Genomic DNA, 72,089 nt, shown 5'->3' with positions numbered 1-72,089 from the left:
ATCTAGTGATTAGTTATCAGATTCAACAAGATTCCAATCGAAGGACACGAAGGATAGGGTTGTATCCAGAAGAGGATAATGGTTTGACAATGAAGCCAAATGCTCAAGGCAAACTAAAAGTCGACCGATAATAGTGATTAAAGCTTATCGAGGCAAGTACTCCCGAACTTTCTTTTAAATACTGCAAGTATTCCTGAACTTTCTTTTAAAATACTGCAATTATTTCTTTAATCTTATTCTAAGCTCAGAATAGTTAAATGTTTTACATTTCGCTGCAGTTACTCATATTATGCATGTTCTTTTTATTCTTGTTCCTATAATTCAATTGCTCTCTTGAGCAAATACCCATTCTTTCGGGTTATTTGTGAACCCTGAATTGGGATGTTTTGAGTTCAAAATAATTTGACATCAAAATACTCCACAGGCTGGATAGTGATATTTTGGGGATTGAGTTTTACATAATCCAAAGGGTCGGGACATGACCGGTGCCTTGAGATGGGCCGTAGTGCCTGGGGACCCGACTAGATCTATTCAGGCAGGTATAGATCTGTACTGTATCCTGACTTATCAGCAGGATATAAGTGTGAACTAATGTCCAGTCTAATTTATTGTTGATCGACATTAACGACATTCTGTCTCTCAAAAGTTTTATGATTCCAAAAACCGGACAAAACCCTGATTCAGGAGATGAATATGGGAATCACTTGTCATTTTTGGATTTATAACTAAAGGCTGGTAACATCCAACATTTATTCGCTCAACTCATTCAATTAAATAGAATTGTTTAAAATTGTTTTGAGATTTTGTCCGGGAACTTTCCTTTGTTATTGATATTTGTAACTCAAATTATATACTTACTGGGCATTTTTGGCTCACTCTTTCTTTATAAATTCTTATTTCTACCAGAAACAGATAAGGATAAAAATGAATAGCTTTGATAGATAGCAGAAGTTAGAGAAATCTCTGTTGCGAGAGGTTGAAGAACATTAGTACAAAGATAATTACACTTGTATTCTAGTTATCGTGGGTTGTAGAAGATTAGATTCTTGTTTCATACCATAACATGTAAACGATCCGGATTCAAGGGGTTATTTGTCCATTATTTTATTTTATGTAAAGATTGTTTAGTGACACCAAATCTTGACCCCAAAACTTATGCACCATATCTAATCTGATTATAATAATAATTGTTTACTCATGCATTTATCATCCAATTAAATTATGATAATATTTTCTACTTATACCATTATTACGTAATCTAATTATGTCTTGTATCATCAAGCAGACCAATGGCATTATGTTAAAATCCAGCAAGAAGAAAATGCATGATGGAAATGAGTTAAATCTTAGACTTGCGCTTTATAATTTTTTAAAAATTTTCCTTTTTCTTTTTCGATCATTTCATCTACAGCTGCAAGGTCTCATGACTCATGAGTCAGGAATCATATATGTATGAACTCTATTGTAACAAGAGCAATTGTGCAATTACTTTGTGTTTAAGCTGTGAAATGAAAATTTGTGTAGTCGTTTCTTGCATAATAGTAATATTCTAAGTCAGGTTAAAAGTGTATATATATCATTGGTCTTTTCTTTTCCTTCAATGTTTCTCTTTATGCATGCAAGGAACTTTATTCTAGTGCTACAGAATTCTAGATCACAGACATATGTAGCTACATATGTGTATATGACAAAAATATTAATGGACTATGGGTCTGTTTGAAATTTCTTAAAAAATATAACTTATAACTTAAAGTTATAAAGTGTGATATAAGTGATATGAATATATCGTAAATTATATTTTATTTAGGTGTTTGCATAATTTTATGTATTTTTAACTTATAAGTTGATGTGTATAACTTATATGTTATAATTTATTAAAAAACAAAAAAGGTGTAAATTACAAATTACATGAATTAATAATTTTAATACATGAATATAAAATAGAAATGAAAAAAAATTAACAACAAATATAATGATCTCAGAATAAAACTATAAAATATACACCATTTATCTCGACGAAGATAAAATTATATTATTGATACAGGATAAAAAACAAAACTAAATAAAATGAGATTGATTTAATTTGGTTGATATAATGCCCTCGGATTAAAATAAAATTATACAATTAAAATGAACTAAAATAAATATTTTTTTCTAATAAATAAATTATAAGTTATTTAGGTGTTTGAATATTTTTACGTATAAGTTACTTATAAGTTGATAATATGTTTGGTAAATCAGAACTTGTAAGTTATGATTTTTTTGGAAAGAAAATAAAATATAAATTACAAATTACATAAATTAATAATTTTCATACATGAATATGAAAATAAAAAAATATTAAAATTATACAATATAATACTATACTATACAATATACAATATTCATCATGACGAAAATAAGATTATACTATTGATCCGGGTAAAAAAGATAAAACTAAATCTAATTAATTCTGTGTAGCTTAGTTAGCATAATATCGGTGTCAGATTAAAATAAAATAATATATACTGTAACACTAGAGTTCTACGTCGATAAGATTTAGGAATTATGTTCACTTTACAAGGTAAAATACTATTACTATATACACAAACAAATCATGATCGTTTGCGTGATTATGGTGGATTTTTTTTTTTACCCAAATTGGCTGCATTTGAGTTTGTAGGTTTCGGCTTATTTTGTAATCGAAATTTTACCCAATTTTCGTAAAATAGTAGGGATTTGACACGAACTGTCATTTTAATATTCACCCGAGCTAAACAAGTTATAAGATTGAAACGAGCTGAAATAAAATTAAAATCATAAAATAACTATTCATCATTTAAAAAATGTAAATGAGAAAATTTCGTATTTTAAAATTTTAATTAAATTAATTTAGAAAAATTATATAATATATAAATATTTCGTATATCGGGTGGGTTTAAGATTATACAAATTAAAAAATTGGAAATATATAACGAAAATAAATGAATTGTCATCAAGAATGAAGGATGAAAACTTGAAAGTCACAATTTAAAACTTTTAATTTATGACTCAAAAATGACCCTATATCACTCATTTCTTAAATTGCCAAAATTGGGTGAATAGATGAACGGGCTTAAGGCCCAAATGAGCCTTCAAAGTTGTTGCCTAAACATATAGACTATCTCTGCCTTACGAGTGAACTAAAGTGATATTATTCGAGATATTATTACCACTATCGTGGTTAATTTAGATATTTAACTTTGTTATAAGTGCGCAGGTAATGTCTATACACTTTTGTAGAATTAAGCTAACCAATTTGCTGTCTGTAGATCTACATATAACAACTGATTAGCATGTATTAGATTTTTCTGTATGCATTTGTCTTGACATCGGAGAATTCGAAAAACTGAAACTTGGCTCATCTTGCCTAGAATAGGTATCACTTGCACTGCAGAGTATGTATGCTACAGGAGATCCAAATACTAAACATGCCAATAGTGAAAATTATGCAATGACTTATCTTTGAGGTAAAGATTGCATTGATTTTCCTCTTAACATTTTAATTTGAGTAAATTGCAGAAAGTTTGGGGTTGGTGTACTTTATATAACTAAAGTTTAGTACCAAGAAAAATGCATGTTGGAGTTTACAAAACCGTGCAGAATGCATATTACCATTAAATTTCACTAAAACTGTAACGGTATTTATGTAAATTTGATCATGAGGGGCTATATACATGTAATTAACGGGCATAGATCATGTACATATTAGTATACACATGGACAAGAATCCCGACAAGTGATATTTTGGGCACAGATCATGTACATATTAGTTATTCAGGGCATTTTCTCTTGAATATATATAGTGTATTGAATCAAATTAATTTTTTTACAGAAATAATTATTTTGTATTATTATTTATTTTGTATACTTAATTATATTTTTAATAACGTGTAACAATACTTAATTATAATTTAAATAATGAAAATATATGAATGCCCGTTAATTACATGTATACAGCCGCTCATAGTCAGATTTACATAAATTGCTTTACAGTGTTAGTGTTAGCGGAATTTAATGGTATTATGCATTATGCACAATTTTGCAAACTACGGCTTGCATTTTGCTTAATACTAAACTTCGGTTACATAAAGTGCACCAACCCCAAACTTTCTTCAATTTACTCAAATTAAAATGTTAAGAGGAAAAATCAATGTAATCTTTACCTCAAAAGATAAGACATTGCATAATTTAACCATTTTGGAAAGTTTCTAAGTTTTGGTAACCTTGACGGGTAATCTCATGGCATCCAAGGTTGCCATGCTACATCATATTTGACAATTCCTTGACAACCTCTATTGGAGATATTCTTATTATGTAATTATTATGCAAATAGAGCTTGTATGGTGTTAGTCTAAAGTTTGAAATTGGGGCTTTAAAAACATTAATTAGTTTGGGATTTTGGGATTCTTATTCTTATTGTTAAATAAAAGGATAGATTGTGGATGTACGGTGATGTTGGTGATGTTGGTCGTATGAGTATGCATTGGTATTAGAAATGAGTGTATATTGGGGGTGGCTCATGTGCAGGTATGAATATGAGGGTTTATTCAAGTGTGCATTATTCATACGCGACACGCATCCGGGCAATGTGTAAAGTGCAAACCGACATTCTGGCTATCCATAAGTTTAAGATGAAGTGAACCTTCCTATCTTGCACATGCGTATTTTGGGTATGTTTATTAATCCCATCCGTCATGTTCGAGTTCGCCCGGTTATTTTAGAAAACTTGAATGTCCTTGGTTATTATGGACAATATGTTCTAAAAATCAATTATATTGGTGTTATAACCTCTTTTCTGCCGACCTGGTCTTCGTTTTAGATGGGTAGACTTCGTTCTGTAAAGAAAAGAATGTGAGGGATGGTCCCCCCGATTCACCTCCGGTGTGAGAATAAGTTAATTGGTTTTTTGGTACGGGTAATTCGGAATACAAGATAGTAATGTGATCTGAGTGTGTGTTTATGAGTTATCCTTATCATGTATATAACCTGGATGTTAACATTATGCTCCGAAGTTATCGATCGGTTCCACCGAAGGAGGAACGTAAACATTGTGGCTGACAGACCATGTCTTCTCTGTGATTGGACAGAGATATCTTTGCTATAATCCGGACAAGCCCACTTTGGCCCATAAATAATTCTAGTCTTCATCAGCCCAAACTGACTGGGCCTAAAGAGATGGGCTTCCAACATGTCCTTGGGCTTCGGTAAGGGGATGCCTGGGAAAAGCTCAACCTTTTCCGCCCAACGACCATTTACCAAATGAACCCTAGTCTTCGGGATTCCCAAGGATCTTTGGACAGTGGAGTCGCTTGGGGAGTCGCGACCGCCTTAATGATGATAATTGTCCCAGCTCGAGATCATAACCACCGATAGATTTTAAAAATGAAACACCACTGCGTGTGGCTTTTTTGTTACTGGAATTGGTGAAACACCAGTCCCCTCAGCCAGCTCTTCGGCCGATAGTGTAGGATCCCGGACTTTTCCCGTTCCTCCAGAAATCGTAATGGAACCAGAACAACCGGGTTGAAGGTTTAATCTTCGCCTCCAAGCATCGACATTGGAAGCTATTGATGTGAATGAATCTATTTGGATTCATATGAGAAATGAGATTTTCATCTGCCTGAACAGATACGTCAGCAGCTTTATGAGAGGGACACGGAAGCCGTATTTAAAGGCAGTTTCATAAATTCCGACTGCGTAATCCCTACTGCTCGAAGGGACTGGTGTATTGAAGATCCGGTATGAAGCCTTGGGTTCTAAGGATGGTAAGGCTCCTCAGAATTTGGTAGTTTTCATAGAATGTTTCAATGTCCGAAGTCCTCAGTTGAGTGAGGTTGTTAGCAGCTGGAAAAGCAGCTATATCGCTAAAATAGGTCGGACCACTTGATACCAAAGGACCTCCTTCATGGAGCCGATACATAATCATGCATCCGAAAATAAGAAAAGGTTAGCCGTGTACGTGGATTGCATAACTAAAGGAAAAAGACTACAAAAGGGAGACCGAGTACAGGTGGCCAGGATCGGTCCGATGAAGGGACGAAGTCTTGTGGACTTGGGGGATCAGCTCCCGAAGTGTGTTCTAAGGCTTGGATATTCCGAAGAACATTCAAGGCTTATAACACACCTGCATGCCATCTTTAAATCCTGACAAGTCTCTACACAACAAAAGAAAAAGAAAAAATAATAAGAAAGGGTGTCTGTGGGACGGTTCCCGAAGATTGTTCCAATACTTGATCACGTCGAAGCCTTTTAAAGCCCATAAATAGTTTCGCTTACCCTCTTTAAACCCCTCTAGACTAAAAATGAAAATCGAACCGACTCGGTTGAAGATGCTCACCCTTAAGTGGAGGGAGGCTATTGATTACGGGAAGTTGGTGTCTTTGGACATTCTCAAGGTGTCATTGACGTCGGGACAGATATTGGTTGTTCTCCCTATGGGGTACTGGTAACACTTTTCTGTCCTCTTCTCATGCTTTAGTTATATTTTTCCTCTACTTTGTACTTGTATAAATCCACTATTTCTCCTGACTTCAGCATGAGACATTTTCCTTATTTGTTTTGTCTTTTTTTTGCAGTGGTTTCCCGTCAAGCTGTGGTGGAAAGGGAGCGGCGTAAGGCCGAAGAAAAGTTTGCCTTGGAGAGGGCTGTTGTAGGAAGTTCTCATCCTGAGATCGCCGATTTACGGGCACCCATCCCTTCTCATGCTCACTCACATACTCCTTTCTTGGAGCTTACTGGTGAAAACAGGTCTGAACCGTTGGATATGGAGGCCGAACACCGGAAGAGGCTCCGGGCACCGGATGGTGATTTTATCGAGATGTATGCTCTGAAATGGGGTGTATTGTTGTCGGAATCTATAGTCTCCCAGGCCCCAGCAGCCGTAAGGAAGGTCGGTCCGAACCTTTGCAGGGGATTGATGCTTCCTAAGGACCGAGTAGTTTATGCTACCGTCGACCCTTTGGATGCCTACACCGAGCTTGTGGCTCACCTTTCTGAGTTATAGTTTGCCTTAGTTTTTATCTCAATTTCTTTCTTCCCTTCGTATTCTCCTTGCCGTAATTTTTTTTTTTCATTTTTTTCTCAAGTTGTCCCTTGGGAGGATGTTGTGGCTGATAAGGTCCAGGATATGCAAGCTCGAATGAAAGTGGTGGTTCAGGTGAAGGTCAGGACGACCCGGGTTGAAGAGGCACTAGGGCGTGTGCAGAAGGCCCTATAGATGTCGGAGGGGCAGGCTTCAGCTTTTTCGACTGATAAAAAGAACTTAGAGGAGGATCTCTCTAGGTTAAAAGTAGAAGGTTGCTCGTAGGGAAACCCAGCTGAAAGCCTCAAGGAAATTGCTTCATAAAGAGAAGAAGAAGCTAGAGGTTACCGTGGAGCGGTTCTTCCAAATAGGCTTTGACGAGGCGGCGATTCGGGCTCACGACAGGGGTTGGGATCACAAGCTCCTACTTGACCCAGGCATGGACCAACCTGTCGATAAAACTGTCGATGATGAGCCTCTCATCATCTCCTCCAACCCCAAAGAAGATCTCTCCGACTAGTTTTACTTATTGAATTTGTAAACTTTCTGCCTTCGGGCTTTCACTGATGTGCCTTCGGGCCTAACTTCATATTTCCTTCAGGCTTTTATTATTTTAATTTTCATCTCTTTTCGTGCATCTTTGGGTTTTATTTTCCTTAGCATAACATTGTATTTTCAGTCTTTAAATTTACTGAAAACGTTTACATCTAGTTTATATCTGTATGTGTGCCTAGAACAGTCTGTTATACGTGGAGGAAATATGTTATATATCTGAAGTAATGTTTTGGTAGTTTTAGTAACACCATTTTCTTGAGAAGGATATATATAACTAGCTCTACAAATAGTTTATTGTATAAATATCCCTCTATATAGTAGTAACATTTATATGTAGCATAGTACATATATACTTCAAAATTTATACTCATAACAGAAAAAAGATTAGCAAAACAAGATAGGGTGTAACTTCCAACTTGAGTTATAATGAACCCCATATTAATTCATTTTTTTAACTTAAGACAGTCAATAATAATAATATAAGACTAACTAGAATGAAAATAAATGTTACTCCCTCCCCAGTTTCAAATTAATGATCTATTTGTGGTTGATCTAACTTTGATAGTAAATTAAAAATTATTATAACTTTATTACCTATTAAAAGTATATTACATGTATTTTCTAATATTATAACTTTTATGATTATTTTTCAATTCTATAACTATATTTGGTCAATTTTAATGTACAACAAGACAAATAAATAGAAATGGATGGTTCTAAATAGAATACAGAATCATCAGACATGTATATTATGCTAATGGGTAGTAGCTACTAACACTACAAAAAAAACGGGTAAATACAACCGGCAAAAAATCGGTTGTATTTAGTTAAATTCGACCGTTTCCGGTTGTATTTAGCTAAATACAACCGGTTTCTCGACCGGTCGAAAATGCTCGAGTAATATTTAGCAGACCGGTTGTATTTACACTAAATACGACCATCTAAATACGACCGGATAAATACGACCGGCTAAATACAACCGCTTAAATACAACCGCATTCAGTAAAATTTGAATTTTCACTTGAAATTTAAAAATTCCGCCCAAAATTTTGAATTTTTTAAAAATTTTAAAGTGCCCGCCAAAAACTTAAATTCAACCATATATAGTCAAAGATAAGATTCTAAAATCAACCGCATTCGGTTGAATTAACTAACATAAATTTAAAAAAAAAATCTAAATATAGATTTTTAAAGTAAAAAATAAATTAAAACTTATTTTCCTTCATCTGCCTTTCCGGCCAACGCCCGGAATTTCTCCCGGCCACCCCTCCATTCGGCCCCCACCCCTCTCTCTCTCTCTCCCTCTTCTCCTTTATCTCATCCCTCCACAGCCTTCCACTAAATGTCTCCATTTCCCTCACAAATTGTACGGGGAGTTTGAGTTTTTAAATGATGCCTTTAAGCTATTTGATGAAATACCTGAACCAACTAACCTGTTTTTAAACTAAGCTGTTGTTTCTTGAATTTTTTTGATTTCTCATTAAACAGAGCAAATCCCATTTAAAGAGAAATAAGAGCAAAATCCATGGAGAACTAGGCGGGTACACACAATCATTTACGGCCTCACCACCGGTACAACCTTGCCTGGGTACAACCGCAACAATTGCAGAATCCCCCATAGTATAAAAACATCCCTGGTTTGAAATGATCTATGATTTGTTTCTACATTAGCTCTCCCATTTAGTATTACCAGACGAAAATTTGTTGTCCTTCTGGCTCGCTCCACCATCTCCTCTGTAATACCGGTCTTCCTCCAGGGGCTTAGATCTTCATTTATCCAACGAAAGTACTCAGGACACTCAGCTAGCGAAGTCACTCATGAATTTTCGCTGGAAAAAAAAAACTGAGGAACAGAGAGGGTGTGCGGTGAGAGAGGGTGAAAGGGGGAGGGGGTTGTGCGTGCCCAACAGGGAGGGAGGTGGGGGTTTAGGTTAAAAACTATTTCTTTTATAATTTTTTTGTTTTGATTTATAATAATGTTTTATAACATATAAAATCCACCGTTGGATCATTGTTTAGGAGGTTGAATTTGGAACGTTAGATCTAAATCACGCGGATCGCTGACGTGGCACTAAATTTAACTGTCATCGGTTGTATTTAGAAGTGTCAATTTAATTAATTTACAGATGGGGGGATTTATGGTTAAAAATATTGATGATTCGATATTTTTAAAAATATTAATGAATGATACAACCGTACGAATGTCAAAATCAGTATATTTTAGTGATATGACAAAAATTTTAGAAAAAAATAAATATATTTGATTTGTTTTTTTAATAGTCAACTAGTAATTTGACTAGTACTTCTAACTAGTGTTTAATCCCATATTGATGTTTCGATATTTTTAAAAATATTAATGAATGATCCAACCGTACGGATGTCAAAATCAGTATATTTTAGTGATATGACAAAAATTTTAGAAAAAAATAAATATATTTGGTTTGCTTTTTTAACAGTCAACTAGTAATTTGACTAGTACTTCTAATTAGTATTTAATCCCATATTGATGATTCGATATTTTTAAAAATATTAATGAATGATCCAACCCTACGGATGTCAATATCTGTATATTTTAGTGATATGACAAAAATTTTAGAAAAAAATAAATATATTTGGTTTGCCTTTTTAAGAGTCAGAGAGAAGTTTGACCAGTACTTATAACTAGTGTTTAATCCCATATTGATGTTTTGATATTTTTAAAATATTAATGAATGATCCAACTGTACGGATGTCAAGATCAATATATTTTAGTGAAATGACAAAAATTTTAGAAAAAAATAAATATATTTGGTTTGTCTTTTTAATAGTCAAAGAGTAGTTTGACCAGTACTTCTAACTAGTGCTTAATCCCATATTGATGTTTCGATATTTTTAAAAATATTAATGAAGGATCCAACCGTACGGATGTCGAGATCAATATATTTTAGAGATATGACAAAAATTTTAGAAAAAAATAAATATATTCGGTTTGCTTTTTTAACAGTCAACTAGTAATTTGACCAGTACTTCTAACTAGTGTTTAATCCCATATTGATGATTCGATATTTTTAAAAATATTAATGAATGATCCAACCGTACGGATGTCAATATCTGTATATTTTAGTGATATGACAAAATTTTTAGAAAAAAATAAATATATTTGGTTTGCCTTTTTAAGAGTCAGAGAGTAGTTTGACCAGTACTTATAACTAGTGTTTAATCCCATATTGATGTTTTGATATTTTTAAAATATTAATGAATGATCCAACTGTACGGATATCAAGATCAATATATTTTAGTGAAATGACAAAAATTTTAGAAAAAAATAAATATATTTGGTTTGTCTTTTTAATAGTCAAAGAGTAGTTTGACCAGTACTTCTAACTAGTGCTTAATCCCATATTGATGTTTCGATATTTTTAAAAATATTAATGAAGGATCCAACCGTACGGATGTCAAGATCAATATATTTTAGAGATATGACAAAAATTTTAGAAAAAAATAAATATATTCGGTTTGCTTTTTTAACAGTCAACTAGTAATTTGACCAGTACTTCTAACTAGTGTTTAATCCCATATTGATGATTCGATATTTTTAAAAATATTAATGAATGATCCAACCGTACAGATGTCAATATTTGTATATATAGTGATATGACAAAATTTTTAGAAAAAAATAAATATATTTGGTTTGCCTTTTTAAGAGTCAGAGAGTAGTTTGACCAGTACTTCTAACTAGTGTTTAATCCCATATTGATGTTTCGATATTTTTAAAATATTAATGAATGATCCAACCGTACGGATGTCAAGATCAATATATTTTAGTGATATGACAAAAATTTTAGAAAAAAATAAATATATTTGGTTTGCCTTTTTAACAGTCGAAGAGTAGTTTGACCAGTACTTCCAACTAGTGTTTAATCCCATATTGATGTTTCGATATTTTTAAAAATATTAATGAATGATCCAACCGTACGGATGTCAATATCTGTATATTTTAGTTATATGACAAAAATTTTAGAAAAAAATAAATATATTTGGTTTGCCTTTTTAAGAGTCAGAGAGTAGTTTGACCAGTACTTCTAACTAGTTTTTAATCCCATATTGATGTTTCGATATTTTAAAAATATTAATGAATGATCAAACCGTACGGATGTCAAAATAGTTAAAATTTAAATATTAAAATTACTTACATTTTTCCGTAAACTTTTTTTTTGACAATTTTCATATCCGTATGGTTGGATTATAATTTAAAATAAATACAAAATAAATTGAAACTCAAACTATAATTATTAATTGAACGATAAATATCTAACTACCATAATAATTTTTTTTGCAAGAACTAAAATATAAATTTCGTGTAATTTTATTATATATTTTTTCCCAGAAATTTTCCGCCATTTTTAAAAATAATTTGACTGAATCGGTTGAATTTAGTACAAAATTCGTTGGCGGGAAAATTTCCTCCATTTTTTGGCAAGGCTAAATTCGACCGAATACGGTTGAATTTAGGAGCACGCCTAAACTCAACCGTATACGGTTGTATATAAATACGGTTGTATTTATTCGGTTGTAATTAGTAAGGCTAAATTCGACTGAATGCGGTTGAATTTAGGAGCACGCCTAAACTCAACCGTATACGGTTGTATATATATACGGTTGTATTTATTCGGTTGTAATTAGTACTAAATTCGACCGCGTAAATACGACCGCATGCGGTTGTATTTAGCCGCGCCCTTAATTTCAACCGAAAATGGTTGAATTTGATGTCGGTTGTATTTGTGCGGTTGTATTTAGCCTTGTTTTCTTGTAGTGTAAAAAATATCATTAATTTTAATAATTTTTTTCTAAAAATGAAGTTGCTTTTTTTTGGCTTCTAGAAGTTGAAGTTGCATCATATTTGATACTGGAAAAGTTTACAAACTCTTGATCTCAAGATCACATTTTGACTTACATTTTCTTGAATTATAATATATGTTCCCCATCAATTTTGACATATTAATTATATTATTTGCTCATGATCCGGTTGAAAAATAATTTAACAAGGTGTAAGGAAACACCTGGGGGAACTAAAAATATTAGATATGTTGTGAACTCTCAGTAAAACAATAAATCAATGGCATGAAAGGTATAGAGATAAAAACAACTCTATCAACACAAAACAAAAATGCCAGTCTAATCATTCATAACATAGGGAAGTAAGGGAAATTCAGCACCGGTTTGATAGTAACATAAAAAACATTCTAAACATGCACATAGGATTTGGTTCATGTAGCTGAACAAATAAGAAATCAGACTCTAGCCGCAGCCTCTTTCATAGTCGCAGCAGGATGGCAGCCTGTATCTGCATTGGTTTAATTAATTTAAAAAAAATATAATTTTACAGTAATAATATATATTCAGTTTCAATTGACAAAATATTATTAGTTTTTCTTTATTTTGATATTGATACCTTTTTAGCTACACGGCGGCTGCTGGCAGGAGGGCTTTCCGCTTTCATCCTCAGGAGCTTCATCAGAAGTTGACCTAGGTAATTAGGTAATTAAGTAAAGAGAAAAAATATTGGATACATCTAATTTCATCCTTCCATTTTTTTAGAACATCTAATTTTTACAAGGGTTTCAAGAATAGCATATAAAATTAAACTTTATAATTTATGCTATAAGATTCATAAAGATAAAAAGTTTTTTTTTTAAAATCATGTTTTTTTTTGTTTTTTTATTCCAGATTAAAGTTTATAATTTATGCCAACACATATGATTCATAAAAAGAATAAAACTTTCCCACAATATTGACATAATTTTATTTTTTTCAGAAATGGAGGAAGTAAGAGTATATTTTAATATAAAAATAAGATGGAACATTAATTGATATAAAAGGGGGAGATTAAAATTTGCTAGGCAGGGAACCAAAATAAAAACAAACTTACTCTTGATGTTGTGTAGGTAGGACCCAGTTGTCATCCCATACCCAGTGCATCCTAAGCTCAGACCCAGAAAATTGTCTTATTGTCCAATTTGATTCCATAAATACAGTGAATTTTTCAATGGAGTCGTGCACAGTTAATATAAGAGCTTCCCACCACCCGCCATCTTCTTTAACATTGACTTTCATTCCTTCAAAGAACCTGACTCATGGGTGATCTCGTGGAGGAATGGGCCGAACCCTTTCCAGATCTACAAATCGTATAAGTGGTCCATTCGTTTCAGGATCGGAGAGGTTCTGTAATTTGACTTGTTTTCTTTGTGTACACAGAACGGAGAACTGTGGCTGTGTACCAGGATTTACTGTGGAGAACGGGGATGGTCTAAGGAGATCTCCACCAATGATCCTCTACTGAGTACCAGCTGGTTTGCTGTTAATTCTGCCATTGTGTAAGAACCTGGGGATTAAGAGAAAGGAGAGAAAGAGTAGAGAGAGGAAGATGGTATACGATGGAGAGAGTATATCTAATGTAATATTTAATATGTCAGATACAAATAAAATCAAAAAAAATTGAAACAATAATATCAAAGATATTGTTCCAAATTTTGGAATCCCAAATAATTCCAAGAATGTTTAGTTTTTCTTGATTTATAGTGCACTACAAGAAATTTGCAATCAGACAACGCATGACAAACAACGGTTAAAAAAAATCGTCGTCCTAAAAAATCATACAACGGTGAATTGATTTTACAGAAAAAACAGTTGTGTGAGCTCCATAACGAACAACGGATATTCATCTTTTTTAAACTGTTGTACAATTTGTATCCTCTCATCGAGTCAGACAACAGTTTTTTAAATATAGTGTTGTTGTAGATCTTTAACACAACTATTACAAACCGTTGTTACAATGTTAAAGTATAGGGATATAAGACAACGGTTTTGACATTACATTGTGTAATTGAGACAACAGTTTTTTAGAAGGGTTGTCCTCTAAACCATCAAACAACGGAATGAAAACGTTGTCTGAGGAATTTCAATGGGTACTACGTATTGAGGTGGCAGCACGTGATAGGTGGTAAATCATTCACAAGGATTGCTGACGTGGCGAAATGAGAGCCCTTCATTGATATGAGATTTGATATTGGCCGTTAGATAGAAAAATAACCGAATTCTTATACAACGGTTTTATGTTAAAACAAAAGTGTTGTCTTAGTTGGTCTCATACAAGCTTTTAGATATTACGTTGTGTAATTCACACAACAGTTTTTACAAGAGTTGTCTTAGAAAACTTCATACAACGGAACAAAACAGTTGTCTGAAATAGTTATTTTATAATTTCAATGGGCACCACCTGATGAGGTGACACCCCATGATTGGTTGTAAACATTTTACTCGGATTGCTGAAGTGTCTCAATGATAGCCCTTGATTGAAATGAGATTAGATATGTCTGATGTTCAATCACACGAGTGTTGGATAGACAACGGAAAACATACTTATCACACAACGGCAAAAAACAGTTGTATGATTGCAAATATGTTGTAGTGGTGGGTCCCATATTTTTATAGGATGAGTTAATTAATTTTAGAATCTCGAACATTTTAATTTTTAGATAGAGGATTTGTGGACCTCATAATATCTATAACATATTAATTACAAAGATTTAAAATTGAAATTACATATATACAAATTGAATTAAAATAAACTCCTATAATTAACAAATATTTAGCTTTTAAAATTATAATATATATGTAGGATAATTTTATAAGGACGACTTGAGACCTTGTAGACCACATATATTCTGCAATCAAAACACTATTAAATATATTATTTTCTAAAGTATGTTTTACGAGTATGACTAATTCATTAAAATTATTGAAAATCGTTTAAGTTAAATCAGTCAAATATGTGTGTATGTTCTGTAAGTTGAACAAATGTTCAACAACCTTAACATGTTTTACAGAATAAAATATTTTTGTAATGTTTTACATGCATTACATATATAATTTTCAAAATTTTGAATAAAATAGGGATATTTGTAGAGTATGATTCGCAAAATAATATGTTTTGCAATATTTTTATGTAATATTTTAATTATAGAACGTCTTTGATGTCTCCAAAAAAACTGGTCTCCATAGAACTTAGAAAGAATGCCCAAAATATAAGACTTTTCAGTTTCAAGTGCCCAGAATACCCACCGGCAGAAAGACTGCCCAAAATACCGACGAACTGCGCATTTTACAGATGCGTATTCCTTTTTTTTTTATTTTTGCAAAGAATACTTCTGTTTGGCATGCGTATTCACTGTTTACTGTAGCATAACAGTGAATACGCATGTCAGACATGTGCATTCTTTGCAAAAAAAATTTAAAAAAAGGAATGCGTATAAAAAAGGAATGCGTATGATGGTAATGCGTATTCAGTGGGTAAAATGGGCACTTCCTCCCGCCAAATGGTATTTTGGGCACCAAGCCACCAAATGGTGGGTATTTTGGTTTTTTATCCATTTCTGGTGGGGATGGTTAATTCTCTCATCTTTTGAACCTATTCGTTTCAAATCCAAAATTAAAATGACCCCCCTAAATTCTTTGCGGTAGAACTTATCTCTCTCTCCATATATAATATAGAAAAGTTCTATGGAGACCATATTTTTATCGGATACCTCGGAGACCACCCGTGTTCAGCAGTCAAAATACTATAAAATATATTATTTTGTGAAGTATGTTCAACGAATATCACTAATTAATTAAAATTGTTAAAGATTATTTAAGTTTAATAAGTATAATGTGTATGTTCTGCTATTTGAACAAATATTCTGCAAACTATTTTGTAGAATAAAATATTTTGTAATGTTCTACATGCACTACATGCATGATGTTTAAGTTTTTGAAAATAAATAATGATCTTTGTAGAACATAATTCATAAAATAATATGTTTTGCAATGTTTTTATGCAAGATTTTAGTTACATAATATATATATATATATAATTGACAAAAAAAACTGCAAAGTCTATTATTTAAAACAAAATCAATGAAAATCACTATTTAAAAATTATGGTGTGTATAATTAAAATGCCTAAAAAATTGAAATTGAAGCTTAAATTGTAATTTTTTGAAACTTATTTATCAATCCCATATATAAAATTTAATATATATACGTAAATTTGAATCATATTAAGTGTAATTTTTTTAGCCTAAATAATAAGTTTGTGTCTCTATTAGCCAAAATAAATTTTAGTATCACATATGGTTTAACAATTTAACGAGGGTTACGACTTAGAGACTCACTTTTTATTTATAGTTTTTTGCGTAAAGATGATGTACTACGACCCATTTTATCATTTTATATAACGAAACATATTGATTATGAATAGCTGCAACTATAAAATAAACGATACAGACACATAAATTTAATTTAATATTTAAATCTAATATTTTGATACACGTAATTACATAAACACGAATATTCATGATAAATTTAATATTGCATATGATAAGTTTAAAATAAAATTAATATTTTTAACTTCTATATGAATATTAATGTAGTTTGTTCAATTATGTTTGATCAATGGTAAATTTCATCAATGTACATAACATCATCGGTATATTTGAGATCACTTTCACTTTGTATTATCTCTTCCAAACTTATTTTTAATTTCATTCTAGAATATAAGCCATCTCCGATATTGTTTTACAAAACACCCATCCCTGTAAATATTAACCAAATTTTAAATATAATAATCAACTCAAGATGTCCTCCATCGTTGTATAAACTATCATTATAAAGTTGCAAATGAAGTATTAGTTAGTATCGATAAGATATACTCCCTATGTCCCAATAAATTCTTAACATTAGAAAAAGAGTGTTCGACACGTATTTTAAGTCTATTATCAGTTATAGTTACATAAGATATTTTAAAACTTTTCTTGTTGAAATAAAAATTAAATGTTCAAATTTTTATTCAAAGAAAAGAAAATATTAAAAATAAGTAATGAAACTATATTAGATAAAAGCCTTAAAATGCGTGTTGAGCTCTCCATTTCAAATGTTAAGAATCTATTGGGACGAAGGGAGCATAATCTTTTAAATAAATGATTTATTGATTTGGTCGTGATATCTGTCCTCACGTATTTGTAAATAATACAATAAAGCATTTTCATAATGTCGAATCGGGAGGAAAAGACCTAAAATCGTTAAGAAATGAAACATGTCCTATCAGCCCGTATAATATATCCTAAAAGCCCACTTTCCCTCCCCACCACACAGTAAAAAATTCATGACTCAAAAATGATACTCCGTGGAAAATATTACGTGACAGTCAACGTGGCGACATGGATAGCCACATGGCATGATTCCACTTCCTAACTTGGTTGTCTACGTAGAGTGAGTTTGGTCCACGTATGTTGTCACGTCATAGATGAGGTTTACACTGACGGGTCATTACATGTCGGTTAGAAGCAGAAAATAATTATGCCTGTAGGAAATAGTTATAATTAGTAGGAAATATATTGATAAACTATGTAAATGGTATTTCCTACAACCTGTTTTCTACTTTTTTTTCAACCAGGCATTTCGTACCAACACTTAGAGGGGGTAGACAAGGTGTCTTTAATGTGGTAAAAAAATGTTTGTTTTATAATGGTAAAAGTGGCATGATGATAAGTATTAATGGAGATTTTAAAAAATAATGTGTTTCTTGATATCTATGTATAACAAATTGCACAATAATATCACTATGTAAATCATAGGAATATATAATTATAACCAAAAATCAAACATTCATCATAAATCATAATATTCAAAAGTTAAACTAACATCTCCAAAATAATTGTCTCTATTTACTAAAATGGCAATCATATCATAACAAAAACTCAAAATATGTATTATAATATTAAACTAAGAACGCTCAAAAGTTTCCATCACAGTTCAATGATTTGTGCTCATTCTTTTCAATATCTTTGTAATTTTATCTTTTTCATGATTTTTTTCTTTTCAATGGCTTAACATCAATATGTTCATCGTCTAATGACAATAATCTACATAATAAGTGTAAAACAGTTAGTATGAATTTACACACGCAAATAACTAATCAAGAACAATTGAAAGTAACTCATCAAGAACAATTGAAAGGAAGAACTAATCAAGAACAAAATGTTTTGAAGAACACATAAATAATTTACATACACTAATAGAATAAGGTCAATACACATTAGTTATTAACTGATTTCTGAAGTTTTTAAAATTGATATGTGTGGGTGTATAGAAAGGTACATGTTTTAACATGGTTGTGAGCCGATATGTAGAAACATCTTTAGCATCATTCTCTAGACGGAAATTGATGTATAATCTCTTTTTTTAAATAAAAACTAATTACAACATTTTCAATATAGTATTAATATGTTATAATTATGAATTAAAAATGTAACGTACAAGGTATTATTTAACATTAACATCATTTATGTATCTGAAAGTGATTTATAACTTACCTTTAACATCGTTTATTTTGAGAACCAATGTTAAAGGATGTGTTGTGTCCATTTTCCTTATCTTCTTTGGTATATGTTAGCCTGATTTGATCAATCAAATTTTGACATAAATATAAAATAAAAATTATGTATTTTTTTATGACATAAAATTTATAACTGTCTCACTTCTTGTATGACCCATATTAGGGTTGTGAATGAGTCGACATGCTCACGAATAGTTCGGTATTTTGTTAGAAAAAAGTTCATCTCGTATTCGGTTTCATTTATAAATGAGTCTAATATTAACATAATTTTAAGATTTGATCTGTAAATGAAGCTGAACTTTAGCATAATGTTCGAGAACAAGTTTGATAATAATGTTCGTGAGTAAGTTCGTGAACATGCTCGTTGATATAGCTCCTGAATAAGTATATGAAATATGCTCGTAAACATGTTATGACCCATACTTATGACAAAATATTTAGTGAATAATTATTTATAATCTGTCTACATATGAATTTATCGATTTATGTAATAAATTTAGTATTTTTTATTATATTTATAAATTTTTATATGTGATTTGGATTATATATATTAAATGCTAGATAGTAAATGTATTCAATTAGTGTGTAACATTATTTTAAATAAAATTAACGTAATTTAATCAAAATCAGAATTCTAAACACTTAAATTGATTTGTATGGTTTATAGGGTTTTAAAATTTTTATTTCATAATGCGTATTTATTTTCTAAAAATAAGAAATAATTGAAGTTCGTACAAAAAATCGGGAATTATGCGAACGAGTTCATAAACCGAGTTATTTTTTATTTAAAATTTGTGAAAAAAATTTGTGAGTTGTTCGTTACACTAGTTCGTGAGTTGTGTGTGAACATGTTCGCAAATAATTTTTTTCTTAATCAGTCGATACATAGTTTAATTTTACACGATTCAATTTTTATTGAATTTTTATCGATTTTATTTTGCTTTCTTAATTTATAATTGACCCTAATTATATATAGTATGTAATGATACATAACCTATTCAAATCTTATATTTAATTTCAACAAATATAACCTTGGTATATTTAATTTATAACTAATGTGGATGTGCGGTTTAAGAATGATTTTCAAGCTTATGAGTAAATTACTTTTGTATATATTCATATGTTTGTAATATAAATAATATTTTAAATTTATATTGCTAAAAATTTGCATAAATCTATTAGATTATTAATAGCCCAACAAGGGACAAATTTATGAGTTAATTTATTGGACTCAAAATTCTTGAGTCATTTTAATAGTACATTCTAAAATGGTGAGTCATTTTATGATAAGTAAAAAGACAAGATTACCCACCCCTACAAAAATGACCCGTGCTATTTTAGGTGGGTTTGTCAAAAACCTTGTCATTTGTATTCTCCGAGTTCTGCTTTTTCTACCTCGAGGGTGATCTGGAGCTTATGGGCTTGGTGCGTGACGCTGGTCAAACCATCGGTGGGGATGGAGGGTCGCAATCGGTAAGAGCTCAACCATAAGATTATGTCGAGGGTTTTCAACGATGGGCTTCTGTTTGATTTGAATTTGTGTGTGTAACATGTGTGTGCTTGTGTCTCTCTGCTCGTCTTGTCTATATGCGCAAATGAGCCAGCAATATCTCTGCGGCTTTAAACGTTTACCCACCTTTTTTATTACTGATTGCAAAGAATTATCCCCCGGAATTGTTCCATTGGAAGGTAATTAAAAATTGTTGATGGAATGCAAATATGGCAGTGAAACCAATATAAGATTCATGCTTCTCAATGCCAGTGAACTCATATATGTTTTTCTTACTACTATGTGTATGTACTGTCTCTCACTTTAATTATCCTTTCCCCCAACATTTAGTGATTCTGTCTTTATTTGTAACGAGGGGGAAGGCCTTTGAGAAAGAGAAGCAGAAGTAAGTGATATTAATTCTTAATCATGGTAGTATGTTTGCTATGTGATTTAGCAGTGTTATGTGATAGATCCTGAATTCTTATTTGTGTTAATGAGCATGTTTTACCAACATTATATTAATCATGGGTTAATTACATTTTGCAACCCCTACCTTTGATTGAATAACAAAACTATACATTTAATTTCAATAATACAGTTTGCAACCCCTAATTTTAGATATCAAATACAATATGCATCTTTTTAACCATTTTGTTAAAAATATTTATATTGTGGATGGTAAAATTGAAATTCAGCAAAATATTTAAATAATAATTTTAATTCTTTTAAATTAAACTAAAATTTAGAATTTCAAATTATTAAAATAATATTAATGTCAATTATTTTATTACTCAGTATAATTTTAAAATTTTTAAAATATAGATATATTTAGAAACTTTATGATTATATATATAAACATATATTTTGCTTAATAAATATATTTTAAGTATTTAACATTATGATTAATTTAGTGTATTGCTAATAAAAAATAGCTATAATTTTTTTCATGTAAAAAATTTATTAAAATAAATATTTTAATTAATTTGAAATTTTAGTTATTAATATTAACATTTCAATTTCAATTTTATAACGGGAAGGGATGCATGTTGTAGTTAATATTGGAAGTTAAGGGTTGCAACTGTATTTTGCAAAGTATGTATACTGTTTTGATCTTAAATGAAAGGTGGGGGTTGCAAAGTGCAATTAACTCATTAATCATTAATGTGAGTTGTAGCTTTGTATAGTAAGGGTTATCTATGTTACCGACTTGGCAACCACAAGTTGCACAACATCAGGGATAATGTATTTTGTTTCTTGATGCTAATGAATATATATTGCCAACATCATATGCAAATGCTACCATCGCGCCTGATGCGTATTACATAGCATGTACTAAGGTTGTTTTGTTGTTCATAATGCAATTGGAGATTAGAGGTTCAAAATATACTCATTAATGTGTATGCGCACGATAGTTAATCAATGGGATGTCCCAGTAACGAAGAGGGGTCGTCCTTCAAAGCCCGTGACTGAAGAGGTCCTGAAACCCAGAAGGTTATTAAGGCAGCAGGGCTGATACTTCCCCCCCAAAAAGTAAGTTGTAATTATAATACAATCCCACCAATTTTATCACAAATATTATAAATTTATATAATTACATGACAAACACTAGTTGTTGTGATTATAATAATGGAATTGTTACTATTATGTGATTGCATCTCGTTCCTTATTACATCGAAGAATAACACTACAAAAAAAATAGCTAAATACAACCTCGCAATAAATGGTTGTATTTAGTTATATACAACCGGATCCGGTTGTATTTAACTAAATACAACCGTTTTTTGGGCCGGTTGTAAATGCTCGGGTAATATTCAGTAGACCGATTGTATTTATACTAAATACGACCGTTTAAATACAACCGCGTAAATAAAACCACTTAAATACAACCGCGTAAATACAACCGTATTCAGTTAAATTTGATTTTTCGATTTCAATTTGGAAATCCCATAAAAATTTGATTTTTTTGTAAAAATTCAAAACGCCCGTCAAAAATATAAACTCTATCTAGTTTGTTTTTACAATTTGAAACAAACAAATTCGACCACAATTTGAAAATATGATTCTAAATTCGACCACATTCAGTCGAATTAATGAACATCAAATTTAAAAAAAAAATGAAAAATCCATCGCCGGAATCTTGAATCTGCGAAATTTTCCATTGCCTTTTCCGGTAGCCGGAGGTGACCGGGCGGCCAAATTTCCGGCGAATCCAGTCGCCTTCTTCACCCTCAATTTCTACTCACTTCCTCCCGATCTGATAACTCTATCTAGTTTGTTTTTACGAAATCAAAATAAAACAATTTTTCCGGCGAGACCAATCTCCCTCCTACTCTTTCTCCGTACAGCACGCCACGTACCACAACCATCGGTGGTAGCTTCATTGCTTTAAAACGCACACAAATAACACCAAAAACGAAGCATCCCCACAATGCCAAACAAAGTAGCAAACAGATTTATGTAGAATTGAATCCCCATCCCCAATGGAAAATCCCTCTGATTGCTGGAGTTCAACTTATAACAGATTCACAGTATAGTTGTTACTGTGCTAAGTTTTTAATTCGTACTTATAACAATTGCAAATGAAGCACGAAATGTTCTTCCTTTTAATCAGTGTATATGACTGTCTCTTGACCTTTTACTTGCAAAGTAGAAGTTGTTAATATGTACAAAGGAGAGAAAATACGGGGAAATCTGGGGAAACAAATTTAGAGCTTGCAGAGAATTTGAATTATATATAGTACAGGTATCATATATTGGATATCAAGTTAGGTATTATTTAGTAGGGAGATATAGCTTTAGTACTATTATGAAGCTAGGATGAAGTGTACAACATACTATAAAAACAAAAAGAAAAAAAACAGGCGAGGGGGAGGTAGGTTGACCGGAAATAAACAGGGAAGGGGGAGGGAGGTGCGGCGTGAGGGAAAGGGAAGGGGGTGGTTTGGAACGTGTAAGGTAGGGGTGAGGGGGGTTTAGCGTTAGTTTTTTAAATATAATTTTGTTTTTTTTTGTGTGTAAATATTTTTTATAAAATATAGTTTCAACCGTTGGATTGTTGTGATAATAGTTGAATATGGTCTGTTAAATATAATTCACGCGGATCGCTGACGTGGCTCTAAATACAACCGTATTCCGTCGAATTTATGAGTGTCAATTTTATTATTATTATTATTATTGTTATTATTAGTATTATTATTTTTATTATTATTATTATTATTATTATTATTATTATTATTATTATTATTATATAATTTGATAACTTTTACAGGACATAAATATTAATTAATATTTTCCTTACCAAGATTATTATATTCTAAATTTTAAAATTTATTTTTGAGAATTTAATGTTTTAAGAAAAAATTTAATTCATGATTTGGATCGATTTTATCATAAATACCACATTTTATAAATATTTTAAAAAAAAACTCCAAACATCAGTTTGGGAGAAAAATAAGTATATTTTAGTGATATGACAAAAATTTTGAAAAAAATAAATATATTTGGTTTGCCTTTTTAATAGTCAAAGAGTAGTTTGACTAGTACTTCTAACTAGTGTTTAATCCCATATTGATGTTTTGATATTTTTAAAAATATTACTGAATGACCCAACCGTACGGATGTCAAGATCTGTATATTTTAGTCATATAATAAAAATTTTAGAAAAATATAAATATATTTGGTTTGTCTTTTTAACAGTCAAAGAGTAGTTTGACCAGTATTTCTAACTAGTGTTTAATCCCATATTGATGTTTCGATATTTTTAAAAATATTACTGAATGATCCAACCGTACGGATGTCAAGATCTATATATTTCAGTGATATGCCAAAAATTTTAGAAAAAAATAAATATATTTGATTTTTTTTTAACAGTCAACTAGTAATTTGATCAGTACTTCTAACCAGTGTTTAATCCCATATTGATGTTTTGATATTTTAAAAAATATTAATGAATGATCCAACCATACGGATGTCAAGATCTGTATATTTTAGTGATATAACAAAAATTTTAGAAAAAAATAAATATATTTGGTTTGCTTTTTTAAGAGTCAAAGAGTAGTTTGACTAGTACTTCTAACTAGTGTTTATTCCCATATTGATTTTTTGATATTTTTACAAATATTAATGAATGATCCTACCGTACGGATGTCAATATCTATACATTTTAGTGATATGACAAAAATATTAGAAAAAAATAAATATATTAGGTTTACTTTTTTAACAATCAACTAGTAATTTGTCCGGTACTTCTAACTAGTGTTTAATCCCATATTGATAATTCGATATTTTTAAAAATATTAATGACTGATCCAACCGTACGGATGTCAAGATCTGTATATTTTAGTGATATGACAAAAAATTTAGAAAAAAATGAATATATTTGGTTTGTCTTTTTAATAGTCAAAGAGTAGTTTGACCAGTACTTCTAACTAGTGTTTAATCCCATATTGATGTTTCGATATTTTTAAAATATTAATGAAAGATCCAACCGTACGGATGTCAAGATCTATATATTTTAGTGATATGAAAAAAAATTTAGAAAAAAATAAATATATTTGGTTTGCTTTTTTAACAGTCAACTAGTAAATTGACCAGTACTTTAACTAGTGTTTAATCCCATATTGATGTTTCAATATTTTTAAAAATATTAATGAATGATCCAACCGTACGAATGTCAAAATAGTTTAAATTTAAATATTCAAATTACTTACATTTTCCGTGAACTTTTTTTTTGACAATTTTCATATCCGTATGGTTGGATTATAATTTAAAACAAATACAAAATAGATTAAAACTGAAATTATAATTATTAAATGAACGATAAATATCTAACTACCATAATAATCTTTTTATGCAAGTTATAAAATATAAATTTTGTGTAAATTTTATTCTATATTTTTTTCCAGAAATTTTCCGCCATTTTTAAAAATAATTCGACCGAAATCGATTGAATTTAGTACAAAATTCGTTGGCGGGAAAATTCCCTCCATTTGTTGACAAGGCTAAATTCGACCGAATGCGGTTGAATTTAGGAGCATGCATAAACTCAACCGAATACGGTTGTATATAAATACAGTTGTATTTATTCGGTTGTAATTAGTAAGGCTAAATTCGACCGAATGCGGTTGAATTTAGGAATACGCCTAAACTCAACCGTACACGGTTTTATATAAATACGGTTGTATTTATTCGGTTCTAATTAGAAAGGTTAAATTCGACCGAACGCGGTTGAATTTAGGAGCACGCCTAAACTTAACTGTATACGGTTGTATATAAATACAGTTGTATTTATTCGGTTGTAATTAGAACTAAATTTGATCGCGTAAATATGACCGTATTTAAATACGACCGCATGCGGTGGTATTTAGCCTTGTTTTCTTGTAGTGTAATATGGTATTGTACATGGTACTGTACAGAAAATATCAGTATAGGATTTAAACCTACATATGAGTATTCGTTCTCGGTGTCAATGCCCACGTGGTTGTGTGAATTTAGTTAGAAACCTGGATAACATGGAGATAAAGAAACATAACTCAACCAAAAATTAAGCATTTGTTTTGAATTATTAGATACTCCCTCTGTTTTCTTTTACATGATATTTGACTTTTGGACACACACTTGTAAGTGTTTTAACCACATAATTAAAATAATAATTTTTAAAATTTTCTTTTTGTGAATAAATATATATAATTAAAACTTTAATTCATAAAAAGAAATCTTTAAAAATTATTATTTTAACTATGTGGTCAATGAACTTAGAAATTTGTGCACAAAAGTAAATGACATATAAAAAAAGAGAGGAGTATTAAATATACCAATACTAAATTCAACCTAGCACGAGATCAAGTAATTACTCACTTTTTTCTAAGTAAATAGTTACTTATATTTTTTTTATTGTGCTAATTTTGTCATTTGTTTGTGAAATAAGGAAAGAAATAAAAGTTATTATAGATTTAGGACGTGGTTAAACATATAAATCCAATATAAGCATGAAATATAAAGGGTTTTAATAAAATATGGTCTCTAGAGTACATAGTCCATGAGAACTGAACATTTTAGACCTATTTTAAATAGGAAATAAAATACTTAGAATCTAATAAATATAAATGATAAATAACAATATTTAAAAATCAGGTAGACAAACCATGGGAACACATTTTAGACCTGTTTTAACAAGGAAATAAAATATTACAAATTGTCTATATCATCAGCTACATATGCTTTTCCCTCGAAAAAAATTACACCAAACACTTTACGACGTTAACTTAATACTGAGCATAAACATAAAACTGTAAGTTAGATAATAAAAATTTATGAAGTATTGAATAAATTATACATGAAAATAGTGCAATTTAAATTGTGATTTCGGACTACCAGCCATTGATTTATTCTATCGTTTTTTACTTGAGAAAATATTCAATTTATTTTTGCTTGATATTCCTAATTTAATTAATTCTTATTTACTAATTTACTGCTCCATAACATTTTTAATTATTATTAAAAAATTATATCAATTTGATACACCCAATAATAGTTCTATCAGATTTTACTATCCTCACTAATATACATGTACTGAAATTTATATCATTGTCTCAAATATAAACTTTACTTTGAAACCCAATAACTATTTCTTCTGCTCACATTGATATATTAATTCTTATACATATTGGAAAATATTAAACTAACATTTATGTAGACATGATATTAGGGAAATGAATAAACTTAATTTAAACAATCAAAAAATTAATATTTATATAATGTTTAATTTTAACTTATTTAGCTCCCTCAACTAATAAGAGGTCTATTGTAAATATATATTTTTTTAAATTTATGTACTTGATAATATGCATTAATATGTAAATTGCTTTTGAGTTGATTTATTCATTATAAATAAGAGTTTAACCCTTGCAACTTTAGTGAAAACTCTTAATATGTTATATAATATAAAAGTAGAGAGAGTAAGAAAGAACTTAAAATTTCATGTATGTTAATTTACATGCAAGTCTTTTATAGGCTTCTAAAACATAGGTTACTGGAGAAGTGAAAAGCCAAGAGTTTGTGTCAATTAATAGGGTAAAGGTGAAAGGTCAAAGCACATCTAGAAAGTTAAGAGTCATACAATAATATCATAACACTCCCCCTTGGATGACTCTTACAAATATATGCCTCATTAAAACCTTACTAGAAAAACCCTGTGGGAAAAGCCCTAGTGAAGGAAAAAGAGTATATGTGTTGTTCGTGTAACACCGAGTGTATTATATCTCCCCCTCATTTTGGCATGACTATGAATATCAACATAGATCTCGAAGTTTGCGCATTCCAATTTTATGCACCAATTTCTCGAACGAAGATGTAGGAAGTGGTTTTGTAAACAAATCTGCTGGATTTTCACATGAACGAATCTAACAAACATCAATTTCTCCCCTTTGCTGAAGTTCATGGGCAAAGAAGAATTTTGGATCAATGTGCTTTGTCCGATCTCCTTTAATGTAACCTTCACGTGTCTGAATGATACAAGCTTCATTGTCTTCATACAAAGTGGTAGGAATTCTTTTGTTGAATGAAAGATATGGTGAACAAAAGACCTCAGCCATACACATTCTTGACTTGTTTCATGAAGGGCCAATAATTCAGCATGATTTGAAGAAGTTGCTGCAAGAGTTTGTTTTGTTTGAGCCAAGATATTGCAGTCTCTCCATGTGTGAATATATAACCTGTTTGTGATCTTCCTTTGTGTGGATCAGACCGATATCCTGCATCTGCATAACCAACTAATTCCAATTTTGAGTCTTTAGAATAAAATAAACCCATATCCATTGTTCCTCGAAGATATCTAAATATTTGTTTCACACCAGTCCAATGTCTTCGAGTTGGCGCAGAACTATGTCTTGCCAAAAGGTTAACAGAAAATGCAATACCAGGACGTGTACAATTGGCAAGATATATTAGTGCACCAATGGCACTAAGATATGATACTTCTGGACCAAGAAGTTCTTCTCCCTTTTCTCTTGGAAGGAATGGATCCTTGTTCTTTTCTAGTGAACGTACAACCATAGGTGTACTCACAGGATATGCTTTATCAATAATAAACCGTTTAAGAATCTTTTCAATATATGAAGACTTGTGGATAAATATTCCTTTTAATAAAGGTTCAACTTGAAAACCAAGGCAGAGTTTTGTTTTACCCAAACCTTCATTTCAAATTCTCTTTTCAAATATCCAATCTTCTCATGGAGTTCATCTGGAGTTCCAATGATATTTAAATCATCATCATCAACATAGACATCAATGATAATAAACCCCAATTTTGTCCATTTAATAAAAACACATGGACATATTACATTATTAGTATATCCATCTTTCAAAATATATTCACTAAGACGATTGTATCACATACGACCCAATTGTTTCAATCCGTATAATGATCTTTGTAATTTAATTGAGTAAATCTCTCGGGGTCTTGAACTATATGCTTCGGGCATTTTTCATCCATCAAGGATCTTCATGTAAATGTCACTATCGAGTGACCCATACAAGTAGGTAGTCACAACATCCATTAAATTTATTCGGAGCCCTTCTAGAATTGATAAACTTATTAACAATCTGGATGTTGTTGCATCCATTACCGGGGAATAAGTTTCTTCGTAATCGATTCCCGGTCTTTGTGAGAAGCCTTGAGCAACAAGGCGTGCCTTTTATCTCACAATTTCATTTTTCTTATTTCTTTTACGCACAAATATGCATCTATATCCAACGGGTTTTACACCTGTAGGTGTTTCGACATTTGGTCCAAAAATTTGGCATGTTCAAGTGATTTCAATTTTGCATCAATAGCTTCTTTCCACTTTGGCCAATCATTTCTTCTTTTACATTCATAGATCGATCTAGGCTCATGATCCTCGATTTCCTCAAAAATGTCAAGTGCGGCTATATATGCAAATATATCATCCATGACAATTTCTTTTCTGTTCCACCTCTTTCCTGAAATGACATAATTTATCGAGATCTCTTCATTATCAACAATTTTAGGTGTTTGATCATCCTTGGAAAATGTCTCTTCAGTGATCAAATTTACGATGTCATTTGATGTTCCAACTTTCTTATCAAGTTTCCTTGTTTTTCATGGAGTATTTTCTTGGATCCAATAGGTCTGCCACGCTTCTGGCGTGCTTTAGACTCATTTGCTAGTATGATTTCATTATCTTCTTCAGGAAGTTTAATCTTAAAAGGAACATTAACAGTTGGTATATGTGACTTTGTCATAATCTTGACATCAGTAAATGCATCAGGAAATCAATTTACGACTTCTTGTAGGTGGATAATCTTTTGAACTTCAAGTTCACATTGATTTGTTTGAGGATCATAATAAGACAGGGATACTGCATTCCACAAAATTTCTTGCTTTTCTTTTTTCAAATTTCGTCTTATCTCCCCCTAATGCAGGAAAAACCGTCTCATCAAATTGACAATCGACAAATCTTTCCGTGAATAAATCACCAGTCTTCGGCTCCAAATATTTAATAATCGAGGGAGAATCAAATCCAATATATACCCCTAATCTTCTTTGGGATCCCATTTTTGTTCTTTGGGGAGGGGATATTGGAACATAAAATGCACACCCAAAATTTTTTAAGTGTGAGACATTTGGTTCTTGACCATTTACCAGTTGCATTGCGGAATATTTATGATAAGAAGTCGGTTTTAACCAGACTAAAGTAGCTGCATGTAATATTGCATGTCCCCGGGCGGTAGTTGGTAAATTTGTTCTCATAAGTAATGGTCTCGTAATTAGTTGTAGCCTTTTAATGAAAGACTCAGCAAGACCATTTTGAGTGTGTGTGTGGGCAACAGAATGCTCCACTTCAATCCCAATAGATATACAATAATCTTTAAAATATTGGGATGTAAATTCCCCTGCATTATCCAATCTAATTTTATTTATATTATAATCAGGAGTCGTGCAAAAGCCACATTACGAGTGGACAATAAACTAAAGTATGACCATCTAGTTGATGCATCAATGAGTACCATAAAGTACTAAAATGGCCCACTAAATGGGGTAATTGGTCCACATATATCTCCTTGAATTCGCTCCAAAATTTTTGGGCATTCAATGGCAACTTTCACAGGAGATGGTTTTGTTATCAATTTTCCTTGAATACAAGCAATACATGAAAAATCTTTGGACAAGGGAACAATTTTGTTTTTGAGTGGATGTCCATTTGAATTTTCAATAATTCTTCGCATCATTGTTAAACCCGGATGACCTAAACGATCATGCCATATAGTAAAATTTGTTGGGTCAACAGATCTTGTATTAATAGTCATGTGTGATTCAACTGGATTTATGAAAGTATAATATAATCAAAAATTATATGATGGGAGTTTTTCTATCACATGTTTCCTCCATGAGACTATAGTCGTGATACATAAATATTCATTATCACGGTCTCAATATGATATCCATTGTGGCGTATATCTTTAAAGCTCAAAAGATTTCTTTTTGAACAGATGGAAAACATTGCATTTTCAATCAATAAATGTGTACCATTGGGTAGCACTATACTTGCTCTTCTGGAGCCTTCAATTATATCCGATGCACCCGATATTATATTTACATTAGTTGTGGCTAATGTTAAATGCGAAAAATATGCTTTGTTTTTCAAAATTGTATGTGTTGTTGCACTATCCGCCAAACAAAAAGATTCCTTATTTTTTATAACACATGAGGAGAGACTGCTGGCCATATTTCTTCAAGAAAAATTAAATAAAATTAGAAGTAGAGGTAGAACATCTCAAGTACTTCATTAATGAAAAGAAAAATATATAAGCAACTGATAAGGATGATTATCATAGTTCAAAAGTTAAAACCGGCAATCCAAATAAAGAAAAATTCAACAAGCAATGTAAGGCCTTGTTTAGTTATTCTTAGGCTCATCACCACCAAATTTAGACATATTCACATCAACATCTTCAAAGAAATCACCCAGTTCCATGTGAGTAAAGGACGAAGATTAAAGTTAATCATCACTTCCAAGATGTGCTTCAAGATGGGAAATCCCCAAAGGATCACTCTGTTCGGTGAAATTAGTTTTAACAGTCTTTGAGGATGCTTGATATAGGTCAGCAAAGTGCGTGAAGGTACGACATGTACTTCTCCAGTGACCTTTCTTTCCACATAGACTACAAGTACTTTCACCCCTTTTAGCCATCGTACTACCCTCGGATTTTTCCTCATTTATTGTCTATTTCTGGTAGTAAGGCTTCCTTTAAAAGTTGTGGGGATTTTGTTGATTACGGCCTCTACCATGCATAAAACCATGACCACGGGCACGTCAACGCCCACATTCATGACCATATCTATGCCCACATCCACGTCCACGCCCAAATGATTTATTATCTCTATATTCATTATTAGTAACCGTATTCACTTCAGGGAATGGTGTTGAGCCAGTTGGACGTGCTTGATGATTTTTCAGCAAAAGTTCATTATTTTTTTCAGCAAGAAGCAAAACAGAAATCAACTCAGAATATTTCGTGAATCCACGTTCACGATATTATTGCTGCAAGAGCATATTATTGGCATGGAGAGTGGAATATGTTTCTTACAACATATCTTTATCGGTGATATTCTCGCCACATAATTTCAATTGAGATGTAATTTTAACCATGGCAGAGTTATACTCGCTCACACTTTTATAATCTTGCAATCGCAAGTGTAGCCAATCATAGCGAGATATGAAGTGCGTTGAATTCAAGCTTTGTAAGATTCGACATTTCAATTACTAAAAAGATAGGATAATACACATTAATATCAAGTTAATGATATATATTAATTTAGAAGTTCACCAAAATTTTATATTTCACATGTATAATGAACTCGAGTTTTGTAAGATTCGATATTATCACTAATAAATAATAAAATTCTATTGATTATCCAATAAACATGTATAAGATATACTTATTTATACAAAACATGGTTATATAGTTTTAGCAATTGGCTTCCAGTTCAGGCCCTGAGCTTCCAACCTCAGACCCTGAACATTGCAAAAACTTATTTTAACATACCATCAGGTCCTGAGGTTCCAACCTCAGGCCCTGAACATTGCAGAAACTTATTTCAGCATATCATTAGGCCCTGAACCTCTAGCATCAGGTCCTGAACATTGCATAAATTTCACACTATGCTTCTCAGCTAAAACTGAAACAACTCTTATAGAAATAAGCATTTTTGCTCTTATTTCTACATAGATTTCATTAAGGAAATGTCTTTGAACCAAATACGAAAGTTTATGTACTTATGGCAAGGAACAACCTCCACTTGTTATTAACCGGAAATTACATCAAGAAGACATATTACATGTGTCCTCAAATTTTCATGATGACTTTAAAACTCATGAGTAACAAGGCTATAATATATCTATTCACCCTTTTTTTAAGAGATCAAAGTAATTAAGAGTACTAAATTATGTTATCATTAAGAATATAGAAGGATACTTCTTTTAAAATAATTTGATTACTTGTGCTCCATATCCTTAATATACACCTGTACAAAAGAATATATACTAATATATTATATTGCCACAAAATAAAATAACATGGAATAATTAGCAAGTAAATTTTTGTTAATCAATCAATCTAGTTCACAAATAAAAGTTACAAACCTTCATAAATATATCAGTAGTCTATGGTGTTACAAAAGATGGTAAGTAATGGTACCTTATGCAGAGACCAGAAGTAATGATGACCTTGTACTTGTGTTATAAAGAAACTCTTGTAATCTGCTAACCCAACTTCTCCTTTTGCCACACCCGGTTGATGACAGATCTTTTTAGCTTTCGTGCTGATAACGTGTTATATAATATAAAATAGAGAGAGTAAGAAAGAACTTAAGATTTCATGTATATTGATATCACAAGATAATGTACATGCAAGCCTTTTATAGGCTTCTAAAATATAGGTTACGTGAGAAGTGAAAAGCCAAGAGTTTGTGTCAATTAATGGGGTAAAGGTGAAAGGTCAAAGTACATCTAGAAAATTAAGAGTCATACAATAATATCATAACATAATAATACTTATTAGCACTGAATAAGAAAACTGAACCCAATCCTTTAATTTCTTACTAATAAATTCACCCGTGTTACAAAAAACACTGCAAACCTTGTGTACACATTTCTTTATTGGTCATTTACTTTCAAAACCACTGCCCACTAGACTAAACACGTTAGAACACCGCAAACCTTGTGTACATATTTCTTTATTTTTCCCGTAGAAACGAATGCACGGTGGTCACTCTATGGGAGGAGACAACACAATAATTTCGACTCGTGATGGACTCGTGTTGGAAAAAAATTCTGGTAGTTACTACACTTCAACTTACCACTATTTTGGGTAAAGATCAACACTTCTCCTAAATAATATGCACTATACACGACTAACGCACACTGTAACGTCTGGGAAATTTACGTCTGTATTATATCATATTTATAATAAATTATGTGTGTTAATGTGTCATTTATGTGGAATTAACTGTCAAGCCCTATTTGCTATGTGTTACGTGCATTTAATGTCGTCCCGACATTTTTAAGATATTTTTCAGGTATTTTATTTTTTCATTTTTAGCTTTCATTTCAAATGTTTTACGACCTGAATCATGATTTTAAAGCATGTATTCCAAATAAAATAATGGGCCTTATTTTTCAACAAACGGCTTTTACCATCGCATTATTTTGAACATCTAGGTATTTTATAAATTTTCTCGTTTTGCGAAAAATGACTTTTCTGGGCCCCATTGGGTGTTAAAAACCCCATAAAAATCACATTTTTACTTTTATAAAATTATAGGATTTTTATTTATACCATTTCTTTGGATTTTTGCATTAATCACAATTTTGGGGAAATTTTGGTATATATATTGCATATATAAAATATTTATAAATTAAATTTTCATACTCAAAAATTATAAAATTAGGGGCTTATTAATTTTAAAAGATGTAGAATTAGGGCCTTAATTTTATTTAAGAGTATTAATTTTACTACTATAAATAGCCTAATTTTTATTTAATTAATTATAATTAATCATTAAAAATCAGAAATTGATTAAAATTCTCTGCAAACCGGGTCGGGAAGAACCAAGTCGGGTCGAAGAATCAATTGGTGATTTCGAGCAGATTACAGCACCAAATCCAATGATTCAAGTACTGAAATTGAAGGTCTTGATCTGTTCTTTCCATTTCTAGTCAATTTCATGTTTTAATTCGTTATTTGTGATTTTCGATTTCTAGGGTTTATGTTCGAATTAGGACTTTTTGATTCTAGGGTTATTATGATGTTTTGATGATTGATATACTTCCTGATGTTATTTGCAATCGATTCATGGTGTTTAATTGAACAAACGATACCTGGATAGCAAACTTCGATTATTAGGGTTTATGTTCGATTTTCAAATCATAACTCTGTAAAATCTGTGAATATTTGGTTATTAAGATGTTAGGGCTTTGATTGTATGTGTTCTTAGCTTTAATTTGCAGTATTAAACGTTAAGTTTCGTGTACGATTCTGTGATTTCGATATCTGGCCGGAATTGATGTCGGTTTTGATTGGAGATGAAGATTCCGAGATGTTTTTGTTATGTTGTGGCCTGTATCCGAAGGGTGAAGTGATTTGGAATGAATTGGACTTAAAAATCGTAACAAACGAAGCTGTTTTGGGCATGAATTAGCCTTGCCGGAATACTGGCCGGTCGCCGGATTCTGGGCAAATCCCGGCCAGTTCATCCCCAACCCGGGATGTTCTTGGTGACCTGGTTGCAACCCGGTTTGCAACCCGGGTTTGATCTATTTTTCTTAGGATTTGATTTCTAATTAATTGATTTATATTAAAAAAAGTTCTGAAATATTTTCTAAAAATTAGATTTAATTATTTTCCTAATTATTTATTATTTATTATTTATTTATTAATTATTTAAAAATGATTAATTATTTTGATAATTAATCAAAAAATTTCAATAAATACTAATAAATTCATTTTAATTCCAAAAATTGTAAAAAAAATCATTTTCAGTTTTGATTTTTCTTAAATAATTATTTAAAAATTATTTTAGGGTTTAAAAATTAGTAATAATTATTTATATTGAATAGTATATTGATTTATTTGTGTTTAATTGATATTAATTAGACCGTTAGTCCGATTCGAGGGAAACGAAAGCCCTTTGACTCCGAAAAATGAATTCTTTTCATTAAAAATAATATTAAGACCTAATTTATTTTAGAAATTAGTTGAATTTGTTATTTGTTTGATTGTCAGTCGAGTTGCGTGCCGAGACGAGTCCGAAAAATTCTGAAAAATAGGAAACGAGTCAGATAATAATCAGGTGAGCGATCAGCGAGTCGATTTTGATTCTAAAAATTATTTTAACTATTAAAAATGATTATATGCTTATGTGTATTATGTGGTTAATCAAGTCTTACTTGCTAATATATAATATACGAGTCAGTCATAAGCGCATGGGTAGATAATAGGAACGATGTGAAGTCGGTTCAAGATGCAATTGAAGTACAAAATGACTAAACCAATCTATTTCTGTAACAGAAGTTAAGCCAGCAAGGCAGGTTGAGTCGGTGATAGAGAAAGGTGATATATTTGCAGTGAGTCGTGCAGAAGACAAGTTTTTCCCCTATTCTAATTTCAGAATAGTGATATTTCTTCAGATTCTTATCACGCTTGCACTCTTTTGATTATTGTTCATATATCATTTCGATTCTTGATTTCTCCTTTTCATTTGAATTCATTGTTCATATTCCAATTGTTACTCACAAATATTAATATATTCTGGTGACTCGAATATATCAAAGCATACTGATTATTCTGGTTGCTACTCCATGGACTGGATAATGATACTTTTGGGGATTAAGCATAACCGGATCCTTAAGATGGACCGTAGTGCCTGGGTGCCCGACGGGATCTATTTAGTGGGATATAGATCTGCAATGTATCCTGGTTGATCAGAAGGGTATAGATGCAAACTTGTGTCCAGTTTAGTTCATTTGTACTCGCCAGTAACGACCTTCTTTCTACTCTCGCGGGGTTATATCTTTGCAGATATACCCAGGTTACCATTTCACTTAAAATGTTTAAACATTGTTTATATTTTGTAGACTTGTTGAGAAATTTTTGGCTCACCCCTTTTTGTTACTATTCACCTTATTGTTTTCAGTTAAGAAGGAATATGAATCCCATCAGGACTCGAGTGGTAAAGAAGCAGGTCAAGCCTCGGGATCCTCTCATACCCAAGGTGTTGATCCCAATCCAGGAAGAAAGCTTTGAGTTGCCCGAGCAGGTGGAGTGTAGATAGTTAGTGTGTGTATTTGAATAAAAGATGAAATTAGTTTAAAACTGGTTAGACAATGGTTTGTAATAAAGTAGTTAGTGGTTCTTGTTTTCATACTTCAACCTAAAAAGATCATGGTTAGTGTTAAACGGGTTAAGACTCATTTCTTTATTATTTGTTAATCAGATTTTACAGGTTTCGTGATTAGCTAGTAACCCACAGACTTATACCCCGGGTCTGGAGGGCGTTACACATACACTGAACAACACCACTATATCGGATGTCCTCCTTCCACTATATGTCACACAAAAATTCTCGACACAAAAATTCCACCAGAAACCCAGGTAATCCAGTGCCAGACACTATTTCGGTGACCACGTTTCTATAGACCATTTATTTATGCAAGATGGTTCATAACATTTTATCAATCAGCTGCTTCAATGCCCATCTACTATTACATAAACCATTTAGCTTATGAAAAGTAGTTGATAATATTTAAATCAAACATCTATCAACTGCAGGAGGGCCAAAAATATTGCAATCCTTGATGGAAATGGTTGATATTACAACTGATGCCTACCATGTGCTCGCGCCATCAAATATTTGGTTGGAAAACTTTTATGCCTCGTTTGTGGAGAGGAGCCAAAGGCACTAGCCCAACGGTAAGCCTAACCCTTAAACCAACAAGATTGAAAAAAATATGGTAACAAACCTCTGCACATAAGGATAAACCTTTGTGTATGCAGAAATACATACTAAAATAAGCTCCCCCGAAAAAAGTCACCCATATTTCCATCCTTGGAATTAGAGGTTCATATAACACAGGGTGAGGATTGTAGTTCGTATTGAGTATCACACTGTTTCCACAACCATTACGTTGTTCAACAACAATGTCGAGCAGATTGTTGGCATTCCTCTATTCAATCACCATGTACAACATGCAACTTTAACCTGCGTATCTGAAATCGCCGAAGCATCTGAGGCAGCTACATCATGCAACATTGAAACTCCCCCAATAACCAGGGTCACCGAGAAGCAAAAGGTGGCGTACCGACTTCCATTTAGAAAACCTTCTCAAAAAATATATCTATATTTGGTCAAAAAGACACGGTCTAATATTCAATCAGACTTAATTTCTTAAACTATATTTCCTTATCTCGTGCCATGTCAAAGTTGACGAGATGCTCGATTTTTATCTCTCTATATTTTATATTTTCCCAATAATGACATTTCTATAGTACAACTTAATTATCAAACTTCTTCAACAACACAAACATTGTTACATCCCGGAACCTTAATCGTTATAATAGAACATGACTCGTGTCTTGCACGAATTTTTATGCTAGTATATGTTAAAGATACAAGTAACCGATTGTCTAATAATGTATGAACAAATAAGTCTACAAGTAGTAAAGTTATATTGTGAATGGAAAATTTTATTAAAATTTATTAATAATTATACACATGTAAATTTTTATTAAAGATTCACTTCGAACACCAATAAATTTTTTAAATTATGGTTAGATATTAAATTTTATAGAGGAATTTTGAGCTAATATTTCACTATAATTTGTGAAAAAAATCAATCAGGGCTTACTAATTGTCGATATTACGCAAAACGAGTTCAAGTTGAATCTGGTTTTAATGAACAGGGGTGCGAACAAAATTTCGCGAGAGTAAGTATACCAAAGTATTTTTTTTAAATAAAACTAAGGAATGTAAAATGCAATTCTTTCTTAAATAGATTGTAGAAAACATCAATTAAGAGTAAATAATTAACGGAATTAGGAAACAAAATGTGCATGTTGAATTGGCTGTTAAATAATAGGATGCAAACTGCTGTTTTTGAAAGTAAATATACAAAAGTAAAATCTGTACAAAATTAAGAGGTTCAATATGCAATTATTTCCTATAATTTCTTTCAATACGTAAAATACTAAATCAATTGCTAAGCATGAATGTCATGCATATAAGTTTTTTTAATAAAAAGTCGAATTTACATTAAATCATCAAAACAATATACAAAATACTCTCCAAGGAGAAGATAAATCATTGGAGTAAAGAATCTCACAAGGTACCCTTGCTAACATATGGGCTATTTTGTTGGCTTCCTTTTTAACAAATGAGATTGGAATAGCTGGACGATCCTCTATTAGTACGCGACTCCCTTGTAGTATGTTCCTTCAAGATAATTTGTTGATCCCTTCAAAATAGCTTGTACTACTAGAAGCGAGTCATATTCTATTTTTACGTTGAAAACTACAATTTCACGAACCCACTTTATAGCCTCGAGGACACCCAATGATCCAGCTTCGAATACCGAAACCTCTCCCCCACGCCTGAGATTACATGCTTTATATAATTCACCTAGGTGATCATGCAGGACCATCCCAATAGAAAAGTGTGGGCTCCCTTTAAAAACTGATGCATCAATATTGACTTTGAGATACCCAGGAAATGGTGCCACCCACATAGCCATATTTGGCTGTATTGTACTAATATTTGTAGCAACCTGGGTTGACCTTAGTACCTGCACTTCTGGCCACTGCGTCACTTATTTTGAACTCCACTACACTGCTAGCTCCGGAGTTATTGATTTATTTTCCCACACTTTCATATTTCTTGTTGTCCAGACTCCCCATAATAGTATAGCCACGTTGACCATCATCTGCAGTCCAGAAAGATATGTAACAGATGTTCAACATAATTTATGCACATTGGACAGATAATTGTCATTTGTACACCTTTCCCTTTCAAAATACTATGAGCAGGCAGATCCTCGCTGTAAATTCGCCATAAGAACACTCTCATTTTATGAGGTATCGGTAGCTTCTGTAGCTTCATCCATCCTTTTTTTTATTCCCATTTGCACTCACTAAAATGTTTATCCCAGAACTTATAACCAGACTTCACATCGTACTTTGCATCGTTAGTAAATATCGAAGAGATATGATCCAGGATCTGATTTCTTGGGATAGGTATAGCCAATATTGCTTTGGCTTCCCGTTGATTTTTACCAGGAATAAGCAGCTCGCACACTTTCATATCAGTAGACGAACCAGTAAACATGTTGTTCACCATATAATTTTCTTTTCCTCTCACCCATGAATCTTTAAAGACTCTGATATCCTCCCCATTTCCAAGAACCCATTTATACCCCTTCTTTAAAACTTCTTTAGCCTGTCAAAATCCTGACCAAACAAAGCTTAGTCCTCCTCCTCGTGATGCTTCAAACAAGCTAGTATTTATGAAATACCTAGCTTTAAAGACTCGAGCAACCAACGAACTTGGATTACTTAGAAAATTCCAGCAGTGTTTCGCTATAGCAAGGTTAAAACCATGTAAGTCCCTGAATCCCAGACTGCCCAAACTCTAAGACATACTCATGTTTATCCATGAAAACCATTTTATTCCTTTCCGATTACTATCCTTCGAATTCCACCAAAAACTGATCATCATTCTTTCAAGTTCCTTACATAGGCATTTAGGTAACATGAAACAATACATAGTGTATGATGGGACTGCTTGTGCACTATTTTAAAGTGATACGGCCTTTCATTCCTTTGACAAACACTTCACATTCCATCTTTCAAATTTCTTCCAGAGGCGTTCTTTAAAAAATCAAACACCTGTTTTAGGATCTACTAATGACAGACGATAATCTTAAGTATCTTCCTTCACTTAGATCATTCTGCACCTCTAAAATATTTTTGATTTCTAACTATTTGTCAACCCTCATATTAGAGCTAAAGTATATGCCTGATTTTTGGAAATTAATTGCTTGACTAAATTGCTGCTCGTATTTCTGAAGAATTGATTTTATCTCTCTAACTTCGTCCATGTTTGCTTTATATAATACATAACTATCATCTGCAAATTACAACAAGTGTATAATTGCTGGTGCTTCAACATGAATTCTACAGCCATTAATATTCCCCTGTTCAATTGCTTTTTTTATAGACCATTACAATCCTTCTACGCATATCAAGAATAAGTAAGGTGACAAGGGGTCACCTTGCCGTAATCCTCTCCTCGTAGCTATAAGACCAACTTGATCATCATTAAAACTCACTGAATAAGAAATTGTAGACACACATAACATTATCCAGGAAATCCATTTGCTAGAAAAACCTCTCTGCTGCATTTGATTTTTCAAAAATCTCCAATCTACTCTATCAAAAGCCTTACTTATATTAAGTTTTAAAGCTACTTCTCCCTCATAGCCTCATTTTTTCTACTTCATATAATGTAAAATCTCAAATTTTATGAGAACATTATATGTGATACTTCTACCAGGAACAAATACAGATTGGTTTTCCATAATTAAACCTGGTAATAACACACAAAGTCAATTTGATAATACTTTGGCAATGATCTTATAAAGCACGTTACACAATGCTATCGGTCTCATATCTTTCATAGAGTATGCACCATCTTTCTTTTGAATCAATAAGACCATTTTATTGTTTAAGTTAGCAGGAAAAGTCAACTCATTCATTCATTTTTTGCAGCGTTCAAAAACTTTTTTATCCAGCGAATTCCAAAAGTTCTGATAAAATTCTAGATTGAGGTCGTCCGGGCCTGCACTTTGGCCTGAATGCATCTGTTTCACTGGTAATGAGAATTCATCGAACATGAAATCTTCCACTAGCTTCCTATTCTGTGCTTCAGAGATTACATCTCCATCCATACTTAAGTTATCTTCCGGGAGACTATCCCCTTGACCAAACAGCTTTACAAAGTAATCTTTTACCACTCTACACATCTCTCCATGATTTAACACTACCTCCCCATTATCATCCCTCAAATGTGTAATTTTACTCCTTTTTTTTCTTGTGGTTGCGTATGTGTGAAAAACCTTGGAGTTTGAGTCACCATCCAATAGCCAAAATGAATTTGCACGTTGCTTCTAGTACTCTTCCTCATGAATTAACAAGCCCTCTGATTTACTTCTCTCCTCAAAATAACATTTTGTTTGCTCCTAGTCTGCATAACTCTCATACAGACTCAGAATTTCTTTTTGATTACGTATCTTTTGACAAAACTTTGTGAAGAACTTACGTCCCTACTTCTCCATGAAATTCGATAAATCTATGAGCTTTGGCAAGAAACACATTGGAGCTAAGTTTTTCCAGAATCATGTAAATTCCTCGTGAAAAGTGTTCTCCTTCAGCCAAGTATTCTTAAAACGAAACCGAAATTTAATTACCGAATGATTGATACTATACAATTCCAATTGTATCAGTTCATGATCATATTCAATAGTATGATGAATATTCAACTTACATAGAGGGAATGGCTTCCACCAAGATGTTGAATCAAGGCATCAGTTTTCTGTATATATTGAAGTAAAAGATTTTCAATTGTTGGCTTCTTTTCCCTCTCATGTTTCCTTGAGTTCTGTTGCAAACCCGGTGGTGCATTATGTTTTTATGGAATATTGGATCTAGCAGGATTGTATGTAATGGAATATGGATTATTTTGTTGGTTACTTGAATTCTGCACATAGTTCACTATATTAAATTGTGATGCATCATGATAAATCAATGGACATTGCTAAGTTGGATGTCCTTCCCCACACATATCAGAGAAAATTTAAAAACCTACCATTTTCTTATAACTTGTTCTATCATAAGCCCTGTAATTATTTGATGTAATGTCCTCTAAAATTTGAAAAGCATCCCCATGATATTGGTTGATCAATGAACCTCTAGCCGCTTCATCAACTGGAGTAGCACATTGTATTGTTAACCTATTATAAAATATATGCATCTTTTGTTACTTAGATAGTTCTTGATATTGACACTTTCACAAAAGATCATTGAACCTCTCATAAGCTTCATATAGAGACTCCATCTCAAACTGTTGAAAGTTCTAAATTTCCTTGATCAATTTCTGTCTTTGTCGGTGAAGAGTACTTGTTTACAAATTTCTCAACAAGTTGATTCCATGCAGTGATAGAATTATTTGGATAAGAATGAAGCCACTCTCTTGCTCTTCCATCCAAAGAACGACTAAATAGCCTCAGTTTGATGGCATTTTCACAAACACCATTCATCTTAAAATTATCAACAATTTCAAGAAAATTCCTCAAATGAACATTTGGATCTTCAGTTGAATGCCCATTGGTTGTCCCTAATAGCTTGCATTATTTCTGCGTCAACATGAAAACTATTTGCTGCAATATTTGGACTTGCAATACCAGAAGAGTGTCATCGAATAAAGGCATGATGTACTCATTTACCAGCTTCCTTCCAGCATTAGGATCCAGAGGATTATTCGTATTTTCAGCAAATTATGGATGATTGATTCCTAGTTTCCTTAGCTTTCTCCTTATTTTTTCTTGAAGTTTTCTCAATCTCCAAAACAAGTGGACAAAGTGAAGTGAACCAACACTACAAGAAAAATGCAATCAGACAACGGTTGAAAGACAACGGTTAAAAAAAATACCGTTGTCCTAAAAAATACAACAACGGTGAAATGATTTTGAAAAAAAAACAGTTGTGTGAGCTTAAGGACTGACAATAGTTATCTATTAGTTCAAAAACTGTTGTCTTTGTTATGCCCTCCCATGGAATGAGACAACAGTGTGCAAACTAAAAGGTTGTCTTAGAATACTAAGACAACACGCTAGAACTGTTGTTAAATAACAACCATTTATCAGATTAAGACGATGGTTTTGCTGCTTATGTTGTGTAATTTGGACAAGTGCTTATTCTTACCCTTGTCTCATTAAAAATCAAACAACTGTGCGTTTATACCATTGTTAAAAGGAAAGGCCACAGATAATGGTGTTTTAAAGCATTATATTTATAAGATTTACACGACGGATTTATAACGCGTTGTCTAAACACCACACTTTAAAAGATACTTTTAGAGGTTGTTTTGAATTATTTATTTTTCATTCTCCCTCCTATTTTAATTTAATCTCCCACAAAATTTTAACAACTCAGCAGTTTACTTTTTTCATCTATCAACTAATAGACAACGGTTTGAGATGTAAAAAACTTGTTAGAAACTTAAACACACAATGGTTTGGTTCATTATGCATGTTGTCTAAACTCTAGGTAGAAGATGGTTTAATAGATTATCTATAAACTGTTGTCTCTGAGTAATGTTAAAATGAAAAAAATGAGTTGTATATATATTAAATCCCCAGAAAATTAATCCAAAAGTAGCCAACCAATGACTACCTAACAAAATATCATCCAACCAATATAGACTAGCAAAAAACCCTCAATCAAGTTGGCAAATCAGAATATTTCCTCAAGTCAACAACTAATTTCAATTGGATAATTCACAAACCAAATTACTTATTAAGATGTTATGTAAGCTTACTTATCACACCCAACAAATAATTACTTATTTTCACTCGTCAAAGCAAGTTCACTTATGGAATTGTGATGGAAGAGATAACAACACGAGATGAAAGTAGTAATATATGTCCAGCTGAGCAAAGGGTGTTGCCAAGTGGAGGCGTAAGTGCTGATGGACCTCCGACAACCCTCAGTGGCACTGGCATTGACCGAATGGCATTCTTACAGGCTAATATAACAAGAGACAACACAAAGTTTGTCAATGGAGCAATTGTGGGTGAAAGAAATGTATTCCAGGTAAGCAAATTGATAAAAGTTCATAAATAAGTAAAATATCAAGAGTATTTCTTGAAGAAACTTGATGAGTTGATGTTAGATGATTACTGAGTATTTTCTTCCTCGCTGTGTCTTTCTAATACCTGTGTTCTTGACTTTTTTTGCAGCTAGAGCAGGGTCTTTTCATTGGCAGTAAGTTCCCGTTTTTTAATCGTCACCAGTTGACTTGGACCAAATTCCTCCAGCTGAAGACAGTGGAAGAAGGTGCTGGTAACCCTCCACCCCCAGTAACAAGTTGTTGGCAGAGAAGAAGCAGGGTATCATATATGAACACCTTATTCGATCAGAATTCCAACCAAAACCTTGACAAGTGACCAACAGTTTTAATTAGGCATGTCCATAAAACCAATAATGCAATCAAACAGGCTTTTCCACGAAAATGGGCAAAAACGGGAAACAATGAAATCCGGATCAATAATCACATTGGTCACTGAAAGAAAAATAAAAAAACTGAACATGGTTACAAATTTAAGATTAACAGGGTTTATGGCCCATCAACACTACTGTCCAATAATTAGATGACACTGAATCCAACATATAAATGCCAGACAATCCAAACAATCAAGAAAAAAGGGAGCGATAAATTAGAAAATGACAAATTCCAGTATGATAAATCATTTATAAAAATTAAAAAAACTGCTAACTTCATATATATTAAAACAGTAATCGTAATTGACACTGATTAATTAAAATTATCAAATTTTGGCAAATAATAATTCGAGAAATAAAAAAAGATTTACGAATAAATAAATTATAGAAGGCAGAGAGGTAACTCATGCTGGGGTAATTTTCTAGACAATTTAACTTAAAAGAAGGTAATTTTTACCATCATGGGAGTTGAATCCATTCATCTTCGTCCCGCATATAACTAGCTTTTTCCTCATCAAGTTCGTCAACATTGGGAAACATTGGCAAGTGCAGCTCATTCTCAAGTTCTATTTCTACTGATCCATCATTTTTATCGTCACATTGTTCATAACAGTTCTTTTCCGGTAATTTCAACACGACATACCAATGTTTTTCAAGAGGATCATCAATGTAACAAACCTGCTTAACATGTTTCCCTAGCACGAACGGATCATTTACAAAACCTAATTTGTTCAAATTAACAATTGTATATCCCAAGTCATCTACCTTAACCCCCTGGTTCATATCTACCCAATTACAACGAAATATTGGGACTCTAAATTTGTTATAGTCCAACTCCCATATACTTGTTATAACTCCATAGTAGGTCTGTGAAGTATGTTCAATATTCTTCTCCTTACCCTGTACAAGCATTGTATCTGCAACGACACAGACACCACTACACTGAACTTGTCGAGTGTCATCACGCTCCTTGGTGCTAAACGTAACACCATTAATTCTATATCCGCTAAATGTAGGGACATTCTTGTTGGGCCCTTCAGCAATCCACCTTATCTCCTCAGGTATGTTGTTATGGTCATCCAACAATTCTGATTGAATCTATTTAAAACAAATTGATAAATATTAATTATGATGTTTGCTTAAATAAACAAATAACAAATACATTTATCAGGAAAAAATATAAACTAGGCCTATTTATGATGTTTTTATTCAAATAACAATTATACCTTTTTCCTGAACCATTTATGAAATTCTGCATTTTGCTTGTTTTTAAGCCAGACTTCATCATTTTCATGTTGTCCGTATCTTGTCATCAAAGATGCCATATGCTCGCTGCGAGAAAAATCACTTTCTTTAGTATATTAATCAAAGTGCATAAAATAATGAAATAACACACACTTAAATATCACTAACTTACTCAAAATATGGTCTAATGTTAGTTGTATTTTGGAGAAAACACAAATGTGCTAGATGCAAGTCCTCATCGCTCGGCTTTATCAATGTCGCACCAGATAGAGGTCTTGCATTCTGCTCATACTTTGCATTTTGAGACACTCGTACGGTAGATTTTTCAAAATTCACCAAACACTCCACCGCCTCTTCGGCAACGTATGCCTCAGCAATACACCCTTCGGGATGAGCCGGGTTCCGTACATATCCTTTAAACGCTTTTAGATATCTCTCGAAGGGATACATCCAACGAAGGAATATTGGCCCACAAAGTTTAACCTCTCTCACGAGATGAACTGAGAGATGGATCATCACATCAAAGAACGAAGGGGGAAAGTGCTTTTCAAGCTGGCACAATGTTTCCACTAACTCACTCTGCATTTTTTCCAACTTGTCTACATTGATCACTTTACTGCAAATTGCCTTGAAGAAAAGGCAAAACCTAATAATTGTGCACCTGACTTGTTTTTGTAATACTGATCGAATTGAGATTGGAAGCAAATGATGCAATATCGTGTGACAATCATGAGATTTCATTCCAACAAGCCGAAGATTTTCCATGTTTACAAGATTCTTAATATTTGAACAAAATCCATCTGCCAACTTCATTTTAAGAAATGATGAGCAAACTGTTTTTTTTTCTGCATGCGTTAAGTTCCATGATGCCAACGGTAACTTTTCTTTCTTTCCAGGAGTCTTAGGTCTCAGCTCCGTTCTTATTCCCATTTCAGCCATATCAAGACGAACAGATTCCCTATCTTTTGTCTTCCCCGGAAAATTTAGTAAAGTTCCAACAAGGGCTTCGCATATATTTTTCTCGATGTGCATCACATCGAGAACATGCCTAACTGGCAAAAATTCCCAATACTCAAGTTGGAAGAATATTGAAACCTTTTTCCAAACAGGTCTAGGTTCACCTTTCTTCCATCGTGGTTGCCGTTGTTTTTTTCCAAATACATGGGCCCTTAAATGCTGTACTCTTTGAAAAACCTCTTCTCCGGTTAATGGAACAGGGGCGACCCCCTTCTCCACAGTGTTATCAAAAGCTGATTTCTGCCTTCTATAAGGATGATTACGGGGCAACCATCTTCGATGCCTCATAATCACCGTCTTACGGTAATTAACCAACCTAGTAGCTTTCATTTCATCAATACAAATAGTACACGCATTATACCCTTTAATAACATTTCCTGACAAGTTCCCTAAGGCAGGATAATCACTTATTGTCCATAATAAAATGCCCCTAAGCATGAAAGACTCTTTCTTATAAGTGTCGTACATTTGTTTCCCATGCCACAACTCTTGCAGATCTTCTATTAGTGGTTGAAGGAACACGTCGATATCATTTACAGGCTCAGTCGGTCCAGATATTAACAAGCAGAGCATAATATACCTTCTCTTCATACAAAGCCATGGAGGAAGGTTATAAATTGATAGCAAAATAGGCCAGCTTGAGTAATCAGTACGGTTTCCATGAAAAGGATTGAAACCATCGGAAGATAAAGCTAATCGAAGGTTCCTAGTCTCTGATGCAAAATCAGGCCATTTTTGGTCGACATCCTTCCATGTTATTGAATCAGCCGGATGCCTCATTTTACCATCCTTTTGTCGCTCGGTGTCATGCCACGTCATGTCCTTTACAATGTGAGGTGTATTGAATAAATTTCGTAATCTTGGTATCAGCGGGAAATACCATAGAACTTTAGCAGGGACCCCTTCAAGTTCATCTCCTTTTTTGTTCAATTTCCATCTAGAGGCCTTACATACGCGACAAGTAGTTTGTTCTTCATCTAAATCACCACGGTATAAGAGACAATTATTCGGATATGCGTGTATCTTTTCATACCCCATTCCTAATGCACATAAGGTTTTTTTTTGCTTCATTGAAGGAAGAAGGGATGTTGTTGCCTTCTGGAAGTAAAGAGCCAAGTAATAACAGAATATCACTGAAGCATGAATCAGACATACCATGCTTCACTTTCAAGTTGTATAACTGGACCAGAGCTTTCATCTTAGTGTACCTCCCACATCCAGGATAAAGAGGTTGATGTTCACCTTTAACATGGTTAATGAAATCAGAAGTGTCGGTTTCGTCAGAACTTTCATCAGAAGACATATCATCGTCGTCGTCCTCGTCACGTTCACCCATTCTTGAGGTGCCTTGATTGATAGATTCCGAAGTGTCGGTTTCATTAGAACTTTCTACAGAATTATTCTCCCCGTGCCATATCCAACGTGTATAAGTTTGATCAATACCATTTTGAAAAAGATGGTTTTTAACTATCTGCGCTCTCCATGATTTACTATGTGCGCAGTTTACACATGGACAACTGATTTTTTCTGCATTATAACCATTCTCAAATGCAAATATTAACAAATCTTCCACTCCTTTTTTGAACTCTTTCGTTCTTCTATCCGCTTTTAACCATGACCTATCCATCTTTTAAAAGTCTGAATAGAACCTCAAATTCAGACTAAATTATGAAATCTTTAAATATCCCCAAAATCTTTATAACTGAACCCTAATTGAAGTAAAAAAGGCATCAAAATGAATTCAAAACAGAGGACTTATATAACCCAAATGCATAAATTAAAGTACTTACCTGTCCTTATAGCTTCTTAAAAATGAATTGTGAAGTCTTTATATTTCCCCCAAATCAATATGAACCCTAGTTCAGAATCACAAAAGAATGAATTCATCAAAATGAATTCAAAAGAGAGTACATATAAACCCGACTTCGTAAAAGACTGTACTTACCTGTTCAAGTGTGAAAATAAATTTAAAACCCGAGATCTTGATGTCTTGGAATCTTGATGTGACATGGATTTGATATCTAGATTTGAGGACTTGAGGGTATGAGCACGATTTTGAGCATAGATTTGAGAGTATTAGCACGAATTTGAGCATAGATTTGAGAGTATTATGGATTTGAGAGCACATGGACATGGATGAACGACCTAACTACCAAGTAAATAAATGTGTTCTTGTTCCGACAGATACATATGTCTGAACAAATATATGTCTGAAATAAAAAGTAATTAATAATATGTTTAAGTCTCAACTAAATTATTATATAAAAAATACATGGCTCATAAATTAAAATATTTTGAATAATATTAATTCATTTATTCTCTAGGACCACAATAATTTGGATTTTATGTATTTGAATAAATTAATATAGAGGAATAAATTATATAATTTATTAAAAAATAAATAATCACAAATTATTTTAACGAAATAGTATGTCGGTAATAAGAATATCGAATTTATATTACACAAAAAATTATGAAGATGTTCTTTAATAGATATTAGTGTAGTTTGAATCGTTTAGAATGTCTTTATTATCATTTTCAATTTCAATATTTTTTATATTATTAGTGTTAAACGATCGGTAAATAAATCATCTAATTATCTTTAGTTTGTTATTTGTTTTTACAACTTGATCGTATCGACAATTGGGAGTTCCGAACTATATATTGTTTTACATAATAGTGTTTTTGAAAAACTATTGCCCAACACTAGATTAAATAGTTGTTTGTAAACTGTTACATATAACTCACTAGCGATAAGTTCGACTTTTTGGAGTTGATATCCTATGTTTATCGATATTTTATAAATTTGTAAATATTTTCGACGATCCAATTATACGGATGTTTAAATCACCCTTTCAATGATCCAAACATATGGATGTGCTTCGAATATGAATATGATTATCATATACAATATTGATACCTTTTCTAGAAAAAGATGTTCCGATGTGTTTTTATATTAATTGAATCTTTCTTATTAAGCATATTCATCAATTATTCTAAACATTATACTTTAAACCCTATCTTAACCCCGAATAATTTTTTTTATTGTAGGTAACCCGCAGCCGCTACCCTTCAGGTGCGCACTGGGTAAACCCTACGGGTTCACGCAATAGCCTGCAAACCACGTGAACCAAGCTAAACCGCATTTAGGGACAGACTCTAACTCAGGAGGCATAATCATAAATTCTCCTCCCCTAGTGATCCTTATATCGTAATCGTAACCCCTTATAAGTCACCTTATCAGTCGACCCTACTTATAAGTTGAATTTACGACTTATAAGCTGATAAGTTGAATGTTAGTAACGACGTACTTTGTTCTGAATATATTTTGATTTTTTCTTCTTCATCAACTTTATTTTATAAAGTTATGTTTCAAGATGTCAATCTAATCAAAATTCATTAATTTTAATTAGACGTTGAATTGTTGAATTATAATTTTAGTGAAAATAAATGTAAAACTATTTTATTGAAAGTTGAAAAAGACTTTCATTCATAAGAAAAAAGAATTACTATCGTTGGGATCTGATTCTACTGCAGAATCAGATCCCAACGATAGTAATTCTTTTTTCTTATGAATGAAAGTCTTCTTCAGCTTTCAATAAAATAGCTTTATATTTATTTTCACTAAAATCATAATGCAACAATTCAACATCTAATTAAAATTAATGAATTTTGATTAGATTGACATCTTGAAACATAACTTACTTATCAACTTATAAGTCGTAAATTCAACTTATATTTATTAAATATTACAATTAAGGACATACGGTTTTAGTTTCAGTTTTGGCCAAAAAATGTCCCAAACCAAACCGTGCTCCACCCTAGTTACAACTCCATCTTTAATTATTTTAAAATTTTACAAAGAGAAACTTAATATCCTTAATTATTAGTTGTTTAATAAATTTTTATTCACAAACGTCTCTGTCAGCGTAATCTACGTTTGTTTATAGTAATATTCTTAATTATTATTATTATTTGTTTATAGTGATATAATCGAAGTCTTCGAATCAGATTATCGAACTTTTAAGGTACCAAAAATTTAACTTTTATGGATTACATCAAATGTTTTATCAACATATGTGTACTCGCAAACATCGAACATTTAAAAATTAAAAGTTTTACAATAGATTATTCTTATTTTTGTTTTAGATTATAGACAACGGTTTAGGACAAAAAACTCTTGTTGGAAAATATATGAGACAACGGTGTGTGTAAGAAACCGTTACACAACTACTATTTAAATAATATAGCATACGATAACGGTATCCTGTAAGAACCGTTATGTGATAGTTGATCTTACAACAGTTACTATATCTCCAAATATATGGATAATTTATATATATTTTAATTTTTGATTTTTAGGTTTTAAAAAAATTAAATAATAACAGATTTTGTTGATCGTTGGATTAAACCAGATCTGTATCTAGGCCGTTGGTCTGAAGTGAATTTTTTTCATTTTCCCTCTCTTTTAAATTTCATCTCCCCCCTTTATTTTTTAGTATCCCCCCGAAATATCCCCCCAAAAACTTTACTCCCCAACCTCCTTCTTCCCCATCAGTTACTCCTCGTCATAACTCCCCAACCCCCTTCTTCCCCATCATCAGTTACTCTTCTTCACGGCGATTTTCTTCACACAATCTTCTTCCTCTTCTTCACACAATCTTCTTCCTCTTCTTCACACAATCTTCTTCCTCTTCTTCCATTCGATTATACTGGTATGTTTCTAATTCAATTAGAGACCGTAAAGCCCTCATCTATATTTGGGGGTTTTTGATTTTTACATGTTTTTAATAAGTTTCTAAAATGCTATTCAATTTATTTGGGATTTTTTGATTTATTTTAGAACTATAAAACCCTCTTCAATTTATGTTGGGGTTTTTTATTTTTAACTCAATATTTTATGAGATTTAAATGTTGCATGCTCTGTTTGATGGTATTGTGGAGTGTCTTTGCTTTGCGGAATGTTGCATGCAATGTTTGATGGTATTGTGGAGTGTCTTTGGTTTGTTTTATTATGTAAATTTTGCATGCAATTGTGGAGTGTTGAGTGTTGATGATGAAACCCCTGGTTTTAAACTGTAATTATCTCATGATGAAACCCCCGGTTCTTGCTATTCTCTTGTTTTTTGTTCCAAATGGATATTAACAGGGTGCTAATTTCTGTTTGAAATCTTGTAACTGTGCTAATTTCTTGTTTTTTGTTTCATGTTTCTATTGATTTTTGAGATGAAATTACTAGTTTGTTTGTTATAACTCTGCAGTCGATTAGATAGTTGAATGTGCCCTGTGCTACTGTCCTATAATAAATGGATAATTTATCTTTATTCACATGTCGTAAGTTGTACGATTATAAGCTAGATTTTATTGGTGGTTGAATGTATGTTTGTGTACATCTCTGGTTAGTTTAGGCACTCAAAGTGTGTCATTTTAAGTAAAATTTATAATACGCTTTTAAGTGGGAAAGTTAAGATATCTCAGATGGTTATTCTTTTGTTGTTTTTAGGTTCTTTTACCTGTAATGTCTTTGAGTTTTATTGAGTTTACTGTCATGTTAATGTTGTACTTATTCCTTATTTGTGTACTTCATAGGTTATGGCTACTCCTAAGAAGAAGACCAAGGCAGATAAGGGAAATTTGAAAACGAAAGCGTCTCACAGGAATGGGTTCAAAAAGACACGATCTTCACCCCATCCAAGGACAATGAGTGTGCTAAGGGCTTTAAGAAAGACAAAGTCCACGAATAGCGAGACCTCCACTCCATTGAGTTCTCCCCCAAAAACTGTGAAGAAGGCCATTTCTGAAAACTTACAAAAGAAAATATCAAAGAAAAGAAAACGAGAAAAAGTTGTTACCAAACCGGACAATACTCAAGGACTAAAACTATTGAAGCGAGGCTGTGTAACGATGCACCGAATTGTGAAACGCAAGATCCGAGGGATCAAACTTACTGTATCTTTTAATGCAAAAGGAGAGCCATATGGTGAAGAAGGTAAAGAGATGCAATCATATATTGGAGTTTTGGCAAGAACCAAAACCCCGATCTGGCATGATTCTTGGAAATGTGTTCCTAAAGAGACAAAGACAAAAATTTGGGACTGTGTGCAGGTAAAATGAATATAAATAACTTCCATCATTTTAACTTTTATTTTTATTATTTGTTCTTCATTAACTAGCACCTTTTAACTTTAAATTTGTTGGTATATGTACGTAGATGGCTTATGTTGTACCTGAGTCTGCAAAAAAGTTGGTATTCAGATCGGCCGGGGCAAAATGGAGGGAATTTAAATGTCGGCTGACCAAGTACTACATTCTTCCTTATCTGGATCAACCTCAATTTTTTGCACATCCTCCTGCAGATTTTACTTTTATAGAAAAATCACACTGGGACATATTTGTTGCTGACCGCACGTCGCCTGAGTTTCTGGTATATTTCTACTTAGCTTTATTCATTTTAATATTTACTTAGTATTATCCACATCGAATTGCTGCTTTTTAACCTTATTGCTGCTTTTTATGAAGAAAATTCATAAAGAACAACAAGAAAGAAGGAAGCTGAGTAAATATCCACATCGAATGTCTCGAAAAGGTTATGCTAATCTCGAGAATGAATGGGTTAGTGAAATGAAATAACAAGCACATTTTTTGCTTCATATTAATTTTAAAGCATGTTTATGTTATTACTAAGGTGATCATTTACATGTAAATGTAGACTGAATCTCATCCAGATGCAGAGGAAGTAGATCGGTCGGACACTTGGATCCTAGCAAGGATGGACGAAGATGGTAATTTTTTAAATGATGAAGTTGCATAAAAAGCTAAGGAAATTGTAAGTTATTAATATAATTGTCCATTCTATTTGATGCACATATTTGTGTATTTTTTAATAAGGAACTGAAGTTTCAAAAGTTAAATTTTAATAAATTATATACACATGAAGCCTTTCTATAGTTTATCTTTTTCTATTACAATGTATAATTCGAATTAGTGGTCTCTAGTTTAACGTAGGATTTGTTTGTATGCCTTTAGTGCTAGTAGCATGTTGATTGTATCATATTTAATATTAGTAGTTAATTATATATTTTAATAATCCCCTGTTCACTAAGAGAGTCAAATACACATGTTTATATTGAAAATTGGTTCATAATATTAAATGTCTAGATTTTGTATTCTGTGTTGGTTAATATTTTATTTTAATATTTTTTTATCCTTGGATTAGTTTGTCAATGAATGTACTTACTAGGTCCCCTGTACCACCAAGTAAACTAAGTTGTCTCTTGTGCTTGCAATTGAATCTATTAAATTAAATATATTAAAGGATGAATGTGCTTATAACTAGTAAAAACAAATTGGTGTTACTTGTGTAATATTTTAATTAAAGGATGAATGTGCTTAAAGGATGTATGTGCTTATGGTAAAAAATGTTACTGAATTTTTTGTAGAAAAAGATGAAGGAGGAGGTTAAGGAAGGAAAGCTTAAAGTTGAAGGTACTAATGATGTGTTAACAATGGCGCTCGGTAAGCCTGAGCACGGAGGCAGAGTACGTGGTCAGGGAATTCATGTGAAGCAGTCGGTTTATTTTGATCTTCCGAGGGAAAAAAAAGCGAGGACAGTGGAAGAAAGGGTACGTGAGGCAATTCAAAAGTACATGGCAGAGGAGACTCCAAAAATTATTAAAGAGAGAGATGCATTTTGGGCTGCTGAATTTGAAAAATACAATGCACATTCATCGAAAAATGGTGTACAATATGATGGTAGTCCGAAACCAAATTCCCAGCAGGCAAGCTGTCACTCTAAGGGTGGGGTTGATGTGGATGTGGATGTGGCTGTAGGTGATCATAAAAATGTGACATTGATAGATAATTTGTTTGTGGATTTAGCGGTGGAGCTTGAGGATAATAAAAAGGTGGCAGGTGAGGATGATAATGGAAGGGCTGTTGAGGAAATGAAAGTGGATTCTTCAGGTGGTTCTGTATGCCGATTGGCTGTTGGATCGTTGAGCAACATTGTTGCTTGTGCAACAATTGATGAAGTACGTGTTTCCGAAGGACATGAGAAGACTATCCATGAAGTAAGTCTTGGAGAAAAGAACGCAAGGGTGTCTATCACTAAAGTCATTCAAGGAGATGCTAAGATTCCCTTCCCTATCGGGGATGAAATTTTGACTGTTCAAGAAGCCATGGGAACTTTTATTGCATGGCCGAGAAACATGATAATTGCAGGAAACAATAGCAGTACTTCTCATGTTTTGGCCGCAAGGTCATAATGCTTTTTTAGTATGGTTAATATATGTACTATGTGTTTGTTTAGTCTGTTTTTTCAATTATTTTTATTTGCAATTGTTTTAGAAAACCAAGAAAGCCCGTGCTAAGAAAATGAAGAAGACGTATAAAGTAATTGAAGATGTTGAACCAGAGCTTGTTGTTCAAATTGGTCTGAATTATCCTTCTGCAATGAAACGTTTGTGGACATGGGCAAAGGAAGCCTTGAGTGGTAGCCGAACAATTTCTTTTGAGCTAAGCAAAGAAGCATTTGGCTTTACAAAGAAGCAAATCATGTTCTTATCTGATATACATGCAGTGTGCTCTGGCGGTGAAATGGCCGGCTCTGTCATTTGCCTTTTTATTCAGTAAGCTTTTCATTCAAAGTTTTTTTTCGGAGTATATAGCCTTGGAATAAATATGACAATCTTTACTAAGGACTGCTTAATTTAATTTGTAGCTTCTTGAATGAATATGTGAAGAAGCATAAGATGGTCAACATGATTAGCTTTGTAGATCCAGGCACAATCGGTGCCATTGGATGTGGCAGTGCAGTGCAGAGGTCGCGTGAATTATGTACAAGATTTAAAGATTCTAGGAAAGGGCAGCATTTTCTCCTGCCGTACAATGATGTGTAAGTATTTTTACTATCCCAAGCTATTAAGCTGTTAAGCCTTGCCAGTTTTTTATTAATTTTTTCAAGAATTTAGCTTTAATTTTGTAAGGAATGGGTTCAATTGTATAGTTAAACTCGATAATATTTGTTGAAATTTATATTAATTGCATTGGTTCAGTATAAACGTAATCAAATGCCTTGACAGTTTTGAAGTTAATATAAAAGTAATCAAATGGCTTACAGTATTTAATTGATTTTGTTATTAGATGTTAGGTTTGTTTCTCAGACAGGGGAAATTGTATAGTTTAACCTCATAATATTTCAAGTTCAAATTTGATGATAATTGTATAGGTTCAGTTTTAAAGTTGATTTATTTACTGGAATTTAAATTTTATCAGTATGAGCCTTCAATTTTTGATGTTATACCTGATCATGTTTATTACAGTAAATTACACTCTACTAGTATCACATTTTAGATTATTTTTCACAAATAGTGAGTTTAAATAATTTTTAGGTTGATTTTAATTCAATAGAAATGTAATTTTTTTTTATGATACTTAAGTTGTTTGAGTGACAAAAAAGCATCAAATTTAGGCTTTACTATTTAACAAGCACCTCTGTTTATTTTTTGTAGCAACCACTGGACCCTGACAGTTGTCAATCCAGAGGCAGAGGTAGTCTACTATATGGACCCTCTTAAACGCCGAATTGCAAATGGAGAATGGGTGGATGTTGTCGACAAGTAAGAGTTCACGTTATAAAATTTGATTATTAAGTCTTAACTTATAAATCTTGTCCGACCATATTTTGTAGTGGTTATTTTGTGTTTTGATATATCTCGTTTTGGTTGCAGTGCCATTAAAATGTACAAGGAGGATTTGAAAAAGGTTCCGAAGAAGAAAGTATTGTGGGAGAACATGGCGGTATTTATTTATTTTTGTGATCATATATTAATTATGTTATTAAAGGAGACTGGATATTTTAAATGATTTTTTGTTTGATATTTTAGGGAGTTCCAGTGCAAACCGGGAACAAGGATTGTGGCCTGTTTGTGATGCGATACATGATGGAAATCATTCATGATAAGGAGCTGGACTTTGCTAATAAGGTGACAATTGACTATCTATGGGCCTTTTCATCCACTTTGTATTTACTCTTATAAGGGCAGAACATGTTACTTATACAAAATTTTGGATCATATTTCAGTGGCTGCGTAGATCAAACCTGGTTTACACTGAGGATGACATCAACGAGATCAGGGTTGAGTTTGAAAAATATTTTATGAAACATTGTGCAAGCTAGGTCCTCGCCTTTCTTTTCTTTTGAACTTATCGTAAACTGGATGTTTTATGTATGTAGTTGGTGACAAGTAGACTCGTTTGAACTTATCGTATGTTGACAAGTAGACTCGTTTGAACTTATCGTATGTTGACAAGTAGACTCGTTTGAACTTATCGTAAAGTGGATGTTTTATGTATGTAGTTGGTGATAAGTAGACTTGCGATAATGTATTTTGTGTTCGGTGGATTGCTGGTAGTTTGGTAGGTAGATCTGGTTGTTTTGGATTGTTGAAATGATGGATTATGGTATGGTATGGATTATGGTATGGTAGTGAATTGGTTTTGTTTTGGCGGGGGCCTAGATTATGGTATGATTTTGTTTTGGATTATGGTATGGATTATGGTATTTTTATATTGGCAGGGGACTAATTTTTGTGGTTTTTTATGCACCTGGTTTTAATTAAATATGAAATTGATATGCAAAATGCATATACCTAATAAGATAATGGTTTTTTAAACTGTTGTCTATTACTTAGTAAACTGTTGTGTTACAAATATTTCTTCAATGGTTCCCGAAAAGTAATTCGTTATCTCTTTTGCATTATAACACCACCCTAAAACTGTTGTCTAAAAGATACTTATATTACTACCTCTGAAAATAACTGTTGTTGTTCTATTATATAAATAATAGATGGATAAAATAACTGTTGTTTGGAAAAGATATTTAAAATTGGAAAGAAAATTTAGAACTTTCTCTTGACGTAAATAAACCGTTGTTTATTACTAAGAAAACTGTCATGTTAAAAATGTTCCAACAATTGTTTTTCTAAAACAACCGTTGTGTCATCCAGATTGTAACCAGTGTTAAACACTGTTGTTGAATCTCCCTTATTACAACTGTATTAACAACCGTTGTCCAACCTTCGATCACACGAGTGTTGGATAGACAACGGAAAAACTACCTTTCAGACAACGAAAAAAAACAGTTGTATGATTGCAAAAATGTTGTAGTGCAAGTCTATGCTTACAACATTAAACTCCTACAAAATGGAATAATTGAACAATAAATAACTTGACCTAAAAATACTAAAAAATGTAATGATATTAACAAATAATTACTTAAAAGTAGTCCCGGTAGTGGCGCCAAAAACTTGTTAGAAGTTTTACAACCTTAACACAAGAACATGTATCGTGAAAAGTAGCATCACATTTCGTTCCCACGAGGACTAGCTTTAAGTTGCTAAATATCAAAAACTATTATTCAATTAATCAAAGTCAAATAAAATATGTTTTAAAAGAAAATCTAAATATCACTATCAAATTAAACTACCCAAATACTATTTCAATTTTAGAGAAAATCAGGCTCTTAATTTCATCTTGTGTTTGGAATAAGTACTATCGTTCTCTATTTTAGTGCCCTAATTATTAGTCTAAGGTTCTTCACTCGTCACTAGGACCTTCCGTATCACAAGAGACACCTGATTCATCAATCAGTTCTCATATTCCTATCAAGAATTTAGAAATATGAAAAGCATTGCAACCACCTTATTAACTACCTTGGGTAATTAGGTATATTCCTATGCTAATCACAAATTAAATCTTACATTAATCCTAGGCTATAGTGATTGGGACTTTTTCAAGTTAACCTAAATTACAAATTCAAATCCAAGATTGTTCATTTCTTGAAAAGCATTAAAAATAAATCATCATAAATAATTGTATTGAACACGAAAATAGAGAATTGAATACTTAGTTAAATATACAAACACAAGAATCCGTTAACAACCCAGAATGTGATTTAGTTCAACATCAGATTAACGAGTACTAAACATAAGTAATAAGACATGGAATCAATATTACAATCAAGGAAAGAGAATAAGAAAAGGAAAAACACTAGATATAATCTTCTCCCAATTGTTGCTTTTTTCTTTCTTAATGCTTCTCAGATGTGTTTTCTCCCTTGTGTGTGTAACCCCCTCCGAATGATAATAAATGTCTTTGTAAGGCCTAGGGCTCCCCATTTTCTATAAAAATTCTGATCTCACTCTCAATTAATGTTTTTTATTATTTAATATTAATACAAGTGAGCTTCTGGTAATTTTCTGCGCATTCTGGAACACAAATAAAATCTGAAAGAATACTTGAATTAAAAGTCTTCTCGCAAGTTTTCCAACGGGGACTGAATCACCGCAATCGGATACCCCAAATAGAGCCAAAACAGTGATCACTGCGCATTTTGTCTCAAAAATCATAATTCCATTAGTATCAACTCCAAATTTTGCTAAATACGGGACGCCATGAGCTCAGCATACCGGGCACAGACAGATAGAAAGTGTAAGAGATCGATTAGAGATTCTTGAATGTGACTGGCAATGATCATAGGTCAGGCTAACTGAACAAAAGGAGACATGAAAAGTAGAGTAGAACAGTCAGTGAAAATAGAAAGTTCAAGAACACAAATTTTTGGGATGAGATAGAAAAGAAGATTAGTATGAATTAAGTTAGTCCTTTGAGACAATGAGATAGATAGAACAATTATGAATGAGTTGGTCTAGTTGTCAGATAGGATGAGTTCATAAGACGTTCATAACTGTATGACCAAGAAGAGTAATTTTACTCCATATGTGTGGAATGGAAATTTGAATTGGGTTGCATGAGCAATTAATAAATTTGATGACGGTAGGGGACCGTTGAATCGTGATTAAATTAGTGAATCCTGAGAAATTTTAAATAAGATACTTGAAATATATCAATGTCTGTTCCTTAGCATGATTCTGAGGACAGAATCCTTTTAAGAGGGGAAGGATGTAACGCTTGAGAAATATTATGCAATTATTTTTATCAATAAATAATTATTATGCGATTTTATGTGAATTTTGGTGAATTATTTGATGATAGATAATAATATTATGATTGGTTATTTCTGATAAAATTTAGATATTTTAATTTCCAATTATCCAGAATTAAATCTAGATAATTTTGGTATTTTTCTGGTAATTTTTGGATTATTATATAATTTTATAAGAATTTATAGAATTAATAATGGTTATTTTTACATAAATATAAAATTACTTTTTAGAATCAGAAATCATTCCACTTCAATCGTTTTTGCATTTTTACAACCCGAAACTCTTCCGAAAACACCTTCCTAATCTAATCTGGTAATTCTAAACACTTTTCATGTTTTGACTTTCTCAATCCGGGGTACGATTTGACCTGTACGAGTCCCGGTGTAAAATTCACTGTACGCAAATCATTTTATAGATCGATAAAAATCCATATTCTCAAAAGGCCAGTCATTATTACCTTATTATCGTATAAAGTATTTTATAGGAAGCTCTGTTGTGATAATTATCCAAGTTTGGTATTAAAATCATATCTTTATATAGTTACTTAGCGGCTAAGTAACCTATTTTCGGATTCGATGTGTAAATGTAGTTACCGAATTATTAAATAAATAAAATATGTGATGGTTCTGTCAGCTATGTGTCGCTGTAGTATTAATTTTTGTGATTTGTTGGATGCAAAGATTAATTTTGTAATTAATTATCGAGCGGTATGAACTTAATTCATTCTTAAAGTAATTTTATTGCATATTTATTCTTATAAATGCTAAAATTATTTCTAAAATTATTTTTGTTGCTTTATAATTTTATTGATTATTTTTAGGAGTTTATAAAATTTAGAAATCAATATTTTATTTATTCAATTATCTTTAAATGATTTTCAGATTCCATTTAATTGTAAAATCAATATTTAATTTCAAGAAGTTTCAAAAATCATGAAAATTTTATTTTATTAACTTTATTAACTTTTAAATATTTCGGGAATTTTAAAATTATTTCAGGAATCGTTTTGATTAAAAATAACCGCACATTGATTTGTTTAACTGTTAAATACGAATATAGCTCGCGATCTAGAAATGTTTTGAAAAAAATATATATATTATTATAAAAAATTTGTTCTATTGGTTTTTAAATATTTCAAAAATTTTAATTTTAATTTCTTAGTATTGCGAGGAATATTTATTCGTTAAAATTGTAGTCAGTGCCAGATTCAGGAAGGGATAAAGGAGATAAATAAATAAAAGATACATAATAAAAAGGAAAAAAAACAGACAAGAACAACAAACATACATGGCCGATCACCGCCGCCTCTCTTCACCTCCTTTGCTCAATCTCTCTCTGAAATCTCTGTCTCTCTACCGTTTTTCCCTCATCTCTCTCTCATTCATCTCTCCCTCTCGATTCTCTCTCTTTCTCCCTTCTTTCATTTCCTCTTCTTCCCCGCCTCTCTCTGTTGTTCTCTCCTGTTTTTCACGCCGCCGCCGTGGTCCTGTCGTTTCCGGCCGCCTGGCTTGGTGGTATTGCTTTGTTTCGTGACTGGTATAAATATATACATACGTATATGCGCGTATATATATGTTATGGTTTGTGGTTTTGGTTCTGCGCCCGTGTTGCCGCTGCCCCTCACCGTTTTTCGGTGAGGGTGGTGGCGCGTGGCGCGTGGTTGTGGTTGTGTTCCTGTGACTTTGTTGTTCCTCTGTCTTTGCTGAGTTTATTTCTGTTCGATTAACTCGATTTACTCGAATATTCTAGTGACTGTCCGAATCTGATTTCGAATTATTGATAAATTATTTGATAATTAGTATTGTATCGAATAAATTTTCGATGATTAGTCACATATTTATTTTAACAATTAGAAAATTAATCGATAAAACTCGTGTAGGACGTCCGATAAATAGAAACCCGCGAATTTTATCGCCGTTGGCGATGAGCTGCGGCAAGCCGACGGTGGGCGATGATGATTTTTATCTGAGTCCTACATTTATTATTTAGATAAAATTAGTTCGGTAAAAATTTATTTATGAAACGAAAAATACAAACAAAAACGTAATGGTGTTTGGGATTGCAAATTGGATTGGATATTGTTGTTGTTGGTTGTGAATTTGACGTCGAATTGTTTCGACGGGTAGGCCGATAAATAAAGGAGACGCTGCCCGATTTTCGGGAAAATAATTTTGAAAATACGGGAACGTAACCTATAATTATCAGAGACATCAAATAACTATATATATAGTTATATTATACGAACTTAATTACGATTGAGACAAAATAATTTATAAATAAATAATTGATTACCCGTTTTTCCAAAATGACGAGTATACGTATGTTACGAAAACAAACACTGAACCAAGTTTCGAAGATAACTGGTATGTGTATTTAAATAATACATATAAGTACGGGTCGGGTTATGAAATCGTATGGGTAGAAGCGATAGTGGTATTATGTTAAGAGAAACGATTAACTAAATTAGGGTATTTCAACCCTATAGGTCCTAGTCGGAAGACCCGAGACATGACGTTGGACTAGGAATGATCTAGTGATTAGTTATCAGATTCAACAAGATTCCAATCGAAGGACACGAAGGATAGGGTTGTATCCAGAAGAGGATAATGGTTTGACAATGAAGCCAAAAGCTCAAGGCAATCTAAAAGTCGACCGATAATAGTGATTAAAGCTTATCGAGGCAAGTACTCCCGAACTTTCTTTTAAATACTGCAAGTATTCCTGAACTTTCTTTTAAAATACTGCAATTATTTCTTCAATCTTATTCTAAGCTCAGAATAGTTAAATGTTTTACATTTCGCTGCAATTACTCATATTATGCATGTTCTTTTTATTCTTGTTCCTATAATTCAATTGCTCTCTTGAGCAAATACCCATTCTTTCGGGTTATTTGTGAACCCTGAATTGGGATGTTTTGAGTTCAAAATAATTTGACATCAACATACTCCACAGGCTGGATAGTGATATTTTGGGGATTGAGTTTTACATAATCCAAAGGGTCGGGACATGACCGGTGCCTTGAGATGGGCCGTAGTGCCTGGGGACCCGACTAGATCTATTCAGGCAGGTATAGATCTGCACTGTATCCTGACTTATCAGCAGGATATAAGTGTGAACTAATGTCTAGTCTAATTTATTGTTGATCGACATTAACGACATTCTGTCTCTCAAAAGTTTTATGATTCCAAAAACCGGACAAAACCCTGATTCAGGAGATGAATATGGGAATCACTTGTCATTTTTGGATTTATAACTAAAGGCTGGTAACATCCAACATTTATTCGCTCAACTCATTCAATTAAATAGAATTGTTTAAAATTGTTTTGAGATTTTGTCCGGGAACTTTCCTTTGTTATTGATATTTGCAACTCAAATTATATACTTACTGGACATTTTTGGCTCACTCTTGCTTTGTAAATTCTTATTTCTACCAGAAACAGATAAGGATAAAAATGAATAGCTTTGATAGATAGCAGAAGTTAGAGAAATCTCCGTTGCGAGAGGTTGAAGAAGTTAGAAGAATATGACAAGAACATTAGTACAAAGATAATTACACTTGTATTCTAGTTGTCGTGAGTTGTAGAAGATTAGATTCTTGTTTCATACCATAACATGTAAACGATCCAGATTCAAGGGGTTATTTGTCGATTATTTTATTTTATGTAAAGATTATTTAGTGACACCAAATCTTGACCCCAAAACTTATGCACCATATCTAATCTGATTATAATAATAATTGTTTACTCATGCATTTATCATCCAATTAAATTATGATAATATTTTCTACTCATACCATTATTACGGAATCTAATTATGTCTTGTATCATCAAGCAGACCAATGGCATTGGGTTAAAATCCAGCAAGAAGAAAATGCATGATGGAAATGAGTTAAATCTTAGACTTGCGCTTTATAATTTTTTAAAATTTTTCCTTTTTCTTTTTCGATCATTTCATCTACAGCTGCAAGGTCTCATGACTCATGAGTCAGGAATCATGTATGTATGAACTCTATTGTAACAAGAGCAATTGTGCAATTACTTTGTGTTTAAGCTGTGAAATGAAAATTTGTGTAGTCGTTTCTTGCATAATAGTAATATTCTAAGTCAGTTAAAAGTGTATATATATCATTGGTCTTTTCTTTTCCTTAAATGTTTCTCTTTATGCATGCAAGGAACTTTATTCTAGTGCTACATAATTCTAGATCACAGACATATGTAGCTACATATGTGTATATGACAAAAATATTAATAGACTATGGGTCTGTTTGAAATTTCTTAAAAAATATAACTTATAACTTAAAGTTATAAAGTGTGATATAAGTGATATGAATATATCGTAAATTATATTTTATTTAGGTGTTTGCACAATTTTATGTATTTTTAACTTATAAGTTGATGTGTATAACTTATATGTTATAATTTATTAAAAAACAAAAAAGGTGTAAATTACAAATTACATGAATTAATAATTTTAATACATGAATATAAAATAGAAATGAAAAAAAATTAACAACAAATATAATGATCTCAGAATAAAACTATAAAATATACACCATTTATCTCGACGAAGATAAAATTATATTATTGATACAGGATAAAAAACAAAACTAAATAAAATGAGATTGATTTAATTTGGTTGATATAATGCCCTCGGATTAAAATAAAATTAAACAATTAAAATGAACTAAAATAAATATTTTTTTCTAATAAATAAATTATAAGTTATTTAGGTGTTTGAATATTTTTACGTATAAGTTACTTATAAGTTGATAATATGTTTGGTAAATCAGAACTTGTAAGTTATGATTTTTTTGGAAAGAAAATAAAATATAAATTACAAATTACATAAATTAATAATTTTCATACATGAATATGAAAATAAAAAAATATTAAAATTATACAATATAATATTATACTATACAATATACAATATTCATCATAACGAAAATAAAATTATACTATTGATCGGGGTAAAAAAGATAAAACTAAATCTAATTAATTTTGTGTAGCTTAGTTAGCATAATATCGGTGTCAGATTAAAATAAAATAATATATACTGTAACACTAGAGTTCTACGTCGATAAGATTTAGGAATTATGTTCACTTTACAAGGTAAAATACTATTACTATATAGACAAACAAATCATGATCGTTTGCGTGATTATGGTGGACTTTTTTTTTTACCCAAATTGGCTGCATTTGAGTTTGTAGGTTTCGGCTTATTTTGTAATCGAAATTTTACCCAATTTTCGTAAAATAGTAGGGATTTGACACGAACTGTCATTTTAATATTCACCCGAGCTAAACAAGTTATAAGATTGAAACGAGCTGAAATAAAATTAAAATCATAAAATAACTATTCATCATTTAAAAAATGTAAATGAGAAAATTTCGTATTTTAAAATTTTAATTAAATTAATTTAGAAAAATTATATAATATATAAATATTTCGTATATGAGTTGGGTTTAAGATTATACAAATTAAAAAATTGGAAATATATAACGAAAATAAATGAATTGTCATCAAGAATGAAGGATGAAAACTTGAAAGTCACAATTTCTAACTTTTAATTTATGACTCAAAAATGACCCTATATCACTCATTTCTTAAATTGCCAAAATTGGGTGAATAGATGAACCGACTTAAGGCCCAAATGAGCCTTCAAAGTTGTTTCCTAAACATATAGACTATCTCTGCCTTACGAGTGAACTGAAGTGATATTATTCGAGATATTATTACCACTATCGTGGTTAATTTAGATATTTAACTTTGTTATAAGTGCGCAGGTAATGTCTATACACTTTTGTCGAATTAAGCTAACCAATTTGATGTCTGTAGATCTACATATAACAACTGATTAGCATGTATTAGATTTTTCTGTATGCATTTCTCTTGACATCGGAGAATTCAAAAAACTGAAACTTGGCTCATCTTGCCTAGAATAGGTATCACTTGCACTGCAGAGTATGTATGCTACAGGAGATCCAAATACTAAACATGCCAATAGTGAAAATTATGCAATGACTTATCTTTGAGGTAAAGATTGCATTGATTTTCCTCTTAACATTTTAATTTGAGTAAATTGCAGAAAGTTTGGGGTTGGTGTACTTTATATAACTAAAGTTTAGTACCAAGAAAAATGCATGTTGGAGTTTACAAAACCGTGCAAAATGCATATTACCATTAAATTTCACTAAAACTGTAACGGTATTTATGTAAATTTGATCATGAGTGGCTATATACATGTAATTAACGGGCATAGATCATGTACATATTAGTATACACATGGACAAGAATCCCGACAAGTGATATTTTGGGCACAGATCATGTACATATTAGTTATTCAGGGCATTTTCTCTTGAATATATATAGTGTATTGAATCAAATTAATTTTTTTACAGAAATAATTATTTTGTATTATTATTTATTTTGTATACTTAATTATATTTTTAATAACGTGTAACAATACTTAATTATAATTTAAATAATGAAAATATATGAATGCCCGTTAATTACATGTATACAGTCGCTCATAGTCAGATTTACATAAATTGCTTTACAGTGTTAGTGTTAGCGGAATTTAATGGTATTATGCATTATGCACAATATTGCAAACTACGGCTTGCATTTTGCTTAATACTAAACTTCGGTTACATAAAGTGCACCAACCCCAAACTTTCTTCAATTTACTCAAATTAAAATGTTAAGAGGAAAAATCAATGTAATCTTTACCTCAAAAGATAAGACATTGCATAATTTAACCATTTTGGAAAGTTTCTAAGTTTTGGTAACCTTGACGGGTAATCTCATGGCATCCAAGGTTGCCATGCTACATCATATTTGACAATTCCTTGACAACCTCTATTGGAGATATTCTTATTATGTAATTATTATGCAAATAGAGCTTGTATGGTGTTAGTCTAAAGTTTGAAATTGGGGCTTTAAAAACATTAATTAGTTTGGGATTTTGGGATTCTTATTCTTATTGTTAAATAAAAGGATAGATTGTGGATGTACGGTGATGTTGGTGATGTTGGTCGTATGAGTATGCATTGGTATTAGAAATGAGTGTATATTGGGGGTGGCTCATGTACAGGTATGAATATGAGGGTTTATTCAAGTGTGCATTATTCATACGCGACACGCATCCGGGCAATGTGTAAAGTGCAAACCGACATTCTGGCTATCCATAAATTTAAGATGAAGTGAACCTTTCTATCTTGCACATGCATATTTTGGGTATGTTTATTAATCCCATCTGTCATGTTCGAGTTCGCCCGGTTATTTTAGAAAACTTGAATGTCCTTGGTTATTATGGACAATATGTTCAAAAAATCAATTATATTGGTGTTATAACCTCTTTTCTGCCGACCTGGTCTTCGTTTTAGATGGGTAGACTTCATTCTGCAAAGAAAAGAATGTGAGGGATGGTCCCCCCGATTCACCTGCGGTGTGAGAATAAGTTAATTGGTTTTTTGATACGGGTAATTCGGAATACAAGATAGTAATGTGATCTGAGTGTGTGTTTATGAGTTATCCTTATCATGTATATAACCTGGATGTTAACATTATGCTCCGAAGTTATCGATCGGTTCCACCGAAGGAGGAACGTAAACATTATGGCTCACAGACCATGTCTTCTCTTTGATTGGACCGATCCATCTTTGCTATAATCCGGACAAGCCCACTTTGGCCCATAAACAATTCTAGTCTTCATCGGCCCAAACTGACCTAATGGGCCTAAAGAGATGGGCTTCCAACATGTCCTTGGGCTTCGGTAAGGGGATGCCTGGGAAAAGCCCAACCTTTTCCGCCCAACGACCATTTACCAAATGAACCCTAGTCTTCGGGATTCCCAAGGATCTTTGGACAGTGGAGTCGCTTGGGGAGTCGCGACCGCCTTAATGATGACAATTGTCCCAACTCGAGATCGTAACCACCATCCCACCGTTGAATCTCAAATGTCTATAATCTCAACCGTTGGTTTTAAATCCAACGTTTTCCAAACTAAGAGACTTAAACGTCAAATCCTTGGGACAGTACATATACCTATCCTCTTTCCTAACATAGTTTTTCTCTCTATCACATTTTTCCCCAATCTCAAGCACTCTTTGCAAAACTTTTTCTTCCAACATCAAATCACGGGAACAAGATCCAGGCTCCACCCACAACCAGATTGTGTTTCCAATCTTCTTAATAACATTAAGTTATTTATCTAATCTCTCTTTTTGTTTTGCATGCAAGTCGTACTGTTACTTTACCTTGAAAAATGGTTTTGGGGGAAAGTTTTGCTGTAGTTGGAATCTGTACAGGATTTTTAGGCATTCCCGTGTCTTTCTTCTTTTCTTTGTTTGTTTCTTTCATTTTTAGTCTAGAGGGGTTTAAAGAGGGTAAGCGAAACTATTTATGGGCTTTAAAAGGCTTCGACGTGATCAAGTTTTGGAACAGTCTTCGGGAACCGTCCCACAGACACCCTTTCTTATTATTTTTTATTTTTCTTTTATTGTGTAGAGACTTGTCAGGATTTAAAGATGGCATGCAGGTGTGTTGTAAGCCTTGAATGTTCTTCGGAATATCCAAGCCTTAGAACACACTTCGGGAGCTGATCCCCCAAGTCCACAAGACTTCGTCCCTTCATCGGACCGATCCTGGCCACCTGTACTCGGTCTCCCTTTTGTAGTCTTTTTCCTTTAGTTATGCAATCCGCGTACACGGCTAACCTTTTCTTATTTTCGGATGCATGATTATGGATCGGCTCCATGAAGGAGGTCCTTTGGTACCAAGTGGTCCGGCCTATTTTAGCGATATAGCTGCTTTTCCAGCTGCTAACAACCTCACTCAACTGAGGACTTCGGACATTGAAACATTCTATGAAAACTACCAAATTCTGAGGGGCCTTACCATCCTTAGAACCCAAGGCTTCATACCGGATCTTCAATACACCAGTCCCTTCGAGCAGTAGGGATTACGCAGTCGGAATTTCTGAAACTGCCTTTAAATACGGCTTCCGTGTCCCTCTCATAAAGCTGCTGACGTATCTGTTCAGGCAGATGAAAATCTCATTTCTCATATGAATCCAAATAGATTCATTCACATCAATAGCTTCCAATGTCGATGCTTGGAGGCGAAGATTAAACCTTCAACCCGGTTGTTCTGGTTCCATTACGATTTCTGGAGGAACGGGAAAAGCCCGGGATCCTACACTATCGGCCGAAGAGCTGGCTGAGGGGACTGGTGTTTCACCAATTCCAGTAACAAAAAAGCCACACGCAGTGGTGTTTCATTTTTAAAATCTATCTAGCCAGTTCGGATTTTGGGGTGAGGTCGAACCGACTCGGTTGAAGATGCTCACCCTTAAGTGGAGGGAGGTTATTGATTACGGGAAGTTGGTGTCTTTGGACATTCTCAAGGTGTCGTTGACCGGTAGTCGGGACAGATATTGGTTGTTCTCCCTATGGGGTACTGGTAACACTTTTCTGTCCTCTTCTCATGCTTTAGTTATATTCTTCCTCTACTTTGTACTTGTATAAATCCACTATTTCTCCTGACTTCAGCATGAGACATTTTCCTTATTTGTTTTGTCTTTTTTTTTGCAGTGATTTCCCATCAAGCTGTGGTGGAAAGGGAGCGGCGTAAGGCCGAAGAAAAGTTTGCCTTGGAGAGGGCTGTTGTAGGAAGTTCTCATCCTGAGATCGCCGATTTACGGGCACCCATCCCTTCTCATGCTCACTCACATACTCCTTTCTTGGAGCATACTGGTGAAAATAGGTCTGAACTGTTGGATATGGAGGCCGAACACCGGAAGAGGCTCCGGGCACCGGGTGGTGATTTTATCGAGATGTATGCTCTGAAATGGGGTGTATTGTTGTCGGAATCTATAGTCTACCAGGCCCCAGCAGCCGTAAGGAAGGTCGGTCCGAACCTTTGCAGGGGATTGATGCTTCTTAAGGACCGAGTTGTTTATGCTACCGTCGACCCTTTGGATGCCTACACCGAGCTTGTGGCTCACCTTTCTGAGGTATATTTTGCCTTAGTTTTTATCTCAATTTCTTTCTTCCCTTCGTATTCTCCTTGCCGTAATTTTTTTTTTCATTTTTTTCTCAAGCTGTCCCTTGGGAGGATGTTGTGGCTGATAAGGTCCAGGATATGCAAGCTCGAATGAAAGTGGTGGTTCAGGTGAAGGTCAGGACGACCCGGGTTGAAGAGGCACTAGGGCGTGTACAGAAGGCCCTATAGATGTCGGAGGGGCAGGCTTCAGCTTTTTCGACTGATAAAAAGAACTTAGAGGAGGATCTCTCTAGGTTAAAAGTAGAAGGTTGCTCGTAGGGAAACCCAGCTGAAAGCCTCAAGGAAATTGCTTCATAAAGAGAAGAAGAAGCTAGAGGTTACCGTGGAGCGGTTCTTCCAAATAGGCTTTGACGAGGCGGCGATTCGGGCTCATGACAGGGGTTGGGATCACAAGCTCCTACTTGACCCAGGCATGGACCAACCTGTCGATAAGACTGTCGATGATGAGCCTCTCATCATCTCCTCCAACCCCAAAGAAGATCTCTCCGACTAGTTTTACTTATTGAATTTGTAAACTTTCTGCCTTCGGGCTTTCACTGATGTGCCTTCAAGCCTAACTTCATATTTCCTTCAGGCTTTTATTATTTTAATTTTCATCTCTTTTCGTGCATCTCTGGGTTTTATTTTCCTTAGCATAACATTGTATTTTCAGTCTTTAAATTTACTGAAAACGTTTACATCTAGTTTATATCTGTATGTGTGCCTAGAACAGTCTGTTATACGTGGAGGAAATATGTTATATATCTGAAGTAATGTTTTGGTAGTTTTAGTAACACCATTTTCTTGAGAAGGATATATATAACTAGCTCTACAAATAGTTTAATGTATAAATATCCCTCTATATAGTAGTAACATTTATATGTAGCATAGTACATATATACTTCAAAATTTATACTCATAACAGAAAAAAGATTAGCAAAACAAGATAGGGTGTAACTTCCAACTTGAGTTATAATGAACCCCATATTAATTCATTTTTTTAACTTAAGACAGTCAATAATAATAATATAAGACTAACTAGAATGAAAATAAATGTTACTCCCTCCCCAGTTTCAAATTAATGATCTATTTGTGGTTGATCTAACTTTGATAGTAAATTAAAAATTATTATAACTTTATTACCTATTAAAAGTATATTACATGTATTTTCTAATATTATAACTTTTATAATTATTTTTCAATTCTATAACTATATTTCGTCAATTTTAATGTACAACAAGACAAATAAATAGAAATGGATGGTTCTAAATACAATACAGAATCATCAGACATGTATATTATGCTAATGGGTAGTAGCTACTAAAAAATATCATTAATTTTAATAATTTTTTTCTAAAAATGAAGTTGCTTTTTTTTGGCTTCTAGAAGTTGAAGTTGCATCATATTTGATACTGGAAAAGTTTACAAACTCTTGATCTCAAGATCACATTTTGACTTACATTTTCTTGAATTATAATATATGTTCCCCATCAATTTTGACTGATCAACATGATCCGGTTGAAAAATAATTTAACAAGGTGTAAGGAAACACCTGGGGGAACTAAAAATATTAGATATGTTGTGAACTCTCAGTAAAACAATAAACCAATGGCATGAAAGGTATAGAGATAAAAACAACTCTATCAACACAAAACAAAAATGCCAGTCTAATCATTCATAACAACGGGAAGTAAGGGAAATTCAGCACCGGTTTGATAGTAACATAAAAAACATTCTAAACATGCACATAGGGTTTGGTTCATGTAGCTGAACAAATAAGAAATCAGACTCTAGCCGCAGCCTCTTTCATAGTCGCAGCAGGATGGCAGCCTGTATCTGCATTGGTTTAATTAATTTAAAAAAATAATAATTTTACAGTAATAATATATATTCAGTTTCAATTGACAAAATATTATTAGTTTTTCT

The 72,089-nt window shown here is 32.5% G+C and overlaps 1 protein-coding gene and 2 long non-coding RNA genes across 3 annotated transcripts; 2 read left to right on the top strand and 1 right to left on the bottom strand.

Moving 5' to 3' along the window:
• Nucleotides 1–45,309: 45,309 nt before the first annotated feature.
• LOC141691630 (uncharacterized) lies at nt 45,310–48,739 on the bottom strand. Its single transcript, XM_074496396.1, has 4 exons — nt 48,268–48,739; nt 46,268–48,152; nt 46,077–46,182; nt 45,310–45,948 (listed from the first exon to the last, which is right to left on the bottom strand). The coding sequence occupies exons 1-4, from the start codon at nt 48,737–48,739 to the stop codon at nt 45,310–45,312; spliced, it is 3,102 nt and encodes a 1,033-aa protein (XP_074352497.1).
• A 4,353-nt stretch (nt 48,740–53,092) lies between these two features.
• Nucleotides 53,093–53,920, top strand: LOC141690034 (uncharacterized). Its single transcript, XR_012562640.1, has 4 exons — nt 53,093–53,217; nt 53,324–53,412; nt 53,632–53,724; nt 53,822–53,920. It is a non-coding gene; the product is annotated as an uncharacterized LOC141690034 (long non-coding RNA).
• Nucleotides 53,921–56,844: 2,924 nt separating this feature from the next.
• On the top strand, nt 56,845–57,248 carry LOC141690367 (uncharacterized). The gene is made up of 3 exons (XR_012562755.1): nt 56,845–56,910; nt 56,997–57,095; nt 57,194–57,248. It is a non-coding gene; the product is annotated as an uncharacterized LOC141690367 (long non-coding RNA).
• The last annotated feature ends 14,841 nt before the right edge of the window (nt 57,249–72,089 follow it).

The sequence above is a fragment of the Apium graveolens genome, chromosome 10 (assembly GCF_009905375.1).
Source record: "Apium graveolens cultivar Ventura chromosome 10, ASM990537v1, whole genome shotgun sequence".
Lineage (NCBI taxonomy): Eukaryota > Viridiplantae > Streptophyta > Magnoliopsida > Apiales > Apiaceae > Apium > Apium graveolens.
This window is presented reverse-complemented; position numbering and strand designations above follow the sequence as displayed.

Coding starts and splice junctions, on each gene's coding strand:
- LOC141691630 (XM_074496396.1), bottom strand. CDS start 48,739: ATGGATAGGTCATGGTTAAAAGCGGATAGAAGAACGAAAGAGTTCAAA. Junction 48,153..48,267: donor CAACTTGAAAGTGAAGCATG/GTATGTCTGATT, acceptor TATGTGCATTAG/GAATGGGGTATGAAAAGATA. Junction 45,949..46,076: donor ATAAATGGTTCAGGAAAAAG/GTATAATTGTTA, acceptor TGTTTTAAATAG/ATTCAATCAGAATTGTTGGA.